Consider the following 72,089-nt stretch of genomic DNA (forward strand, 5'->3'; position numbering starts at 1 on the left):
CTTATTTTTGCATCCTCTTAATGCTATTTTGCTTCCAGCATTTGCATTACTCTCTTGGAAACTAACTCTATGATGCTATTTTGATTTTGTATCATTTGCATTCATAGTTTAGTTATTTACTCTTTGCACTAGTTTTCTGGGTTATTAATCTTATCAGATTCTAACAATGGGGACGTTCGAATAGGTCATGAAAATATAGAGGTATATTAATTGTTAATTTCCTAATAGAAGTATATACAAAAGGAGGTTGCATATGTGGAGCATGTAATCTGTTGGAATAGATCACTGAAAGAGATGTTTCTTTTGGAATTTGATGATTGCACAATATGAACCAAATGGGTTCTCTGAAAAAGTCTTGGAGACTTTTAAACAAATGTTAGTAACCAGTTAAAAGGAAAACTCAATAACCTAGATCAACATCTTCCCAACAACCTGTGCCAAAATGGGAGCCTTGGATTTTGAGGAACCTGTCTCTTATGATGCACAGAGCTCTCAGAAGGTGGTTGGGAAAGGATCAGGGCTAGGAATACAAAACTTTGTTCCTCAAGTCAACCATTACTTGCATATCCAAATCTCATATCCTGTAATGTCCCCTTTCTAGCATTCATAGCATGATGTTGTCGTTAGCCTATTTCCCCACAGTCCCGTAGGCTAACTAGGACATTAAAAGGGCTTAGAGGCCATTTGGCCTAGACAGTTTTAGTTGTAGGTCTTTCTGAGGGGTTCTGAGACAACTTTGGGCATACTTACTATTTATAGTAAGTCATCTTGGACATGGCCAAACATTCAGTCACAGTGGTATGTCGATGGTAATTGTTTAAAATCGACAAGAAGACTTATTTATCATTGATAAGATTTGTTATGCATTGATAAAGCCATTTTATAAAGTTAAATTTAAATATTTAACTTTATTAATGCATAGACTATAGTTTGTGGGAAATATTTAAATTAAAAGAGTTCTCTTTATTTTTATAACACATTGGAGACATAAGGTACATAAAGGGAGTTATGTTTTATCCCACATTGAGAAAAAGAAGGATTGAGCTCTTGTGAGAACACTATAAAAGAAATGGAAGAGCTTTTTTTTTGTATGCTTGGATGAAGATTAATGTTATGTTGCTGGATATCTGATTATCGGGCTTGGAAGACGAAATCCCTCTTTGCTAGCATTCTCTTCACTGTTGGAAGACACAGTCAGGAGGATCAAGGGTGTTTTCACTTTAGGAAATACACTGGGTTTCATTTGGGGCGTTTGCATAAAAAAATTACAAGGGTTTGAGGTGTAGATCTGAAGTTAGTTATTGCTATAGTGCCGCATGAATAGTATTTTGCTACAGTCGGCATGAACAATATTTTGCTACAGTATAGCGTGAACAGTGTTGGTATCAAGTTTACTTATTTTTTCGGCTGATTAGAAGTTTGGAGGGCTGGCCGACTACATCTGCAAAATACTACGGCAACTAATTCAAGGTTTATTCTGTCAAATTTTGATATTTTGCATAATAATTGTTGAATACAAGTCTGAATAGTTGTTGCAGCCTTTAAGGCAGCTATAAGTGCACATCTACATTTAAAAATCACCCTTTATTAGCAGATTGAAAGAGTTTCCAGATTTTTTTTAAATGTGTGCCAAGTGTTTGTGAAAATGTTATGATGTGTATTATGCATTTTAATGTCACTTCATAGTTGTTCGTAAATCTACTCATTGGAAAGCAATTTATTGAGGAAATCAGCTTTATGAGTTTGCATACAAAGTGTTTGACAATATTCCTTAAGTTAAATTTCTGCAAGTCAAAGTTCAAATCAGGGGAGGATATTACAGTGGTATCAGAGCTATAAGTCCTGCCATCCTGTGGAGGTCTTATAGGAAATTTGGAACTGGCGGATAGTGTTTGATGAAATGTCAAAACACTAAAATCAGAGCATTTATGTTTGAGCATGCGACAGGGGCCTTATAATTTCCGCAATACCAGAGCAAGACAAAGTAGGAGTTCAGACCTGCAAAGCAAACTGTCTAGTTCATCCGTACAGGGGGGTATAGAATCCAGTCATACAGACACAATGGAGGTATTCTTTGATCAAGATAGCAATATGGGTGACCGAGATGATAGGAATACAAGATTAGGTGGAGGTGGGAATGCCGATCCAGAGCCTGGAGAGGAAAGATTCTTACAGTTATTAGAGGCCTTGGTACAGGGTCACCGAGTAGCAGAACAAAGGGCACAGGAACAGAATCAAAGATTGGATCTTATGATGCAGATGATGGCTCGTCAAATGGGGTTGAATGCTAACATGGGTGGAGGAAACAATCAGAATGGAAATGATCAGGATGGGACACATAATGGAGATGAACAAGTTGGGAACAATTTCGGTCATGCACCCCAGCGAGCTAGGATAGTGAGTTCAAGGCCCATGATTCCTACATTTCCTCTTAGAGCTCCAGAGCAGCTCGTACCAGAGCCCCAGATTACTGATATACATGACCAGTTGAGGAGAGATTGGGAAGCCAGAGAGCCAGATTTTACTGCTGCAATTACCTTTAAGGAGTATATGGATGTGCGGATGAAACATATGCCACGTGGACATGACAGGAACCAGAGCTATGAGCTACGGAAGAAAGTAGGGAGACTTGAGTTACCATATTATGATGGCTCAGGAAAGTCTACAGCAAGAGCTTGGGTTCAAAATCTTGACACATACTTTCAATTGAACCCTATGTCCGAGGAAGAAGCTATTAAGTATGCAAAAATTCATCTGGATGGGTTAGCACACGAGTGGTGGCATGATGGTATGGTCACTATGGGACATGCACACACTACCTCATATGTGGAGTTTACAGAGAGGCTGATTGAACGTTTTGATAGGAAGGATCCAGAACTCCATTTCAAGGAGTTAGCTCAGCTTAAACAGTGAGGATCATTGGAAACATACATTTCAGAGTTTCAGAAACTTGCAGTGTTAGTAACAGATGTATCTGAACAAAAGATACTAGTTCTATTTATGGATGGGTTAGCTGATCCGTTGAGAGGGTGGGTTAAAGCTCTCAACCCTCCCACTTTGCAGGAAGCCATTAAGAAAGCTCGTGACATGGATTCCTCTTCATCTTCAAAAAATAAATTCCAGGCAAAGAGTTTCCCTTCAAGGAAAGATAAGGACAGGAAACCTTTTCATAAAGAGGTTCAGCCAACTAAGGAGGAAAGTAAGAGGTTGGACAATGAGACACTTAATGATCTCAGGAAGAAGAAGGCTTTTTTTCATTGCAGGGAGCCTTGGGATTTGTCACATAAGTGTCCATTGAAAGCAAAAGCTAAGCAGATGGAGTACTTTTCAGCCGAAGAGTCAGTAGATGGAGATTCAGAGCAGTCATCCGAATCAGATGGAGATGATGATAGTTCTTCACAGGAGGAAGCATGCGGTGATAACACAATAGCTCAGTTGTCAAGTATACAGGAGGCCGTCACTTTCAGAGTTAGGAAAACTTTGGATGGACAGAGAATTGTGGCACTCATTGATACAGGGGCGACAAATAACTTCATTGATGAGAAGTTTGTGACACGCAGAGTGCTACATATAGAGGAGCATAGGGGATTTAAGGTGATGGTTGCCGATGGCTTCAAAATTGAATGTACCAAGAAAATCTCCAACTTGCAGCTTCATTTGGGAGATTATGACATGACAGGAGATTTCTTTGTGGTCAACATTGGTGATGAGGATATGGTGCTTGGGATGAACTAGATGAAGTCTCTGGTAGAGTTTACATTTAACCTTGAGAAAATGGAAATGAGGTTTGAGGAAAATGGTAAGAAGATAGTGCTCAGAGGTTTGTCAGATGGGAGACTTCGAGTGGTGTCACTCAAGTGGATGCAAAGTTTCTTTAGACATGATCAGGTGCGGTGGGCAGCAGAGTTTAGAGTAATGCCTGAGATGACAGAGCAACATAAACTAGAGTATCCACCTGATGTACAAAAAATAATAACCAAACATACTAAGGTGTTTGGCGAGATACCTCCAGGGAGACCCCCGGATAGGGGAATCGAGCATGTTATTGAATTAGAGGAGGGGGCTAAGACAGTTATCATCACACCTTACCGCCATCCAAAGAGATATAAGGATGAAATAGAAAAGGCAATTAAGGAGTTGATTGACATGGGGCACATATGGCCAAGCAAAAGTCCTTTCGCTTCTTCAGTAGTATTGGTGAAGAAGAAGGATGGTACAATGAGGATGTGCATTGATTATAGGGAGCTAAACAAGAAGACAATCAAGAACCGATACCCTATCCCACGCATCGATGAGCTTATTGATGAATTGCATGGTACATGCTACTTCTCCAAGATTGATTTGAGATCCGGCTACCATCAGATACGGGTTAGAGAGGTGGATGTGGAGAAGACAACTTTTAGATGCCACTATGGACATTTTGAGTTCTTAGTCATGCCCTTTGGGTTGACAAACGCCCCTGCCACTTTCCAGTCCTGTATGAATAGAGTGTTCAGAGATCAGTTGAGGAAGTTTGTGTTGATATTTTTTGATGATATACTGATATACAGCCGTACTTGGGAGGAACATTTGAAGCATATTGATACAGTGCTCAGTATTCTAGAGAGGGAGTCATTATATGCCAAGATGAGTAAATGTGAGTTTGGAATGACAGAGTTGCTCTATCTAGGGCATATTATTAGTGCAAGAAGTGTTCGGGTTGACCCAAACAAGATCAGGGCCATTCTGGATTGGCCACCACCAAGGAACACTTCACAACTCAAGGGATTTCTTTGGCTTTGTGGGTTCTACCACAGATTTGTGAAGGGATTTTCACAGATAGCAGCACCACTTACAGATTTGACACGGAAAGATAGTTTCAAGTGGTCAGATTGGGCTCAGGATTGTTTTGACAGGTTTAAGGAGCTGATGAGTACATGTCTGTTTTAGCCATTCCAGATTTCACCAGGCCTTTTGAGCTGCAGTGTGATGCCTCGGGAGAGGGCATAGGAGCTGTTCTCATGCAAGAAAAACATCCCATCGCATATGAGAGTAGAAAATTACGAGGTGTGGAGAGAACCTACAACATCTACAACAAAGAGATGCTAGCAATCATGCACGCGCTAGCTAAGTTCAGGCAGTACTTAGTGGGAAGCTGATTCACAGTAAAAACAGATCATAATAGCTTGAAACATTTCCTTGGACAGAAGGACCTTAATGACAGGCAACAGAAATGGGTGAGTAAATTACAGATCTATGATTTCGACATAGCCTATGTCAAAGGGAAGAAAAATATTGTTGCAGATGCTTTATCTAGAAGGCCTCATTTGCTTGCTGTTGGGATAGTCATGGATGATTGGAGAGAGATGATCTTGGCAGAATATGCTAAGGATAGTTGGGCATCTAGCATTATTGAGGGAGCTATTCAAGATAGTCGATACATTATCGTTAATGATCTGATCATCTACAAGGAAAGGATTTATTTAGTACCCGGGTCTGCTATGAAGCAGAAGATTTTGAGGGCATTTTATGATTCACCAATGGCAGGACATCCCGAATTCTTTAAGACATATCGGCAGGTGAGAGAGCACTTCACTTGGAAAGGACTCAAATCAGAGGTGCTTCAGTTTGTTAGGGAATGCCCTGTGTGTCAGCAGAACAAATAGGAACATTCTTTTCCGGGTGGTTTACTACAGCCCCTACCCATACCAGAGAAGAAGTGGGATAGCATTTCCATGGATTTTATCACAGGCCTCCCCAAGGCATAGGGTCGGGATTGTATCTTTGTTGTGGTAGATAGATTGACGAAATTTGCACATTTCTTTGCAATTTCGTCTACATATTTAGCAGCACAAACTGCAGAACTATTTTTTCGAGAGATATTCAGACTACATGGGATACCATGGAGCATAGTCAGTGACAAAGACAACAGATTTATGAGCCACTTTTGGCAGGAGTTGTTCAGGTTATGTGGAACAGAGCTCACTTCGAGTACCAGCTACCACCCCCAAACTGATGGGCAGACAGAGATAGTGAACAAATGGGTTGAGGGGTACCTTCGAAACTACATTGTAGGAGAGTAGAAAGCTTGGGTGAAGTGGCTACATCTAGGGGAGTACTGCTATAACACCTCTTTCCATATGTCTATTCAAATGTCCCCTTTTATGGCACTGTACGGGTATGATGCTCCTAATTTTTTAGATTTGTTATTTGGGGACAGCAGGGTGCCTAAGGCCAAAGATACTTTGCAGAAGTGTCAGGACATTATGTGATCCTTGAAGGAAAATTTGCAAAAGGCACAAAATCAGCAGAAGCAATATGCTGATTAGCACAGGGTTGAGAGGTCTTTTGAGGTGGGAGATATGGTGTACTTCATGTTTCAGCCGTATAGACAGTCCTCTCTCAAGAAGAGTGGAGCAAAGAAATTGAAACCACGCTACTATGGACCGTTCAAAGTAATCAGGAGAGTGGGCGAAGTAGCTTATGAGTTGGAGTTGCCTGCAGACAATAAAGTGCATAATGTGTTCCATGTGTCACACCTTAAGAAGGCATTGGGTCACAATGTGGTGCCTTCAGTAGTATTGCCACCTCTTGATGATGAGGGAAAGCTTATCTTGGTTCCCGAGGCCATACTTGACTCCAGGGAGAGGGTGCTTCACAAGAGGACTATTAGGGAGTATCTAGTGAAGTGGAGGAACTTACCTGTCGAGGATGCTACTTGAGAAAATGAGTAGATATTGCAGCATCCAGAGCTGAAATTGCTTGAGGACAAGCAATTTTGGGAAGGGCGGACTGTAATGTCCCCTTTCTAGCATTCATAGCATGATGTTGTCGTTAGCCTATTTTTCCACAGTCCCGTAGGCTAACTAAGACATTAAAGGGGCTTAGAGGCCATTTGGCCTAGACAATTTCAGTTGCAGGTCTTTCTGAGGGGTTCTGAGGCAACTTTGGGCATACTTACTATTTATAGTAAGTCATCTTGGACATGGCCGGACATTCAGTCACAGTGGTATGTCGATGGTAATTGTTTAAAATCGACAGGAAGACTTATTTATCATTGATAAGATTTGTTATGCATTGATAAAGCCATTTTATAAAGTTAAATTTAAATATTTAACTTTATTAATGCATAGACTATAGTTTGTGGGAAATATTTAAATTAAAAGAGTTCCCTTTATTTTTATAATACATTGGAGACATAAGGTACATAAAGGGAGTTATGTTTTATCCCACATTGAGAAAACGAAGGATTGAGCTCTTGTGAGAACACTATAAAAGAAATGGAAGAGTTTTTTTTTTTGTATGCTTGGATGAAGATTAATGTTATGTTGCTGGATATCTGATTATCGGGCTTGGAGGACGGAATCCCTCTTTGTTAGCATTCTCTTCGCTGTTGGAAGACACAATGAGGAGGATCAAGGGTGTTTTCACTTCAGGAAACACACTGGGTTTCATTTGGGGCGTTTGCATAAAGAAATTTACAAGGGTTTGAGGTGCAGATCTGAAGTTAGTTATTGCTATAGTGCCGCATGAACAGTATTTTGCTACAATCGGCATGAACAGTATTTTGCTACAGTACGACGTGAACAGTGTTGGTATCAAGTTTACCTATTTTTCCGGCTGATTAGAAGTTTGGAGGGCTGGCCGACTACATCTGCAAAATACTACGGCAACTAATTCCAGGTTTCTTCTGTCAAATTTTGATATTTTGCATAATAATTGTTGAATACAAGTCTGAATAGTTGTTGCAGCGTTTAAGGCAGCTGTAAGTGCACATCTACATTTAAAAATCACCCTTTATTAGCAGATTGAAAGAGTTTCCAGATTTTTTTGAATGTGTGCCAAGTGTTTGTGAAAATGTTATGATGTGTATTATGCATTTTAATGTCACTTCATAGTTGTTCGTAAATCTACTCATTAAAAAGCAATTTATTGAGGAAATCAGCTTTATGAGTTTGCATACAAAGTGTTTGACAATATTCCTTAAGTTAAGTTTCTGCAAGTCAAAGTTCAAATCAGAGGAGGATATTACATATCCTTTCTACTGGTACACTGATCACCTACGGTCATTCTCTCTATTCATGTGAAGGTCGAGGCTGGGTCAATGGACAATCCTCAGATAGATGGTTCATTTGCACATGAAGACTGTCGCATGTGGTTTCTTATGGGCATCAGAGAAACAATTGAACCTCTTATCCTTCCCTCCCGAAGCCTTTTCCTTCCACTGCAGTCATATGCAAGCGAGAGACAACAGCACGATAGACCTTCCTTTTCCTAATGAAAAATAGAATTAATAGAGATCCAAATATTATTCGGATCGAAGTGATTGCTTAATACCTTCAAGAAATATCCATTTTCAAACTCGCCGATTCTACATCTGCCATAGCCTGTTTCACCATATTTCTCAGCTAAGAATAACTTCCCTTGGTCTTTCATATCCAACTTAGTCCTTCGCACTTTGAATAATGCAGCTCAATTTGTGTCGAATCCCAATATGTGCAATGTGATACAGATCAAGCAAGATTGGATTGAAAAAATGCATGGGATTTCCATAGAGACAGTCTATATAGGGGATCTTTCTCAGTACAGTGCTTGCAGTACATGCCATTCGAATGGAGATGAAGTCCCGGTGAATCTAACAGCTGGAATCAAAACCAAATAAAAAATGTTACTATTTCGTATGTCTGTATTGCCACAAGACTGGTGAATGAATTTGGGTCCATGAGTTTACAGAACGATTTTTGCATTCTCCTTGTGCTACTTCTCAGTAAAAAGATCTCATCTCGTTGAAGGATTTGGGTGTTGAGCTACGCAGGGGAGTTATACGTAATGATGGTAATGGTAAGGGGTCCATAAAATGAGCTGGCAGATAACCTTTGTCTAGCGTGCAATATCCAGTCTCTGAACACGTGTACATGTACCGCTATAGTGGTAATGCGAGTCCTTGAGGATTTTGTGTGTTCCCATTTAATTGATTGCTGACGACAATGGTTTGGACATGTTTAATGGTTGAGATTGATTTGATGGTCCAACCCTCTTCCTGACTTTCCACCGTTGATACTATCAAGGTACTCATCTCATATAGGGAACGCCTTCGGTGTAATGATTGATTGATTTTTTTATTAACTTTATAAAATAAGATATAAAATAAGAGCTCTCTTGGAGCACGAGTTCCTAGCTATTGTGAGAAGGATGTGGAAATATTATAGGTAAAGATATAAAATATTAATTAAAGATATAATATGTGAATATACAATATTAATATTAGCTCTAAATATTTTATATATTTATTTCATAATTTTTAAAAATAAATTAACATTTATGTATTATGAGGTTAATTCTTATAAAATAATAAATATATTAAATTGTAATATTGCTATAAAGATTTATAGATGTAAATTTCTTTAAAATTTATTAATATTAATTTTGATTTGTACTAGATAATTGTTTTAATATTATGCCAATATAAAAAATATCACATCAATACAAAAATATAGTTGTTCTAAATGTAAAAATATTTACATTAACATATTTATGATTGTTGGTGTCAATAATTATTCATTATTTATAGTCAATAGTGGCATGTTGTGATGGTTAAGTTGCGTTGTTATCCTTGCCATCAAGGTTCAAATCTTATGGGAATGAGGTCCCTCGTTTGTGGCCTCACTGGTTCATAGCTCCAGGTCAAAGCGTTTACCCTTTTTAAAAAAAATTAAAATTATTCATTATTTATATTTGCTTAAGTTTACTTAGGTTAATGCATTTTTTTTATTTATCTATTAACCAACTAAGAGTATGCGTACTTTTGTGAGTTGTCATATTGACAACATAGGAGTCCACACCTCTTTTATGCACATGGTGTCTACAACATAGGAGTTAGCACACTAATTAAGCACATGATGTCTACAACCTTCTCATTCTTATCCACTGATCTAGAATGTTGGATAAGGTGTGTGCTTAGTTGTCAATACTTATCTTATCTCCTAGTTCCTTCTAGAGATATTCTAGGTGCTTCCTAAGAAGCCTTTATATACAGGCACTCCTAGTGTGTACATTCATCACATACATCATATATTGAATAAGACAATGTATTAAGACATACTCTAATTAATTGATCATATCCATTTTTGGTCTACAGTTGTGCTTGTGTTTGAGTTCTTAGTTCCTGGATGAATTTTTTCCTTAGGCAAATTCTTACAATGACAATTAAATAAAATAGAAAAATATTATTTTAATATTTTAACATTAACATAATTATAAATTTACATATTTTTAGCTTCAAATTTTCACATAACTTCAAATAACCCATGAATATTAAATTTTAATGGATATATAATGATCCTACTTGTACAAAATAAATATCAATGTCACCTACTTTTATTGTTAAAAAAGTTGCTACAAACTCCATACATTTTGGCCACGAACAATGTAGTCATGAGAATGCTCACTTAAATGGTAAACTTAAAGAGCAAGAAATTCAAATATAATATGATGTTTGAAGTTGCATGTCTTTACTCCGACTCCTAACAACTATTAAATGCATTTAATGTTGTCTATTCAGTTTTTCCTTATTTTTTGAACTGGAAAATTAATATAAACTCCAAGAAAATTGGAATAGGTCAATTGGAAAAAAGAAATTTATCAACATAAATTAATTTAAAAATAAAAGCAAACAAAAGCTTTACCAAACTTTAGAATTTGATTTTTCTGGAAGTTGCACAAATTAATAGTGTTTATCCTTTCAACCCAAAGACCACTCATGTTATGTTATTGTCATTTTATGCGATCACCACGAGTGATTTTGCTTTGTTCCTCTGAACATCCATTTTACTCTGTTCCTCTGCACACACGTTTTACTTTGTTCCAATAGTTCTTAGAGTGCTTGGATTTTGCTTGGAATTACTTCTTTTTTTGCTGGAAATCAAATTCTAAATCAATCTTTTTTCCCCCTAATATACTTTATTTATGATTAGATTTTATCTCAGAATCACTATGGATAACTTAAAATTTTCATTTTTTGATGCATAATCTACCTTTTTCTGGGATAATTTATTGGCAATTTAGATTACCTCTCTTACTTTTTATGACCAAATTCCTAGTCTAGAAACTATAAAGCTTTATTATCATACAATAGTGTTCTATAAATCCATGTTAACTCTTTTAGATATGGCTTCTCATTATGGTCCTAGTTATCAAATTCTTGTAAAATATGAATTTAATAGAAATGGATGTGGAAATTTTTAACAAGTGATTCAAGTTCCATTGGGAAATGATGGATATTAATGTACTCAAGGACTAAGGTTTAAAACTTAGAAGTAATAAAAACAAATTACTTTGAATGGAAATCACATTTTTGCTAGACCTTTGTGACTTGTGAATCTCCATTTGATTGACTACCATAAAAAATAATCTTTTTAATCACTTTAGTATAGATGATGCTTTAGTTGATTTCTTGGGTATATATGATGATCTTCCCTTCTTTCACCATACGATAAAACCATATTGCTTCAACATTGAATCATATTTTTGGAATGAGTTTGATCTTGATAATCATTCCAATTCTTCTTTGTGCGAGGATGTATCCTCATAGTGTAATCTTTTGATTACAAATATTATTGATGTATAAATAGATTCTAATAACCCTAATAAAATCATCAAGATTGGTATATGTTTAGACTAGGAAGAACACACCTAACTCACTAATCTTCTTCTCAAGTTTCCTAATATCTTTGTTTAAAATTATACAAAAACATTAGGTATTGATCCTAAGATTGTCACTCATAACACTATGTTGGCTCCTAATGCTAAACTTGTTACAAAATGAATCCTAACATTACTCTCTTGGTTACAGTTTAAATACAAAAGTTTCTCGATGTTAGTTTTACTTGACCTATAGATTATCCTCCTTGAATTTCAAACATTGTGGTTGTTTCTAAGGGTAAGAATATGATTTAGATGTGTATTGATTTTGTGATCTAAATAAATCTTCCTTGAAGAATAATTTTCTTCTTTCAAATATCAAAATGATAACAAATTCAATAGTAGGTCATGCTTTATTATCATTTATAGATGGTTTTTCTATATGCCATCAAAGTTTTATTTCCCCTAATGATTAATATAAGAATACTTTCATTATACCGTAGGGAACCTTTAGTTGGGTATTCATGCCTTTTGGATTTAAGAATGCAGGTGCCACATATCAATACACTATGTCACCAATTTTTCTGTTGATATGTTACCAATTTTTCATGATTACATTAATAAAATTTGCAAATACTATGTTGATGTTATTATTTCTAAATCTATTTAGTGTCATGATCATGTTCCCATACTTAGAAAGATTTTAGAATGAATATGACATTGTAATATGCACTTGAATCCTAGAAAATGTTCTTTTGGTGTTAATAGTGGACAACTCCTTGGGTTTGTCATTTCCAATTGTGGTAGTTGGATGGATATTGAGAAAATTGACACCACTCAATCTTATTAGATTTCCACAATCCATTAGAATATAGTTTTTTCTTTTGGATTTGATTGTGTCAGTTTTTTTAGCATCAACATTTCAGATCACACTCTGTGATCCATCGTCAGGATGAGAGAATGCAAGAATGAAAAAGTGATCCAAAACGTTGATGCTAAAAAAACTGACACAATGAAATCTAGAAGCAAAAATTATATTGACACCACTGTTAAAATGTCACCTCCTTGAACTATTTTATAACTTTAAAATTTAAAAGGAAAAGTACAAGTTATTTATAGGGTTGTGTTAAATATTGTAGATCATATGATTCCCTTCACTTGCTTGTTAAGAATGGATATCACTTTCTCTTAGAATGATGAGTGTAAATAATTGTTTGAATAATTAAAAGAATATATTTATAATCCTTTAATCTTACTACCAACTCACCCTAATTGACCTTATTTCTACATTCTTCATCTTCTCAAAGTGTACTAAGTGCAATTTTAGATCAACTTTATAATAATGGTAAGGAATGATCGATATGTTACATTAGTCAAAATTTGGAAGATATAATACTCACTATACTATAATTGAAAGATAATGTCTAACTTTAGTTTTTAATTTTCAAAAACTTAGGCATTATCTCCTTAATGTAAAAGTCAATGTTATTATCAAGTTTAATCTTTCAAAATATCTCCTCTAAAATACATCTTTTAGGTCATCTTCGTAAATGGGTTATATTGTTAAGTTAGTTTCGTTTGAAGTTTGTTTCTTAGCAAATATCAAAGGGAAAGCTTTGACAGACCATTTGTTAAAATCTCCTTCATATTCATTGAAACTTCTAAACCTATCACTTTCCTTGACATTTTTTTGTTACCAATAAACTTTGATACTATGTGGTAATTATATTTTGATGGTTCAAGATGCTAATCTAGTTTTGGAGTTGTTGTGATCTTGATATCTCCATTAAGAAACCAATTTTTTAATCTTATAGACTCAAACTTTCTTGCACCAACAACTGTAGTAGAATATAAAGCCCTCATTATTGGATTGAAGAGATTTTAACCCTTAATATCAAGAACATCAAAGTCTTCGACAAGTCATAGTTAATTGTACAAAAACTTATGTGCACCTATCAAGCTAAAAATTACAACTTCCCTCAAAATATAATTGACATAAGGATCCTATGGCTGGTGGATCCTCTTTCATCTCTTTTAAATATGACATTAATAGTTATCAATTTACGATTGACACCCTTATTCTTCCTGCTATCTCTGATAATTCCTCTTTAGACATTTGTTGTTCAAATTTGCATATAGATGAATGGTATTATCACATTTTCACTACTTGAAAAATATTACACTCCCCAAGTCAGCAATAAGAAATACTTGAAATAGAGTTTAAGGTTGGCCTCTAGGTATATCATTCTAGTCGATGTTCTTTATAAATGTTCTTACAATGGCCTTTTACTTTGATGCTTGAGTAAAAGTGAGATTCCTGTCACTTTGCAAGAAACTCATGATTCATCTTGTGGTGGACATTTTGGGGGTAAAGTCATTAATTTATAAGCGTCTTCACAAGGGATATTATTGGCAATCTATGGAACAAGATTCTTTCTCTCTTTTTGTCCTCAATTTTAGCATCACAAAAATATTAGACATGCTCCTACACATGAACTTTGTTCTTGTGTAGCTTAATGGCCTTGCAACATATGGGGTTTAGATCTTATTAGAAAAATATCACCTCCCTTTTCTCGGGGGCATGCATATATTATAGAACCTACAAATTGTTTTACTAAGTCAATCAAAGCTATTCCTCTTCATTCTAATACAATTGATGCTATATGTGATTTCATTCTTCAACATAGTATTGCTTGATTTGGTATTCTTATACAATACTTTTTTATAATGGAATACCTTGTAAAAATAAGTAACAAAATTCTTGGAAAAATATTTGAATTCATCAATGATTCTCTACTTCTGATTATCTTCAATATAATGGTCAAGCAAAAGCTTCAAATAAGGTTATTGAGAAAATCATTCAAAAGGCTATTAATAAGCATGCTAAGAATTGGCATACGCATTTAACTTATTCTTTATGGGCGTATCAAACAAGTGTCCCCTTACAATTTAGTTTATGGTGTTGATGCTATTATGCCTTTAGAGTTAGAAAATTCCTCTTTGTGAGCTTTCTTTAATGAATTATTAATAATGACGCTCTTCAAGAACAATGCTTTCAACAACATGAATGGTTACATGAACAATGTATCAATGTTCTTTAATATATTAAAGCATATCATAAATATATTCAAAGAAAATATAACAATAAGGTGATTGAACATTTCTTTTATGTTGGAGATATGATTCTTTATAAAAATAAACATTATATTAATTCTCTACCTAACAAAAAAGGGAAGTCTAATCCTAATTAGCTCGGGCCTTACATTGTTACATAAGTCTACAACTCTAGTGCATATGGAATTGTGGATATGAATGGTGTTTCAGTTAAGGACCCTATAAATGTGATGCACTTGCATCACTATTGTGTATAATTTTTTCATTTTCTTCATGTTTTTTCTATTCTTCACATGTGCTTGTGTTTCTTTGTTGTTAGCATCATGCATTTTCTCATGTTTTGCTACATTCTTGATAGAAATCTAAATTAAATTTTGGTCTTGAATATTATGTGCAATATTTTAATTTATATAATTATGATATTTCCTAGGTGATACTTACACATGTTATTTTCAATTCATTTCATTTTTATTATTGTAATATTAAAAAATATATAGAGACATTGCAAAATATAATAAACATGGAAGTATCATCATTGTACATATCAAAATTCAAGTACATCAAAGGCATTGTACAAAACATTTCCTATATATAAACATGTATCATCAAATCCTATCAATGCTACTCCATGGGATGATGACTTCCTAATCTCTTAGGATCATGATGCGAGATGGCTAGCCTATGCATTGTTATGGAAAATGAGTAGCTCCTCGATGAACTCCTATGAGATTAACTCTCTAGTTTTTCTCATAGCCTTATGTTCTTGAACTCTAACTCCAAAAATCATGTCTCCAATCACTCCTTGATCTCTCTCCTTGGCTCTAGCTATAAGGCAATAGAAGAAAATATATGTCGATCGATACTTATATGTTGATACTCATAAGGCAATAGAAGAAAATATGTCCCTCATATCTATCTCACGAGATGGATGACACTCTTGATGCTATGGTAATGTCCCTACACACATCATTCATAAAGCATCTTTATCCCTCATTATCCACTGCATTATCCATATTCACATATTTAACATCATGTGCACTCAAATCATCTCAACATTGATCTATTTTCTACCTTATTTATACTTAGATCTCTCTCTTGATGTCTAAGATCAATGGAACAAGAAAACATTAACTCATTTCCTTATGATGGTGCTAGGGGCACAAGATGGCTAGTCTCTTCATGCTCTTGGTACCTCAGTGCTCCTAGTGGTGCCTCTAAGTGTCATCTCATTGGACTTGAGGGTGGTGTATCTATCAGAGGTCTTGATGACCATGACAGTAAGGTATTTTTCTCCTTCCACATAGGTGGATCCTCTCTCATTGGTTCATCCATGATAGATACCTCCTCCTCTCTAGGGTGCACATCCTCCTCCATAGCCTATGAAATTGATGGTGTATCATCTACATATATTGCATCATCACTAATGACTCCTCTATCATCTTTATATCCATACTCTCCTCCTCGAGGACTCCTTATTATGATATATAAAAGGGGCCTAGATCTCTAGTGGGGTAGTCTATTGGGAGGATGGGTCAAACTCCATGGATACTGGGATTTCTGATGTAGTCTCTTGACACACCTGCATCCTCTACTATAGGAGGCACACATATTTACACTCCTCTCTCCATATGTATCTTCTCTATATCATCCATTATAGGTTCTAGTATGTTGGTGTAATTAAATATTCACTAATTACACTTACTTAAGCTTACTTAGGATAATGTATTGCATAGTAGTTTGTGATTGAGACACTTGGGAGTTTGCACCACAATTAAACACATGGTGTAAGAGAATTTCACTCTAGGTGGTCATAGTTGTTATCTAATTCCACTTTTAGTGCACATATCTCATTATCATCCTTATCATTGCACATACTTCATTGCATAATGGAGGATGATCCACCTTTGGTGGACATGTGATTCCACCTTGTGTGGGTGATAGCTTATCTTCTCCTTATCCTTGTCTCTTATCACCTCTCCTATATAAGAAGACTATTATGTACATTTCAACTCAATCCATTGGTGTCAATCAAGTCCATTATCAATAATAACATTCTTGCATCTTCATGCAATTGTTTTGCCAATCTCTTGTGGAAGTTTTCTTGGTCTTTCATCTGATCCAGGGGGTGTTGTAGAGTCACCTAAAACTCTAACATGGTATTAGAGCTCTCATGGTTTGAAGACCTCTTCTCAAGAAGTGCAATCTTAGCTTGACTTATTATTGGTGCAGCATTGGAAATTTGGACATCACAATTTAGAGGAGATTTTGGGAGTCGTATTTTGTCACCTTCTATTGCAGACAAAAATTGGAGCTTGTTGGTACAAATTAGAGGTTAGCATCTATTGGATACAATTGTTCAATTGTGTGTTGTCTTTGATGTTACACAAATGTCATATCAGTTGGTAGATAGAGTCTATTGAGCTCAGTTGGTTAGCAAAGAAAATTCCAGAGTCTACTGAGCGTTCCTGAAAAATACTCTGTGGAAACTATGTCTACCAAGCTCACTCGAGCGTCAAAGGATTTTGTGGCAGAAGTCAGTGGTAACTAAGCTCACAAGGTTAGCAAAGGAAAGTCAATGTTTACTGAGTTCACTCAGTCTCTAAAGGATTTTGTAGAGTTCATAGTGTTCACCGAGCTTTAGCTGGTTAACACTGGAAATCATTTTTGGAGCAGTGTTTACCGAGCAGGGTTGGCCAATGAAGGATTTAATTGTTTTGGAAATAAAGCTTAATTGTTTTATGTAATGATTGTAGCCCACTGAAGTAATGATTATTGGTAATTTTAACTTTTAAGTGAGTTGACTTGATAATTTGTAAGATATAAATAAAAGTCAAGTTGTGAATTCTAAAGTTTAATGAGCGAGCATGCAAGTGTGTTGAGGAAAGTATGAGCAAATTTTGAAGAAGGATCAAATATCCTTGAGCAGCAGCAAAGTTGTATTTGATTAGAGAGGATCTAGTAAAGCAAAACAGAGATCTGTATCAACAATTCAATTGCATCTCATTCAGGTCATTCATTGTTACTTTCTCACCATTGTAGCAGTGATTTCTAAATCTTTTAATAGAGTTGGTTTAACAACCATTTTGTAAATCCTTTAACAAGGTGACAATTCTATTGAATTGTTTTAAAGTCCTCTAGCAAGGCCACTCCTAGCAAGGTAATTAAATCCTTTAATAAGGTCACACCTAATAGTGTGTTTTGTAACCTTTAACAGGGTTGGCTCCTAACAGGGCTCACTTCAGAAGAGTGAAAATCAATAGCTAGTTACTTGGTGGTTTTTCCCATATTGGGTTTTCATGTTAAATCTAGTGTCTCATGTGTTCATGTTATTTTCTTTATGCATGCATCTTAATCACTATGAATGTTTAAGTTTTGTTAAAGATAACATACACTGCATCTACTGAGTTACAACATTTTTTTGTATAGCTACCGAGTGACAACAGTAACTAGTTTTATAAGACATCTAAGGGATCTATGGATTTGTTTTTGTGATAACTAATTCACACTCCCCCCCCCCCCCCCCCCCCCCCAGTTACTCCATCTATATTTCCAACAAGCATCATATAGAAGAGGTCCAAAAACTCCTAAATCAAATTTTGTTTCATCCAAATCAGACATTTGAAGCCAAATCTAGAGCCACTTGATTTTTGAAGGTGCAGTAGCGACAATTCAGAAAAAATAATTTTAGAGGTGATTTTCAAACAGCGATATCTCCCTCATACAGACTCATTTTTTTGAGCAATTTTTTTGTTTTGGGGTAGAATTTCACAATTTACACAATGGTGCAAGTGATTTTGGATCTCTGTCTCTGAATTTTTCTGAAAATCAAAAATCCCATTTTTTGCAACTTTTAAGGCTTTGTTTGGTCACATCCGGTAATAGTTTCAGGTGCAATTTTTTTTTGAAAGTGCATGATTTTTCCTCTACTTTCTAGATCTATAATTAGATTTAGTGATTTGGAGTGGGCATATCACTTTTAGAAATAGGTATTTTTTGGCTATATTTGCACTTGGTGAATACTTGGATTTCAATTTTCTTAATTGAATCCATAATTTGAAGGAGTTATCAGTTGATTTCAGTCATTCTTTGATTCATTATGGATTTTTCAAAAGTTCCATTACTCACTCCATATAATTATCATGAATGGAAGCAATTAGTTTCTAATTAGTTGATGAGTATTGGATTGCTTAGAATGATTCTTAGACAAGATCCATAACTAGCTATAGGTGTTGCAGAAAGAAAGAAATGGTTTGATAGAAGGGATAAAGCACTTGGATCTCTTAGATCTACCATCTCTCATGACTTGCTATATCATATTGCATACTGCACATGTCCTCGTGATGCCTGGACTACATTGGAAGGAATCTTTGGTAAACCTGAAAGAATAAGAAAATTCAAATTAGAGAATGAGCTTATAGGTCTAAGTCCGTGTGATTTTGACAATATTCAAGATTTTTTCTTTGAGTTCAGTTCTATTAGATTGGAGCTTTCTAATTGTGGTATTACTAAAGATGATGAGCAATTGATATTATCTATTCTTTCCAAGCTAGGTCTTGAATATTCAATCTTTGTTTCCACATTCTATGCTACTATGGATGCTCTTGGTAGTACATACAAAATGCCTTCTCTTGATGAATTTTTAGCTCAACTCACAAGGGAACAAGAAAATTTATCACACATGGGTCAATTGAAGCCTTTAAAGCATCAAGCATTGGTTGCAAATGACTCCTCTCCAAAGGCTCCCAAAGGAAAGGGAAAAAAACAACAAAAGGATCCTAAGCAACATGAAAAAGATGATGACTCTCCTTCACAACATAATATTGAATCCAAGTTCTCTTCAAGAGAGGAAACATCTAGAATAAAGAGAGATAAATGTGCTTATTGCAAAAAGTTAGGACATGATGAGCATAAATTTCTCCATAAGAAGATTGATGAGCTCACTCACATTCTTCAAAAGAAAAATATTTAGTTTCCCTCATCAGTGTCTTCTCCTTCTTCTCAATATTAGGCAGCTGCTACATCTATATCATCATCCAAAGGCAAAGGACAAACACTCATTGCTTTCACACATCTTGAGCAAGGTAAATGGCTTCTTGATTCAGGTGCATCGCATCACATGGCATCTTCTATGGATATGTTTTCATCTATTGAGCCTTGTACTTCTCCACCTATATTGATGGGTAATAATACATAAATGAAGGTTTGTGGTAAAGGTTCTATTCTTATGGGAGAGGGTACATTTAATGATGTTCTTTTTGTACCATCCTTGACTACTAATCTACTTTCCATTTAACAAATTACTCATGGGGCACAAGGTAAAATTGTTGAGTTCACTCCTGATTGTGTCTATATTAAGGACATGGAGACTAGAGATGTCATAGCTATGGGAGTTGTTGATCATACATCATGCTTGTATTCTTTTGCACATTTTGTTGATAATGATGATGATATTCGTGATGTACCTAACCCTTTATCAATGGTGAATAATTCATGTGAGGAGAATATTGGACACTTGAATCATTTTGTTAGTGAGAAAAGTGTTGAAATTCCTACTCCTCCACCTCCTACTTCATTAGACATGAGCTCTTCTGTTCAACATGATGATCTTTATGGTTTAGATCTTGCAGTGTGGGATGAATTCCTAGATGCTCTTTTAGATGAGTCTCATAATGTAGATTTGGTTAATACATCTAAGGATGTTTATCTTCGAGATACTTCTTCACCTTCTTTGGAGATTGGACTTCCCAACTCTTCATGTTCTCTTGGTTTTTCACATCTCATAGGTCAGCTTGATGGTGTGATAGAATCTTTGAGCTTGGAGACACCTATTCAGTCTTTAGAGATGCATACATGGAGACCTTCTTCCTCCTTCTTCACTTTTTACATGGAGTGGATTCATCATCATATGATGTATTTATCTCTTTCTAAGAAGAGACATGTTTCTTGTAGGCATTGGATTATATTTTTCTTATAGGTGTTTGAAATATTTAGGACTAGCTAGGTTACTGAGAGGGGAGGGGTGAATTAATAACCTCAAAAGCTTTTAACAAATTTAGAAATTAATTGCATTAATATTAATAAATTTGATCTACTGCATGCATGAGAAATTGAAAAACATAAGACACTATGAACACAATATTTGGTGACCCAAAAACCTTCCAAATAGAAGGTAAAATTGGGGTGGTGATGATACCCACAAAACTTTAAGACTGCAGCATAAAGTTAGTCGGTTAAGGCTTACATTGATCATTTCTGATGATCTTCCCTATTAGGAGCAATTAGGATGGGTAGGTCCACCTTGTTAGAGGTTTTACAAACATACAATGAAGTATGCACTCGGTAAAGAGATTTAAGAAAAGACTATTAAGTCTACCTTGTGAAGGGATTTGAAGCTGATTCACCTATTAGGATGAAACAATAGATCTCTGACTTACAACTGAATTTATGATTGAGATCCTTTGAAATATTGATCACCTTTATGTGATAAATATAACTCTGTTTCTCCTGATATGGCCTTACAATACACTTTACTCTGCTATTGATTCACATTCGCATTGTCTCATATATATCATCTAAGGAAATGATATATTATATATATCAATCCAATTACAAAGTCAGCCATTACACAAGTTAACACCAATATTACAAAGTCAGCCCAAATGTAGATACTTGAGTTCTGAAAACTGACATGGTGAAGTTTCGATACACGACATCCACTATCATTACTTGGCATCATCATGCACTCGGTAGAAGTAGAAGCTCACTCCATACTAATAACTTCAACGTAGTTTCAAACTTGGTATTTACTAGTGACTTAGAAGATACTATGTAACTTAGTATAAACTACATTCCTTATTTACCATGACTATACTTGGTAGACACTATTCTCCATTCAACTCAGTTAACACTGGCTTCGCTTGACTTAAGCTGTTAACTCGGTAGAAACTGTAAAGCTCAACAAACACTGAACTACTCAGTTTGAACTGTAGTGCTTGGCAAACACTGTATACAGAATCTGAATAAGTGTTTTCACTAATAACAAACTTGATTGAATGTCAACAATCTCCCCCTTTGGCATTAGTGACAAAAACACTTATCAGCCAAAACTTACGTACAACATAATGTGATACTTAGCTTGGTATGGCATGCTAATTTTTGAGATTTTTCAAAATTTGTCTTTGTAACTCTATTATATATACTTTTCTTTGCATGATTCTCCCCCATACAATGTACATATTATGTTAGGCATATTGACATACTAAGTGTATCTCCCAGTATGGTATCTTTCTCTCTTGGTATTTACAAATATCTCTCCCCCTTTTTGACAACAATGTCAAAGATTTATACACAATCTATTTATATGGAGACACCAAAATGTGAGAGAAAATTAGAATGTACCTTAAGAATAAGAGTTAAGGTCTTATCCCAGTTATCTAGCAAAACTTTGCACATTTGTAGAGAAACTTGCACTTCTACAGAGAGTTCGATCATGTGATCTGGAATTCAAAAATTATTGTTATGGATCAATTTTTTGGAATAGGCGATGTGTTGTTGCACTGTATCCATGATGGGAAGGATCATATTATGAATATCTATGAGTGTAGACCGGATCCTTGCCTCCTCTCTCAACAATTCTGCTTGCATATCTGATAAGAATCTAATCTTCATATGATGTGCAGAGCTTGAATTGGGGTCAAGTTGCAACTGTTTTGCACTAGCCATTAGATCTTCATCAATTTTATTCAATTTTCTCTTTATTTACTTAGTATATTGGGTAATATCACATAACTTTGCAAAAAACGATGTTACATTTGTGCAAGAGGTTTCAAGACTTGTCAAAATTGAAGAAAGCTCTACTTGCTGGATAGCTATTTGCTAAGTAATGTGCTCAAGCACTTTGTTATCAAATTTCTTTTCTGCTTTCTCAATCAATCTATCTTGACCACTAGAATCTTCATTGAATTTATTGACTGCCTCTTCTAATTGTAACAAAATGTGTTGAGAAGTATCAACTTCAACACCTATAGCTTTAGTCAAAATGTTCTTTGCATCCTCAATAATCTTATATTCTCTGTCTCTCTCTTCTTTGAGTTTCTTTTGCTTTACCTTCTTTTGGAGAAGATCACCAACTATATGCATTTGATCTATAGAGATATTATCAAAGTCCCATTTAGGAATTTCAATTTCCTCATCCAAATCTATATCTTCATCTATTTCCTTTCCACTAAACAAAAGTCTTGGTTGAATCTTCACTTCAATTGTCTTTGAAATTAATGCTTTAGAATTTAGAATAGAAACAATAGTGGAAACAATAGGACTAGTAGTGAAAATTTGTGCAGTGCCTATTGGTGGAATATTGACTGGAATACTTACAAAATCCAAAGCTAATGTTTTTACCAAACTTTTCAAAACTAAAATATTCACAAGTGAAGTACTAATAGAAGTATTTATAACTAAAGCACTTACAGGAGTATGCACAACTGAGGTACTTACAGGAGTACACACAACTAAGGTTGCCAAAATTGTACTTACTGCTAAGGAGATTAAAATTGTAGAACATTTTGTATCCATTACTAAACTTGACTCAATAACTAAAGGATGTTGTAGCTCGGTGGATGAAGTGGTAGACACTTCTATCAGTGATGTGCTAAGCTAAGAGGTAGTAGTGAGTGATTGGACATTTGATGTACCAATGGTTGTCACAATCAAATCTACTGAAGTTGTCTCCAAGCTTGATGATGTTGAAAGTTTTGCTAGAGAGTGAGGAATAGAGGCTATGACAACAACAACTATCTTGATTGGGCTGATCTATTCTTCTTCTTTCTTGTCTTCTTCTATAACTTCTTCCTATTTTTCCTCTTCATCATCCTTCATTAGCTCCTAATATTCATCTACTTCAATTGTGACAAATTGAGTAGAGTCTTCATCTTTGTCTTCATCCTTGTCACTGTCATCACCATCATCTTTGTTTTCAATAGGATATTCACTTAGTTTGTGAAGATGGAATACATTTATCCATAGGATTGTGGCATTCTTTACAACATACTCTATATCTTTCATCAAAACTAGACAAGAGTTGAACTTTAAAGTCATTTTGTTCTCATTGTCTTTTAATGCCTTATTTACCTCTGCATTAGTCAAGTTAGGTACCAACTATTTTAATGTTTGTGCAAAAATGTCTTTGACAGTCTACTTGGTTTTCTCCCATCTAACCTTGATCTTATCTAACAAAAGTGTAGGGACTTGTGATGCTAGCTGGTTTGGAGAGAATTTCCATTTGCCCATCTTGTCCATGACTAGATCTTCAACTTCTTTCTGCTCTGGTAGAGTCCTCATCTCATACTTAAGTGCTTTAAAATTTTTCATTCCAACACCTTCTCTTAGTATCTTTAGCCTTTCTTGAAATGTAAGAGGAGGTTGGTTGAAGATTACATCACTACTTTATTTTCCTGCTTTCTTCCTAGATCTCCTTGTAAATACTGCAATGGATGGCTTTGGTGGCTTGGTGACGATCACCTTTCCTTTCTTCCTTACTTGCTCTTCTTCCTTTTCTAATTCCTCTTCATCTTTGATTCTTCCACATCTTCCCTTTACCTTTGGTTAACATAAGAGGGGTGCTTGTTGTTCTCAATTTTTTTATCCTCCTCTTGCCTTTGTTTACCACCTGTGGAAGCTTGATTCCAAGTTCAATTCTTGCTTTTGCCTCATCATAAGTTCCAAAGTAAGGTGCCTTTGGATCTACAGGTTCATTTACCAAGTCTTCAATGATTTCCTTAGCCTCATCAATGTTAACCTCACATGGAAGAGGTTTTACACACACAACTCTGGGCCTTACTGCTTCGATGTAGACTCTTTCACTATCTACCATAAAGAAAACATCATCCTTATAGTCTTCAACTAAATTTTTTGGTATCTTGAATTTGTTATTCATCTTTTCTTTGAAGGCTTCAAAATAGTTATCCATGATATTGAAATTTTTTTCACCCATTTCAATTATATATTCATTAATCTGATATAAAATTGGCATATCTTTTCTCCATACAATCGTGCCTTTAGAAGGCAAAAACTTTTAAACATAGAAAAACAAACATGTCAATAATGAACCAAATTTGCATGGGTAATTCTTTGAAGTTCTAATGCTTTCCATGTTTTTGTTCAACTGCTTTAACAAAAAATCTGCTAAGTCATATGACAAATTCTTGTTCACGACCTTAAAAGCTAAGTCAACTGCTTCACATGACACACTATTTAGTTGGCTCAAACTATAAATCTTGTGTGCTATCACATGGATGCCAAATTTTAGTTTTGTATTAGTTATATTACTTATTTTCATTCCTGTGTCATCCCATTCGGCTAGGGTTTTCTTTTGTAACTCATTTCGACCTAGGGTTTTAGTGGTTTTAGCTTTGATGAGCATGGGGAGACCAGGTAATGCGATGTATCATTTTCTTGCTGATTAAAACTAGTTGCTCTAACCACAGTTGACCATTATGAACTCGGCTTAGGATATACCTAATCCATTTGATTTGAAAGTTCCAAGGCAAGTGAGGAATATGAGTTAAACCTTTCTCTTCCAAATGTTTGTGCTCAGGTTTAAGAATTTTGTTCACACAAAGTTCACTTAGGGTATTATCCATTTCAAGGGTTCCTATCTCCTGAATGCACATTTGAAATGAGTTTAGATATCATTTATCAGAAGTACCTTAGGTGGGATCTGTGACTGAGCTCCATTTGGGTTGAAGGTTTCAGCGATCGTTGTCACAAGTTTCAAGTTAGGGGATTTCCATTTAACACCTTGCACCAACATTTTAGAACCTTTCTTTTCTTTGTTGTTGCTACTGGATGCCATGATAAATCGGTAAGCTGAGAAATTTTTTGAAAGAAATTCATTGCAAATTCTACTCAAAGTCACTTGGATGGGTTGCAAATTGCTCTGTTCGCAATATTTTGAATTCTCGGTGAAAATGAAGTTGATTTCTTGCCTTTTTGATAAAACTTCCCATTAATGCTTGGTATGGCAGGAGCTGTGATGACATTGCGTGTGACAGCCTATCATCCACTATTTGTATGGATTTCTCGGTGAAAGCTTGTAACTCGGCAACCAAACATAACCATGTTACTCCTGACTTCACTCGGTAGAGTCCATGACCCAACCTTGCTCGATAGAGAAGTCAATTTGGTGATAACTACTATCGATCTTACTAATGATCCTTTTGTATCTTGAATACCAATATGAATCTTTACTTCCTTTCAATTGGAACTATTTAAGATGTGACCTTGAAAACATAGTTCCAATTCTTCCTTAAGAACTTAATTGGAAATGGTGGATTCACCTACTTCTTGAGTGACATGACTATCATCGCTTGAACTAGTTTGCTCAATAAATTTAGGAATCCATTGCTATCTCATTTGCTTCCTGATGCTATCTACTTTTGCTTTATTTTCATCTTCAATTCTACCTTTATTCATACAATTCTTAGCTAAATGACCAAGTTCGGTACATGTGTAACATATTATGGTGGTATCCTTTCTTCTCATGTGATGTTTAATACAATTCATGCCAACGTGTCCATATTCTCCACAATAATGACATATACACCAAGTGTTGTAGTCTCAACCGAATATTGCCTTTACATATTGTTTAGCTAGATTGAATGACTTAGATCAACATTTAGATGCCTTGTGACCTTGTCTCTTTCATTTGTGACACTTGCCCTCAAACTTTGGTTTTTCTTTGCATTCATTAGCTTTATGACCATGCTGATTGCAATTGTAGCATTTTCCATTGAATTTTGCTTTTCCATTACTCCAACATTTGTTTGATGTATGACCTATCTTACCACAGTGATTGCAGGTAGGATTTTTTTTCTTTTGTGCACCTTGTTTGGAGGACTTTCCTTCTTCTTTGTATCCAATTCCTACCTTACCCTTTTACTTATAGAGATTCTGCTCATTTTGTTGATTCAGTTGATCCATGTCTACTTGGGATTTCATTATTCTTTCATTGAGTTTCTTTTCAGAATTTAGATCAATTTTCATCCTTTCATTGATTTTTCTTTTAGAGTTTAAGCCATTCCTTAACCTTTCATTGATTTGTCTTTCAGAGTTTAGATCATTCCTTATTCTTTCTTTTTCAAATCTCAGACTCATGATTTCTTCATTTGCATTGGAGAGTTGATCAATAAGATTTTCTTGCTAAAGGGATTGATTTTGAGTTTCATTGTTCCTTACATCCAAGTCTTCTTTTTCCTTATTTCTCTGTTCTAATATTGCACACAATCTTATTGACTAAATTTCTTGTTCTCTTTTCAATTTTCTTACTTCTTCTTGCAGGGAACCATTCTTTTCTAGGAGTTCTTTGATTGTATCATTTGCTTCATCTTAACTACTTGAAAGGAGAAAATCTTCAATCTTTTTCTTAAATATACTGGTGGTCATTCATCTGATTTGCAAGTTCCTTCCTTCTTTTTAGAGATTGGGAAAGATGCTCTTTTTTTTTCTTGAGTTGAGCTATGGCCATCTCTAGATCTAACTTTTCATTGTCAATAGCTTTGTCAAGTCAGAATATCTCCATTGTCCTTGATCTTTGCTCAAGCTATCAAAATTTTTCTTGAGAACCAAAAAGATCTTATACCAATTGTTGGAAATATTAAGGACTAGCTAGGTTACTAAGAGGGGAGGGTTGAATCAGTAACCTCATAACCTTTTAACAAATTCAGAACTTAATTGCATTAATATTAATAAATTTGATCTATTGCATGCATGAGAAATTGAGAAACATAAGACACCATGAACACAATATTTGGTGACCCAAACACCTTGCAAATAGAAAGTAAAACTAGGGTGGGGATGATATCCACAAAACTTCAACACTATAGCATAAAGTTGGCCGGTTAAGACTTACATTGATCACTTCTGATGATCTTCCCTATTAGGAGCAATTAGGACTACTAGGTCCACCTTGTTAGAGGTTTGACAAACATACAATGAAGTATGCACCCGATAAAAAGATTTAAGAAAATATTGTTAAGTCTACCTTGTGAAAGGATTTGAAGTTGCTTCACCTGTTAGGATGAAACAATGGATCTCTAACTTACAATTGAATTGCTGATTGAGATCCTTTGAAATAATGATCACCTTTATGTGATAAATACAACTCTGTTGCTCCTAATATGGCCTAACAATACACTTTACTCTGCTACTGATTCACATTCGTGTGCTTACATTCCATTCACATTATCTCATATATGTCATCTAAGGAAATGATATATTATATATATCAATCCAATTACAAAGTTTTCCATTACACAAATTAACACCAATATTATAAAGTTGGCCCAAATGTAGATACTCGGGTTCTTAAAATTGACTTGGTGAAGTTTTGATACACAACGTCCATTGTCATTACTCGACATCATCATGCACTTGGTAGAAGTAGAATCTCAGTCCATACTAATGACTTCAACATAGTTTTGAACTCGGCATTCACTGATGAATCAGTAGATCTGTGTAACTCGGTATAAAATACATTCCCTATTTACCACAACTGTACTTGATAGACACTATTCTCCATTCAACTCGGTTAACACTGGGTTCGCTTGATTTAAGTTTTTAACTTGGTAGAAACTGTAAAGCTTGGAAAACACTGAACTATTCAGTTTGAATTGTAGTGCTTGGCAAATAATGTATATAGAATCTAAATAAGTGTTGTCACTAATAACAAACTTGACTGAATGTTAACAATAGGTAATCTTCATCTATGTTGGAGCTTCTTCATTATGGATGGGATATCATGTCTCCTTATTTCCTTCCTATGGGGGGATGATTCTTTGTATATACATGATGTATAGAATTTTTAGGGGGTCTTGAGTACTCTATCCATCCATGCATCTTGTTTTCAACTCTCTTTTTGGAGGAGGGTTCTTCCCATGAGGTTTTCTCTTTTTTTCCACCTTATGAGAGATTACATTCCATGTATTGCATTGCATATTGTACATGGGTACCTAAAAAGGCCTAATAGTTGAAACCCATCTTGCATTGTGAGTTTATATGCATTCCCCTAAGTTGCACTTAAGGTGGGGTGTTGGTGTAATTAAATATTCACTAATTACACTTCCCTAGGCTTACTTACGATAATGCATTCCATAGTAGTTTGTGATTGAGACACTTGGGAGTTTGCACCATAATTAAACACATGGTGTAGGAGAATTGCACTTCATAGTTGTTATCTCATTTCACCTTTAGTGCACATATCACATTATCATCCTTATCATTGTACATACTTCATTGCATAATGGAGGATGATCCACCTTTGGTGGACATGTGATTCCACCTTGTGTGGGCGATAGCTTATCTTCTCCTTATCATTGTCTCTTATCACCTCTCCTATATAAGGAGGCTATTATGTACATTTCAAATCAATCCATTGGATGTCAATCAAGTCCATTATCAATAATAGCATTCTTGCATCTTCATGCAATTGTCTTGCCAATCTCTTGTGGAAGTTTCCATGGTCTTTCATATGATCCTGGGGGTGTTGTAGAGTCACCTTAAACTCTAACATAGTACAATCCCATGTCTCTCTATACATCTCCACCCATGGTAGTATACAAGAACCTATGGGGGCACAGCTAGTTGATAATTGAATTGTCATAGTACTCTCTCAAAGTAATAGTGTACCACCTAATATATTTGTTTGATCTCAAGAAATATCCTCATTTGTATCTATGCCACTTGTACATATGTCCCTCTCTAGGTTGGCATGTGTCAATATGGTCTCCACACCACTCTCTTCTAGGTAGATTATCAAGAGTTATCCTCCATACAATATGTTTTCAAACTACCACAAGTCTTCTTAGGGATAAGAATATGCTCTTAGTACTATTGTATCTATCTCAACTAGATATATCATTAGGCTTCTAAAGGTGATGTTCTCAAATATATACACCTATAAGATTGTACTTACTGCTAGTCTCTATCTCTGGTATCTCACTTTACTTCTCAACTCTAGGTATAAGTGGGCTAGCATGCTTTGGCCCTGTGAGTATGAGTAGGCTAGCTATCAACTTGGTACAAAAAAAATTACGTTTCAAAAATATTGCAACCTACAACTTACATCCACCAAAAACCTTACCATACCATTTTCACTCAACATTTTAATTTAGAGAGCATTTTATAAAATACAATCCAAAATATTATAGATGACATGCCAAAAACATTACTAACCCATAAATTTTTGTTAAAAACAATTGAAGCATCATATATCAGAAAACTTTCCTAATCCTAAGATTTTTTAGACTTCCACAATCCATAAGAAATTATTCTATTTTTCTCCTTATGTTCTCTTGTAAATCCTAATAATGGATCACATAATGTGATCCAAAATGTTGATGAAAAACATTTCTACACAATCTAACCCAAAAAATACTAGAATAATTTCCTAATCCTCCTTCAATTTATTTAGAGTATTGACCCAATAATAATTTGGGGTGAATTGAGTGTGCTTCTTTCCCTTTTTTATTTTCTCTTCATTTTTTGTTAGCCTCTACCTATAGTATCATTTTGGAGCTTCTCTCTTTTATATCCAATATCCTTGAGGGGCTCCCAACCTATCTTCACTTCGACCCCCCACTCCTCTTTCTCCTTGTTGGCACTCTATTAAATAAATCAGAGCAATTAGGGAGTAAACACAACATTCAACCACTCACTATTATGTACTACAAAGCTTTCACTCAAATGTGCCAAGATGAGAAAGCATATTTTTCCATAAGTCAAATCCTGCTAAATACATTCCCACACAATGAATTTTGTCTCTTTGTTCCAAGCTCCAAGAAATTAGTCTTGAAAATGGAGACCACATCAATATTGGTGCGATAAAGGTAACAAGAGTTGATGTATTCTTCCTCCAAAATAATCTCCATAATCTATACGAACACCAGATCATTAATTTTAAATATCCTTCTAATCCCTTTATCCTAAATGTGGTTGAGAAAGTTCATCTATTACTTGCTAGTATAGAGAGTGAAGTTGGGCTCCATAGTAGACCACCACTATCACTTTGCAACACTTCTATCACCATCCACATTGCAATAAAATGCATCACAATAAAAGAGTGAAACAAACCCAAAGAGGTAACACATCCAAAAGTACACACTATCAATACCACGAGCTATCAACATTAATTTGCAACAAATGTTAGTGAATGGGTGCCAAATATACCACAAGTATTGCCACTCCAACATTAGAAACAACATCTGCCACCCCGTTTCTTTTTCTTTTAACATGAGAGATTTTTAAATTTTAAAACTCAAAAAGGGAATTCTAAATATATTTTTATTATACTATTTAATTTCAATGTTGGATTCCCATGCTTTATAATACCGTTAATTCTTATTAATGAGTCATATGACACCTAACCACCTAGAAATGTCCTCATGAAATCAACAAAGTTCCACTATTAACTAAATGTAAATTATTATTTACTGAGTTAATTCATAAGCCTCTTAATATATTATTTTTTATAAATATTATTATTTATTTTAACTAATTTATTGATATTTTTAAAATCTTAAAATGGAATAATTCTTATTTATTTAATTTACTCTTTTATCACATCCATTTTCCTCTATTATGAGACAAACACCTTGGTTTATTTTATTAATTCATAAAATCCCCTTTCCTTCTTTAGCCAATCACTTTTAATTGCATGTTCCAACTCCTAGATTTTATCCATGTATCACTTGTCATTGGTCTCTTTATTTAACCTTTTCCCACCTTGCCTATGTGTATGTTCAATATATCTTGGAAGTAAGACTTTCTCTACCAAAAAATTAATCTTGTACGATCCTCACCAGGGTTTTCCATTGGCCATGGTTTCCTTGAAAATGAACCATGGTATTATGAATCTCTTATTGTTGTGTTCTTTTATTTTTCATTTTAATTTTTTTTTATGCATATGGTTAAATTTAGAAATATATAGTTGGACTAAAAGTATTGCAATATTGATTCACCCCTTATCTTAGTATTTCCTATTTCTAACAATTGATATCAAAGCTTAGTTGCTCAAAAATAGATTTAGATCTTCAGAAAGGTCTTGATGGATAGAAATTATTTGCAAGGAAAAGTTTAAGCAACATCTGGAGATATAGACCAAGAAAATGAAGAAAATGAAAGATTATAGATGAAACAAATACTCACAAGACTACATTAAGATTCACAAGGATCAAATTGATATTTCAAGAGCAAAAATAAAAAGAGTTAGTAGACCAAATCAAGGAACCAGAATTGGACAATGAAACAAATATGATTATGAAACTAAAAAAGGAAAATTGAGCACTCAAACATGAACTTGAACCACATCACCTTAGTTGGCTAAGGTAGTTGAAGAAGGAAAATATGTTAAAGATAATCTTGAAACAAAATTGAAAGGTAAAACCAATGAATGCAAAGAGTTGAGTACTTATCTTGCAAAGTGTTAGTGAACAGATTGTCCTCCAAGAAAGTGTGTGCACATACAACTCTGAATGCCAAAGTGGGAGGATTAATTGGCACCAACAATTGGACAGGTTATCATTGGATTGATAAGCTTCCTCTAAATTTTATTGGGTATAGCTTCTCGTGTGAGATATTCAATGAATTAATTGTGAATGCTTTTAACTAGAAAGCACAAAAGGATATCAAACATCTATCTGTAAATACAACTTAGATGCGTAAACCTAAACAATCACAAGAAAATAAATGGTAATTGATACAAAGCCCATCCACCTCGACAAGTTACAAAGGACAAAGTTAAGAAACACATTATCCATCTTCTTGAAAAAGTACAGAAACAAGGCTATGGAGATGTAACAACATTTTTCAGAGAAAACTAAAGTGACACAAAGATCATGATTAGTGGAAAGTAGATTGCTCAAACTCTAAGTTTTGACATACAATTAACCTTCAAGTCTCCCTCCTCTAAAAGCATAAAGATGCATTTGCTATTACAATCACCATTAATGAAATCTAAAGTTTTTCTCTGCATTTCAAACAAAACACAACTCTCTTGTCTTCTAACACACATGGTTTAGAAAGAAAGAAAAGAAACCCTAGCTTTGCTCCCCATAACCTTCACAGGAAAATGGACTAATTTTTAAAATAATATGGAGAAATTTCCCTCTACATTATAGCACCAAGTTTGCAGTACTGGAGATTAAAGATCCCTCTTGTTTACTTTGCCACTGGCTTATTTAACCTTTTCTTTTCCCATAACTTTTCAACTTCATAACTGATTCTTGGTATTCTTTTTCCCTCTCTTTATCTCTTTGAGTCATTAGAATAATTTGATTATATTATGGCTTTACATCTTCTTTATTAGATGGGCTCTATATGTAAATTAAACTTAACTGATAGATGTCAACTTACTTAGAACCTTATAACAATGTTTAATTGGATTATGGGATTTACTTTTAAACTCACATTCCTTTTAATATTCAATTTTCCCTCATTAGCAAACATCTTTTCCTCAAATCAGCTACCTCTTCATAAGGCAAGACACACTTTGACGTAGGTGATTGATCAAATAACTTCTGAAGTTTTCTATTTGTATAAAGAACTTCTTAATCTTCTCATCTATGAGGAGATGAATGAGAAATGAAATGCATTGATTCTTTATAGACATACCTATTGGTTGTTTGAAGATCAAAGAACCCACATTTTCACGCTACCATCTTCATCGACAAAACCTGATTGCAATTGATTCCATCTTTAATTCTCATAGTTTCTATGATTTTTTTTTGTCATTTGGATTCTTCTATCACACAGAACATGATATTTTCACCCTTCACACATATACATCTGCACCTCGTATATCTTGTTATTGTCGGCATCTATCATTATAACTATGTAAATGATGTACCGAACAATTGAGGTAGCTTCAATCATAACTTATATTGTGCCTACCAAGGATAATCCAGATACTTCATACAGTGACACCATATAAATGTGTAAGCATGGGGTCTTTGTCCTTCTTTACTGAGAGGAATCATTATTTTTATCAAACCATTAACATGCAGCTATCGATAGACCTGTGAGCCGAAAGTGATGGGAGTTTATTTGTTTTATGTTCACTCATGGCTTATTCGAAATGGGACTCAGGCTGCCTTGTTATATGTGACATGTCGTGGACTTTGCCCAAGTCTATCAATAACACTTGTCGCAGGTTCAAAACACTATCTCTCCTCATGCTCGATGCCTCTTTTTTTGAAAGGTGAGAGCATGTTCCCACTCTTCATGTTGTGCTCTGGCTAATGTATCCCTTCTAAATATAAAATAAACATTAAATTTTTCCACTTCACTCGGCTCCACACCAATAGCTAGAGCGGGTCGACCTCCTTTGTTGTTGCTTAACATATACCTGCACAATCCAGATTTATACAAACAATTTCTTACCATTCACATTGAACTGAGGATTCACAATAGGTCCTCAACCTTCCATGATCATGTCATCAAGTGCATTAGATTCTGACTTGGCTATAATAAAGACCAACTATTTACCCTCATTCAAAATATTAAGCTTAAGTTTGATCTCAAGTCTTTTGAAGTCCTCCTCCACGTCTTCATTTTCCATGTCAATGGATGAAATTGATTTTTCCCCCAAGGAATCTTCCATCTCTCTTTGCAAAGCAACACCCTCATCAAGATCTTGTAGACATGCACAAACTTCTTCAACACTGATGTCATTTTCCTTTATTGTTTGTGCACCAATTTGAACAGCTTCATTGACCTTTTTTTGTTGATTCAGTATCCACTATTACACCAAACCTCTTCTACTCTGCTCATGAATTCAATGCATTTTTCTTTACCTTCTAATGCCATCTTTATATAATATACATGTTTTAGAGCAACTTGTTTGTTTCCACTTTGAATTGCAGATAATGCCAATGTCTTCGAGATCATGTATCAATCACTCCAAGCTATTTTTTGAAGCCTGTCCAACATCCAATGCAAATGCAAAATATCATAATCCAATTGTGAAACATTAATCATAGGAACCGAGATCAGAGATATTTTTACACCCTCAATATGGTCATCTCTGTCAATTAGAAGGTACTGAGCTATTCTACAATCCATACAATATGCCATGACCATATTTGCTTCTTCAAACCCTCCACGAAGATTTTGGAATCTTTCCATAGTAATAACACAATGAGAAGTCCAATAGCTTTTTGTTTAAGAACTTCTCACTCATTCAGCTCATTCCTCTATTGAGCAGATCAATCTCCTTGAGCTAGTGATTGATTTGTCTTAATGCATAGACAAATGATAGTTCTTGATTTTTCTCAAACTTGGTAGCAAGCATTTCACATAGAACTATGGTGATGTTGCAATCTCACAAGATGATTCATGGTCATCCTTAATACCCACCCACTTGACAAGTTAATTATTCATCCATAAATTATTAGCATTTTAATACCCACCCACTTGACAAGTCAATTATTCATCCATAAATGATTAGCATTCTATTGGATGCTCTATGTTTTTCCCTCTCCTTATGGAATATCTCAGGTTCAATTTCCACAATCATGTGATCATAACTAATTTAGAATATTTTGTGTGTCATCTAATCATATATTAACCATGATTCCATATTCAATATGGGTGTGGACTTTTAACTAATCTTCTTCCACATCTAAAATCCACAAATGACTATGCCCGAATCTACATTTAGACTCTGGATTTGAGTTTGATTCTAAACTTAAGCCACTGTGATTATTAATCTATATTTCAAAACCTGATAAGTTGGAGCTCCAAACTTGAATTGTGTAAAAATACACAACTTCAACACAATTTCGAACTAAGAATTTGAGAGAGAATCACCAGGCTATAAAACAATCTACTTCTTTAATCACTAAAAATTGAATTGATATGCCCAGAAAGAACTTGGTAAATTTGATGAAGCTTCTTGTGAAGTCTGAATCTAAACTCAATGATGTCTATACCCTTGCATTGGAATATCGAACTTGAAGACATTGAGCCTGAATCTTGTTTTTGGATCTGCATATCAAAATATTGAACCACTTTGAACTACTTTGAACCTTAGTTCAAAGTGGTTCGAAATCATAAATTAAAAGTTTTAAAACTTTGGCCATATTTGGTACTAACAAGGGCTCTAACTACAGGACTGATTTTGATGCAAAATCAAAGAACTCTAGTAATCTTTGGCCGAAGATGAGTGCCTTATTAATGGGCAATAGAGTCAGCAAGAAAAGAAGATTGGGAGTTGCATGCAGAGAGGGTGGAGGGAAGTAGGGAAAAACCAACAAACCATACACACTCAAACTACCAACAAGCACTAAGCTTGCACATTATTTCAAATTACCTCTATGCACAACAAAAACTTATTTACACTATTTACAAAGGTAGGAGGAAAACCTACCATAAAGACTAGAAGAAAGAAGAAGTTAAGTGAATCCATTTACTGGTTGAGAGAAATAAGAGCCTTTCTGAATCAGCAAAGTGTACCTCAATGGAACAGCTCCAAACCATTGTTTGCTAATGACTCCTTCAATGCCAAACTTCAAACTGACTGCATACATACATATGCTGATCCAACACTCTTTTTCAAACAGCCATAACTCATCATAGCACTCGTCTTCACTTAAGAATTGATCCTTCACATTGATAGGATTTGATTCCACTTCAAGCTGAAAAACATGAAATGAAAAAGCCTCACCAAAGGATGTTACGCAATACCCAAAAATGTTGTCATGAAGATTCAATTCTTGCATATGGTCATGATCAGCTTGCAGCCATAATGATGCCTCCTTCAACATAGGATCAACCCTCAGATATATGTTTTCTCCTTTTCTTTCAAGGAACCAACTGTCATCAAACATGCCATGAATTCCATCCCTTTCTCTTTCCAAGATGTCATCACATGTTTCAGCATTTCTCCCACAATCCAAATCAGTAAAACTATGCATAGAAAAATTATCAATAAATGCTTCATTCTCGGTCCGATTTGAAAAAAATACCTAAGACATTATTGAAGAAACATCCCAACTTGAGTGATGACAAGAATGTGTCTATGATTTCTTCTTCTTCATTAAGAATTGCATTCTTCGACACATCAACTGAGTCACCGCTAGATTGGAAGTCAACTTCATATTTCTTTGTTTCAATCTAAAATTCAGCAGAGGTGTCTTTATCTAGAGGCATCTTTGCCTCATCTCTATGAAGAATTGAATCACCATCAAAAGGGCTGGTTTGAGGGAGATCTTTCGGCTGAAGATGTAACAAATTTTTTCCAATGATTTCTTCTTCTTGATCAAGTGATGCTTCAGCTAGATAGTTTACAAATTGAGTACTAATTTTAGTATCTTCATAATGAGAAAGAAGCTTTTCTTCATGCACTTCCACCTTGTCATAGTTACATCATTCATCATCGAACAGAACAAGTCTTTGCATGGGCTGATCACTGGTTTTCAAGCATAAGGAATCATCTTCATTCTTCATAACAATAGGAATTTCATTTTTAGACTGCATGTTATTCTGGATCCTTTCATCAAGAAGACTCTTCAAAGAAAGGTGATCAATATCAAAGGTGAAAGATTGAAAATCTAGAGACAAGTTGTCTACTTTCTCACCAATAGGGACTTCTAAAACAAGAAGACTATCAATATTCTTGAAACTAAAACTTTCAAGACGTGGGCAAAAAGATTTGAATGCACCTCCATTAAAATCAGCATTATCTAAAAGGTTTGCTACTACAATATCTCCAGAATGAAAAGATTTGAGAAAAGGATCTTTTTCTATAATCTCATTCAAAGAACCAATACCCTCACAATATTTTGTGACATTTAAGGATTCATTTTCAGACAAAGCGCCCTGATAAAGAATTTCAATAGAATCTTTAGGCAAAGAATAATCAACATGACCTTCTACTATAAATTTTTTTTGCATCAGATGAGGAAAGATCTTGAGACAAGATTTCACCATTATTTCTTACCCTCTCTCCATCATTGGCACATATATTCTCAGCTGTTGAAGCTAGATCAATAGGATGTTGGAGTAACCCTGGTTGTACTTCTTGGTCATTCATGACAAGGAGATTAAGATACATGGGCGAGACTAAGATAACAGGAGGTTCATCATCATCTACCTCCAAATGCTTTTTTAATCGGGCCACCTTCTCTTCAAGATTATGCAAATCTTTCAACTTATGAAATATTTTGCAGAGGCCTTTCCACAGCAGCCAAGATCTTACATCATCTTCAAAGCTCAGATTTTTTTGGATACCCTTGGAAATACTTTCTCTAAATGTATCCACAAAGTCACATAACACTTTATCATCAATTTGACAAAGTTCCAAGAGAGAAGGGTCTGGCCTTGGTCTTCTCATAACTTCTATATCCAGCATGGTCTTCGTATAGAGTTGCCAATCTCTTGCACATGAAGATAATTACAAAGCTGAGGAAGCAAATGTTAGGCACTTAAGTCTTTGCTCCATCCCTAGAAGAGTTGCCAAAAATCTGTTAGTGAATAGATTATCCTCCAAGAAAGTGCATGCACATACAACTTTGGATGCCGAAGTGGGAGGATTAATCGACACCAACAATTGGACAGGTTATCATTGAATTGATAACCTTCCTCTAAATTTTATCGAGTACAACTCCCCATGTGAGATATTCAATGAATTAATTGTGAATGGTTTTAACTAGAAAGCACAAAAAGATATCAAGCATCTATCCGTAAATACAGCTTAGATGCATAAACCTAAACAATCACAAGAAAAGAAATGATAAATGATATAAAGCCCATCCACCCTAACAAGTTACAAAGGATGAAGTTAAGAAACACATCATCCATTTTCTCTAAAAAATGTTGTTACATATCCATAGCTTTGTTTCTGCACTTTTTCAAGAAGATGGATAATGTGTTTCTTAACTTTGTCCTTTGTAACTTGTTGGGGTGTATGGGCTTTGTATCATTTACCATTTCTTTTCTTGTGATTGTTAAGGTTTATGCTTCTAAGCTATATTTACGGATAGATGCTTGATATCCTTTTGTGCTTTCTGGTTAAAAGCATCCATAATTAATTCATTGAATATCTCACACGGGGAGCTATACCTGATAAAATTCAGATGAAGGTTATCAATCCAATGATAACCTATCCAACTATTGGTGTTGATTAATCCTCCCTCTTGGACATTCAGATTTGTATGTGCATGCACTTTCTTGGAGGACAATCTATTCACTAACACAAAGGTAAAATCTAAACTTGAAAATTTAAAGCTAAAACACAAGGAACTCAAGAGAAATACACTAATATTATCAAAGGTGAGTTTGTTGAGACTAAGTTACATCTTGAAAAGTTATATTCAAGTACTACTAAATTTGATGAGAAACTAATATAGTACAATCCTAAGGGAGACATGAAAGGATTTGGATGTATATAAGGTGAGTTTTCTAATGAATCAAAAACATAATTGAGCAAGAACTTAAGCAAGATCCTTATTAGACAATAGATCACATTGATAAACCTAGGAACAAAAGAATTCATTCAAAGGAAGATGTTGTGCTTGCAACAAATATGGAAACATGAAGAAATATTGTAAAGGTAATATAGACACTAAACTATTTTCTAAACATTGTTTCAATTATTGGCTTTATGGGCATAAATCACATGAATGCAAGACACCTAATCAACAATTTAACAGAAGAGCAAATGAAAGAAACATAACTGCAAGAAGACCTTTTGGAATCAACAATGTTACAACTGATGGTATCACATGCTATAAATGTAATAACTTTAGACACATAGCTAGAGATTACAGATTACAAGTAAATTAGAATATGTCATGTCCCCAAATTTTAATGTAATAATTAAATTAAATTAATTAATTGGTCCTAGAATTTAAATAATATAATAAAAGGACCTTAAATTAGTTACTTTAATTAATTAATATGGAGTCCAAGTTAATAATATTTGTATTTGTGGTTTCGATTAATTTAGTATGTCTTAGATTTTAATGGTTTTTGTAGGTTTTTTTGTTGGCTATCTTTGTAAACCCTCAAGAATTCCTTTGAAGGGTATTTAATCATGGCATGCAGGTAGTAGATGTAATGTGATTTCGATTATTTATTTGTATTGCAAATTCCTATTGGAGTGCAATATTGTTCACCATCTTGTAAATGAAAGATATTCCCTATTTGGCTATTATAGTTTTGGTGGGATTCAATGCTCACCCTATTCCTTTGGTATATAACTTGGCTCGGATCTAGAAAATTAGAGCACCATCACTATTTGTAAATAAAATCTCCACTTGGTTGCAAATTGATGTTTTGCATGTATTTATTCTTTATTGCTTATTTCATTTGGTAGGCCAAAGGTAATTATAAATCTTTGCATTTATTTGTAAAACTTAAACTATACACATTAATTTCATACACCATAAACCCCTCTCCATTACTCCCTCCAATACCCCATTCCACTGGCCCATAACATCCTCCCAAAGTGTGGTCTCCTTACACCTTCTTGGCCACTATACGAACATCCCTCTCAAGTTGTACGACAAACATCCATCATCACCATACAACAAGTACAAGTAACTCCATCATTCATTGTACAACAAGGCATTCCCTTATTTCCATTGTACTATCAACCCCAACATCACCATATGACCAACACATCTCCTATGTACAATCATCATTTTGTTTGTATTTCATGGTTTGTGAGACTTAATTTCAAGTTGTTGATACTATGAAATAGACAACACATGAATGGAGTATTACAGTGGTATCAGAGTAATTGTCTTTGGGTTGAGATACCCTTCGGGAAGTCATTTCTAGTGCGGAGCACCCTATGGTTTTACTCCAAGCCCTAGTTAATTTTCATGCTTGTGATCAATGAGTGGATCACATAGAATAAACTCATGAAATAAGTGCATCGAGAACCTTAGGATCATTCATTCGATATTTGCAAGTTCATAGCTAGATAAGTAGTTAAGTTCACTAACCATGTTAAGTCACACAAATAGTCAAAGTGAGGGTTTTGCATTATCATAACAGTCAATATATAGAAGCATGAAAGATATGCAAAGTGGTGAAAGTGAAGAAAAGTAAACTTAGTGCATGATCACAACTTGAATTGACTAATATCTAACGAAGCCAGCGAAGGGAGGAAAGATAGTGGAACACATCATCGCAACCACTAGTGGTTAAGGCAATGTAACTGTGGTGAAGTAGTGATGAACAACAAAGCAAACACACCATCATAGCCAAGAAATGCTAACTTTAACTAACAATAGCAAAGTAGTGACTAAAGGAAGAATAGACCATTTCTCATCATCAGGAACATAAGATGTTAAGTCAACAAAGCGACATTGAGGCAAGGATAAAAGGGAATGAAATGAATTCGCAAGGTCACAACTTAAGAAAATCATCTTTCGCAAGGTTGCAGGAGTGAAGAGATAATTAAGGAGGATAATTGTGAAGCCACAAAAGTCTACATTTGCATGGTTGTAAGGTAGAGTAAGCAGTCAGGGAAAAGAGGTGCAAAGTTGCAACCAGTGTTCGCACCATGGCAATGATAAAGCAGATGGTTAGAGGATAAGCCACAAAGGAGAAAAATTATTAAGAAGATGGCCAACACAATGTCACAATTTGAAACATAGTTAATGAATAGTGAGATGTGAAGAGGCGAGAAAGACTTGTTTGTAACATTGTAGCTAGAAAAGTCAAAAGAGAGAAATAATACATAGAGAAAGAAGATGGTCATGTCAGCCAAGAAGTAGTTACAAATGAATAAAGAAGTTACAAAGACAAGAAAGGTGGTTGAACATTGAATCTTGATGATTTTCTGAACAAGATAGCATAGAGATAAAAGTTAAAGGTTCTCGAATGGGACAAGAGAGTTTGAGTGAGAAGAAATTGTAGAAATAGAGTTAGAAGCTAGTAGAGAGTTAATTTTTAGTAGATAGAATTTTTTCAATGTAATGTAATTTTATGAGTTCAATAAAGAAATTTTGAGTGTGTGTTAAGTAATTTCAGTTTGTAATTTATCATTCTGTTGGTAGGACTTGGTAGATTCAAATTGTGTTGCATAGGAGTATCTTAATAAATGGATTTTTCTTGATCTCTATGTTTAGTCAAATGGATTTTCGGAGTCAAGAAGAATCCTCTATACATGTGTTTTTTTCTTTTATGTATGTGTGTGTGGTAAAGCTAGCTTAAAATTCAAGCAAGGCCTAGGTGAGCAAGGCATGTATCAGTTAGGAACTTGCAGAGAGAGGAGAAGTGAGAGGAGAGTGCATGATTGATATTTATTAGTCATGAGAAGTGGTGGTTTGATAGTCTTTTCAGTGGATAAGAATCCTTGAGAAGGGGAAGAGATTAGTTCCCCTAGTACTAGGGTTAGGTAATAATCCTAGGGACTTAGTAGTGAGTCTAAGAAGTCCTAGAAGAGAGTAGGGATTAGTGTGGAAGGTGACCATCCCCATAAAATTGGTGCCAAAGCCATAAGATTGTGGATTATGTGGTATGCTATATATTCCAAATTCAAGTGGGTCTTAAAAAATGGTGACCAATACTAAATTGACTAAAGAAGTAGATGAGAAAAAAAACTTCTTGAAAAGAAGACTAGGATCCTTGATGAGGCTATAGAGGAGATGAAAGAAAAGTTAAAAGAGATGGAAGATGTGGCCCAAGAAAAAGAAGGTGAATACCTTAGTAGTAGCACATGAAAGGAAAAATTAGAGGATGAGATACCTGAACCAGATCCTCCATTGGGTGAAGGAGAACCATTCCTCATAGCTCTCAAAACATTAAGAGCAAAGAGTCTAGAAAATGTCTCATTATTCCATGGTAAGATGGATGTTGAGGTGGTCCTAGAATGAATTGAGAGTATAGAAAATTAGATTGTATGTGAAGGGATAAAAAAGGCATGAAAAGTGAGAATTACAAAATCTAGATTGAAAGGATAGGAACTTACCTAGTGGAAGTTTGTGCAAGAAGAAAGAGAAAGTGAAGGAAAGAACCCCATAGCTAGTTGGAATGGTATGGTGGCAAAGATAAAAGAAACTTACTTGCTAGAGGATTATGAGATTCAATTACACAAGCAAAGGCAGAATCTCAAGCAAAACGATCTTGATGTGGCTACCTATACTGAAGAGTTTCAAAAGTTGGCTCTAAGGTCGAGGGTATAGGAGGTAGAGAGCATCAAGATGGAAAGGTATCTAAATGGACTTAAGTGGTCTATTCAAGATGAATTAATTTTTTTTATTCTCAGAACATTGCAATGTTATTTTCAAATGGCTAGGAAAGTGGAAGATAAGTTGAAAAGAGAAGGGGACTCAAGTTCCAAGAACAGAGGAAAAGGTAGAGACTTAAGACGAATAAGAAAAGAAACTATGGTGATTCCAAATTGAATGAGTAGACTAGTGAAAATAGTGAGAGAAGTGGCTCAAACAGAGAAAGAGGATCTAACAATGGTAGAAAATATAGAAGTGACAATAATAACAACAACAGTAGAGGCTCACACATCAGCAAGATGAAATGTAACAACTATGGCAAGTTGGGATATTCTACTTTCAAATGACTAGAGAAAGAATCAACATCATCTCATGGAGAGAAGAAGATCAACTACATCCAAAAAGAGAACAATTCCAGAGGGGCAAGTGAAGTGGATCTTGATGTAGACAAAGGTGAGAACCTCATGTTGAGGAGAGTCTTAGTAAAAGAACATGTAATGGAGGAACCCAAATATAGAAGAACATTGCTTAGAACCACTTGAAAAATATTAGCCAAGGTGTATAACGTGATTATAGACTCAGGGTCTATTGATAATGTCATGTCAGAGGAAGCAATATAGAAGCTTGGATTAGAAAAAATGCCACATGTGAGTTGTTACAAAGTGACTTGGTTGAATAAAGGGATAACCATCTTGGTAAATGAACAAGTATGGGTAGGCATCACTATTAGAAAGTATCAAGACATGATCTTATGTGATGTACTCCCCATAGATGCTTGTCATCTATTGCTGGGAAGACCTTGGCAGTATGATAGAGTGGCATTACATCATGGGAAGGAGAATAAACATTCTTTCAAGAAGGATGGAGTCACTTATAGGATATAGTCCATAGTAGAAGAAGAAAAGAAGGAGAAGGCTACTACCAAAACACTTTTAATGAGTGGGAAAGAATTTCTAAAAAACCTAAAAGAAGAGGAAGTTGGGTTTTTTGTCATGTTGAATCCCAAAGAAGAAGAGGTGAAGAAACCTAGTGTCTTACCAATGGAGGTACAAGTTATATTAGATCAGTATAGGGATATCATTAGTGATGGTAAACCATCCAGACTACCCTCACATAGGGTAGTAAGTCATCAAATAGACTTTGTGCTAGGAGCTTCATTGCCAAATAAAGCTGCTTACAAGATGACTCTAGAACATAACAAGGGATTTCTAGGAAGATTCAAGAATTGCTAGATCAGGGATTGATCAAAGAGAGAATTAGTCCATGTGCAGTACCAATTGTGCTAGCATCAAAGAAAGGAGGTAAGTTGAGACTTTGTACTAATTCTAGAGAAATAAATAAGATAACCATAAGATACAGGTTTTCCATTCCTAATATAGAAGATTTGATGGATTGTCTAGGAAGTGCACAATATTTTTCCAAGATTGATTTAAAAAGTGGGTACTACCAAATTGGAATGACGGAAGGTGATGAGTGCAAGACAACCTTCAAAACCACTGAAAGGTTATATGAATGGTTAGTCATGCCATTTGGTCTCTCAAATGCACCAAGCACATTTATGAGAGTAATGAATGAAGTATTGAAATATTATATAGGCAATTTTGTGGTAGTTTAGCTAGATGACATTTTGGTTTACAATAAGAGTAAGGAAGAGCACCTCAAACATTTGAGTTTTTTTTTGAGAAGGTTGCAAGAAGAAAAGTTGACCATTAACCTTGAGAAATGTGAGTTCATGAAAGAAGAACTAGTCTACCTTGGATTTGTTGTATCATATGGTAAGTTGAAGATGGATGAAGGCAAGGTCAAAATAATTTTAACTTGGCATACACCAAAGACAAGTACAACAATCAGAAGTTTTCATAGATTGGCACAGTTTTATAGGAAATTCATCAAAAAATTTAGTGAGATATGTACTCCTACTATGGACACTATCAAAGGAGTAATGAAGACAAAGTTTGTGTGGACAAAAAGGGAAGATGAAGGATTTGAAAGACTAAAGAAAGAGGTAGCTATTAAACCAATCTTGGTACTACCTAGCTTTGAGAAACTATTTATAGTAGAATGTGATGCAAGCAACATTATTGATGGGGAAATCTTAAGTCAAGAAGGAAGATCTATTGTATTTTCAGTGAAAGATTGAATGAAGCCTATTAGAGAAAAAGGTTAATACAATTTCATTAATTAAATTACCTTTTCTCCCTTCTTAATATTTCTCTTTATGCACCTTTTTGCATTCACATTTAATAATTAATTAGTAATTATCAAATGGCTTTTACCTTTTAGGTTTCTGTTTCCTTTTATAAGGATTGATCTTTTTAAATAATTAACATATTTTCTTTATCTAAGAATAAAATTTGCATATTTTAAGAGCAAATCCTTGCCTCCTCTTGTCTTTTTCTTCTTTGTGACATGTTTTCTACATGCAAGGGCTTCGTAGATTTTATGTGTATTTCTCAGAATTCAAGCAAGGCCTAGGCGAGCAAGGAATGTCTTAGTTAGGAACTTACAGAGAGAGGAGAAGTGAGAGGAGAGTGCATGATTGATCTTTATTAGTCATGAAAAGTGGTGGTTTGATAGTCTTTTCGGTGGGTAGGAAGCCTTGAGAAGAGGAAGAGATTAGTTCCCCTAGTACTAGGGTTAGGAAGTAACACTAGGGACTCAATAGTGAGTCTAAGGAGTCATCGAAGAGAGTAGGGCTTAGTGTGGAAAGTGACCCTCCCCATCAATTTCCTTCAGGTCGAGATCCCCTTTGGGAAGTTGTCACCTTTGGGTCAAGATGCCCCTCAACTCAAGTTCCCCTTTGAGTTGAGATCCCCTTCAAACTAAGTCCCCCTTCAGATAGAGATCCCCTTCAGACCAAAATTCCCTTCAGACCAAGTTTCCCTTTGGAACAAGTTACCCTTAGAACCAAATCCCCCTTTAGATCAATTTCCCCTTCAGGTCAAGATTCTCTTTAGACTAAGTTCCCCTTCGGAGCAAGTTCCTCTTTAGGTAGATATTCCCTTTAGACCAAGATTCCCTTCAGAGCAAGTTCCTCTTCAGATTGAGGTCCCCTTCAGATTGAGATTGCCTCTAGAAAGAGATTCCCTTTGGGTCAAGATTGCCTCTGAACAAAGATCCCCTTTGGAATAACATTGCCTTTGGGTTGAGATTTTGTCTTCAGGCCATGATCACTTTTAGGCTGAGTTCACCTTTGTTATATTATAGTGGTATCAGAGTTAGTGATCTTGCCAGCCTGCTAGGATGATTAAGAGATTTTGGTATTTGGATCATACCATAGTGTTGAACAATGATGGAGAGTGGTGGTTGAAGGCACTAAAAAAGATTGGCAAAGAGCACAAAAAGGGTGTTGATCTTCCATTAGATATATTGGAATTATGTTTGTATAAGGTGAACCAATTACCTTCAAGATTTATAGAAAGAATCCTCTCACTAATTAAGGATGCCTTAAGTCAACCCAAGATTTTGAGACACCATGACACAAAAAAAAGGGTTGAAAGTTGTAACATGTCTTAGTGAGGTCTTGAGAATTTTGGCTCCTAAAGCACTATATGATGATAACACCATGGTAGAGACATCTTATTTGATAGTTGACAACTTTCAGAGTCTTGATGACCTCAGTAGTGACCCTTTTGGAAGGAGATCTACAATATTGGAGTATTGTACAAATCTCAAAGTAAGTAACCTCTTCTTAGATCTTGAATTATAAAATATGGTCGATGATATGTTTCATCACCTTCTTGGTCACCATCAAGGAAGATTGTGATACTAAGATTCTAGTTGCTATGGAGAGTCTTATGATTTCGTGCATTGAAGAGATGGATGAAATATCCCAACACATCACATCTATGTTATGGATTGTTTGTAATCTAGAATGTATCCCCTCTATAGAAGCATATAGATTGGTGGGTAATGTTTTCAAGTATTGTGAACAAAAACTAATATCTCATTTGCACAAGTAGGAGAAAATGGATGACAACGATAACAGTGGTGCATTACGTGAGGAGAATGAAGGTATGATTACAAGACTGCTCTAGGTGGATTTGCTAAATCTTTCTACTACACCAATAGGGGGAGAAAATGTAAAATATAAAGATGTTGTTTGCAACGATCTTGTGAAAACATGGACGGATCAAGTTGTGCCCGTCATCAATGCACCATTTGTCATATAAGTTCTATCATTTGCCAAGGTTGTGTCCACCATAGAAGTTGTGTCTACTATTGAGGCTCAATCTAGCATTGAGGTTTTGTCCTTCATTGAGGTCATATTTTTTGTCAAGGTTGTGTGTCTTTCACAAAAGTTATGTCCATCATCATGGCCATGTCTGTCGCTAAGGTTGTACATTTGTCATTGTGGTTGTATCCCTCACCATAGTTGTGTTTATTGTTGTCACCATCACCATGTCTGTTACTGTAGTTGTGTCTATTTTCCTTACTATAAGCATGCCCATCATCTTGTCCATCACTGTCATTGTGTCTATTATTCTCATTGTTTCCATATTCATCATCACCATTGTGTCTATTGTCATTACTGCCATTGTGTCCATTGCTGAGTCCATCACCATGTTTGTCACCATCATTATTGCCATGTCTTTCATCTTCATTATGTTTGTTTCCATTGACGTTGCCATGTCCGTTGCCAAGACCATCATCATGTCTTTTAGCGTCATTATGTCTATCAGCGTCATAGGATCCATCACCAACATTGAGTTTGTGTCTATTTTAAAGTTTGTATATATCTTCATAGTTATTTTTGTCAACATCATAATCGATATCTCCAACATCATTGTGTATCTGTCGTTATGGTTTCATTTGTCGTAGTAGCTACATTTTTTTACATTGAGATATTTCTCACTATCAAGGCTCTATCCATCATCGAAGCTTCAATTGGGGTTCTGTGTGCCATCGAGGTTTTATCTATAGATATAAATGGCTCCCTTTGTTGATGTACCCATAGTTGGGGTTCTCTTCATTGAGTTATTCTCCATTGAGGTTCCCTTCACTGAGGTGCTCTTTGCTGAGGCTCCCATCATCGTGACACCCTTTTTCAAAGCATTTTTAGTTGCCGAGGTACTCATGATCGAGTCCCCCTTTGTAGAGATTCTCACAACAAAAGCTCTCTTTGTCAAGGTTTCATACATTAGGAATATAATAGTGGTCATTATGATTGTGTCAGTGGCTAAGTTTGTGCTAACATTTATGTTTGCATGCATGACCATACCCAAAGAGGCTTTTGAACATAATAACATGAAAGATTTTATCAATTTGTGTCATTGGGATCTTACTAAAGAAAATAACAACATTTATATCAAAGTGGCACAATGAAATTTTGATGACAATATTGTGTTGCAGAGGATTGATGTCATTTCACTTGTCTCCCCTGGGCATTTGATTTGGGACCCTGGAGCTATTGGCATTTTGTCTAATGATAGATTGCTTAAGGGCAAGCAATCTTTGGGTAGTGAGGATTTGTCATATCAGCACATTTTAATGTAATAATTAAATTTAATTGGTCCTAGAATTTAAATAATATAATAAAAGGGCCTTTAATTAGTTACTTTAATTAAATAATATGGGGCCAATGTTAATAATATTTGCATTTTTGGTTCTGGTTGATTTAGTATATCTTGGACCCATTTTTTATTTTAATTATTTTCATACGTGTTGGTGTCAGCTATCTTTGTAAACCCTTAGGAGTTCCTCCAAAGGGTATTTAAGCAAGACATGTAGGTAGTAGTTGTCATGCGATTTGGATTATTTCTTTGAATTGCAAATTCTCATTGGAGTTCTGTATTGTTTTCCATCTCAGAAGTGAAAGATATTCCCTAATTGGCTATTCTATTTTTGGTGGGAGTCAACCCTCACTCTATTCCACCGATGTATAACTTGGCTCGAATCTAGAAAATCAAAGCACCATCACTATTTGTAAATATAATATCTACTTGGTTCCAAATTGATATTTTTTATGTATTCAATCTTTATTTTTTATTTCATTTGGAAAGGTGAAGGTAATTATAAATATTTGCATTTATTTGTAACACTTAAACTATACACATTCCTTTTGTACACCATAAAACCCTCTCTATTACTCCCTCCAATACCTTGTTCCACAGGCCCATAACATCCTCCCATTGTATGGTCTCCTTGCACCTTAATGATCATCATACAAACATCCCTCCTAGGTTGTACAAAAAACATCCCTCCTCACCATATGAATAGTACACATAGCTCCACCCTTCACTGTACGACGTCCCTTCATCATATGACCATGCATTCCCCTTGATTTCCACTGTACGGTTAACCCCAACATCACTGTATGACCAACATACCTCCTACGTACGATCATAAATTTTTTTTTTATCATGGTTTCTGAGACTTACTTTTGAGTTTTTGATACTACAAAATATACAACAAATGAACATAACATTACATTGGTATTAGAGCAATTGCCTTAGGGTTGAGATCCCCTTCAAGAAGTCATTTCCTTCAAGTCAAGTTCTACTTTGGGAAGTCACTGCCTTTAGGTAGAGATCTCATCAAGGAATTCATCACCTTTGGGTCAAGATCCCCTTTGTATTGAGTTCCCCTTTAGGTCGAGATCCCCTTCTGACCAAGTCTCCCTTCAGATCAAGATCCCTTTCTAACTGACATTCCCTTTGGATCGAGTTTCCCTATAAACCAAGATTCTCCTCAAAACCAGATTCCCTTCGAATTGATTTCCCATTTGGGTCGAGATTCTCTTTGGACCAAGTTCCCCTTCAGAGAAAGTTTCCCTTTGGGTTGAGATTCCCTTTGGACTAAGTTTCCTTCAGATCAAGTCCCCCTTCAAAATGAGATTCCCTTTGGATCAAGATCCCCTTCAGATTGAGATTGCCTCTATACAAAGATTCCCTTCAATTTGAGATTGCCTTTGAATAAAGATCCCCTTTGGGATGAGATTGTAGGAGTTGATAAAATCCAACTCCACAGTGTGCCAAGATCACCTGCATGTAAATAGCTTGTCGAAGAGAAACCAAAGGAGCAAGAGCTTGAAGCAAACAATGCAAGAGAAAATAATTCACAATAGGAAAATGAAATTTCTATGTGAATGAATGATTTTACAATGAGAGAGAGACTGCATAAAAAGGCCTCAAGGATGCTTGTAGAACAAGCTAGAAGGTGGTAGAAGATAAGGTTGACAACTAAACACACTTCCACAAAAAGGTGGAACATGCTAGAAGGGAACAAACTCCCGTGTTGTCAACAACTCATCACGACAACTATTAACTATGTGCATTAACCTAAGTAAGCTTAAGTAATAGGATAAATAATAATTAATTAATTAATTATTTACTCTAACACCCCCCCTTAAGTGCAACTTAGGAGAATTCCTTAAGCTCACAAAACTAAGAGAAAATGTAGAATGGGTCCCGACAACAAGGCCATGTTAGGTACCCATGTACAACACAAAGAAATGCAACCTCTAAACATGGGGAAAGAGGGAAAACCTCATGGGAAAAACCCTCCTCCAAAAAGAGGTAAGTAAAAACATGCTGAAAAAATGAAGGAAGGAAGGAAGGCCTCAACAAGACCCTCCAAGGACAACTTCCACTAGAAATGTTTCAAGAGACTTTCTCAAAACCATAAGTACAACCAGCACCCCCATGAGAGATGGAAAAGATGCCAAAGCCCACCCAGAATAGTGGAGCCCCAAGAGAAAGAATCAAACCAATGAAACTCCAATGCAAAGTAAAAAAGGGAACCCCTAAATGAGAGGGAAAACTGGAAGGCCCAGCTGATGCTCAAAGGAGAAAATATGAGGATCCTAAAAGGGAATCCTCAAGGCAGGTATGATGATATTATCTTGAATGTCCACTGAATCCACAATAGGTGCACTTGGAGGCTCGATGAATGGAGTTGGAGGATCAGGTAGAACAGAAGAAGAGGAATCCTATTGAAGAGAAAAGTCCTCAACTAAATGTGGTGTGGCAGTAAAAATAGGGATCTTAGGAACAATACAAAGGTTTAAGTATCCTGACTACACCACATGATGCTCTTGCGAAACAGAAGAAGTGTGCTCCAACAATGGAGATGGTGGACCAAAGTGTGACAAGGTATAGAGACGGGTGGAAGGATCAACTACCCTTGTAGCAATAAGACCTCCTATTGCATGATCCCGAATGAAGACTGAATCTACTGTGAACTCAACTATCTTCCATGATCCATTGCGTGTAATTTGAGAAATTGAGAGAAGGTTCGTAGACAGAGATGGAACATACAATACATCATTAAAGGTGCCATCCTAAATGCTAATTGAACCTTTCCCACAAACTTGTAGGGTAGTGTTATTCCCCATGTGAATATCAGGAATGAGAGAAGTCTCAAGAGTAAAGAAGACACCATGAGAAGATGTCATATGGTGAGAAGCACCTGAATCCAATATCCAAGGAACCTGTGAATGAGATGCAATGAAAGCCTATAATGCATGACCTTTTCCAAGATCCAATGTAGATGACAAAGATGTGGAAGAAGACTAAAAGGAAGACCCTTGTGAGGTAGAAGAGGATGGAGAAGAAACAATGTTCTTTTGAAGAAGAGCTTTCAAATCTGCAATTTGTTTCTCATAGCCATCAAATCTCTTCTGAAAACAATGTGCCTCATCATGAGATACTTTTTGACACTAGGAACAGGTAGGAGTCTCAATCTTCTTTTTCTTCTTCTTCTTAGAAGATGATGAACCAATAGAAGAGGGATCTGATATCTACTTCAACTTCTGCTCATATGTATCCTTGACAAGCAATGTCTGGGATTGTGAATCTAAAAGTGAATCCATCTAATTGATCTTGGACTATTTATGAGTTAATCGATCACAAAATATCTCAAATGAAGGCATCCTATGTCTATCACCCAAGGCATCCATAGTGGAGTAGAAAGTGGAAGAGAAGATCTAATATTGTCCCCTCAACTTTGAGAGTATAAAAAAGATACACTCATCATCTGTCTTGGTTTTCCCACATTCTTGTAAAAGTGTACGGAAAGATTTGAATTTCATCAAGAAGTGCTCAATGGTGGGAAAATTGGTAGGTGTCAAAGATGTCAACTCTACATCCAACTAAAGTGCCCGGAACTCATTCACTTGACCAAAAAAAGTCTAAAATTTCTGCCAATAAGCCCATGTAGTCAAACCATCCAAGTGAAATAGCAGACTATCTAAAATGTTGAGTGAAATCAATCCCATGGCTTCATCCATTTTGTTCCTATGTTGTAGAACCTTAAAAGGACACATAAGAGTAGGTTGGTGCTCATCCAGACAAGACCATAAGCCTCTTGACATGAGAAGTCTAGTCATTTGTGCCTTCTAGGTGTGGTAGTTGTGTAGTGTGAGATGAGTCACAGATGGATTCACCATTGAGAGAAAGAAAAAGACTGAAGTAGAAGGGTCTTATCTGAAGCAAATTACAAAAAAGAAAATGCTCCCCCAAAATGCAAAAGAGACCAATTAACCCCCCCCCCCCCCCCCCCCCCAATGTATGATTTAGGCACTCTATACTTAGTGCAACTACAATAGCCAATTTAGGGCCTATTTTTTAAAGTAATATTTCTGTCCACAAAACCTATAATCTAATTGTAGATCTAAAAAGTAGACAAAAAAATGGAACTTGATTATGTGTCCAGATGAGCTCGTACAAAGCATTTAAAGTGGCAAAAATTGGAATTTGCTAGTTGCAAAAAAATTTAGGAACAGAAATGTCAAACCACCTACACCAATGTGTAGATCACAAAATTCTACCCCAAAAAAAAAAATTGCTCGAAAAAATGAGTTCGTATGAGGGAGAAATTGTTTGAAAATCACCTCTATAGTTATTTTTTTCGAATCATCACCGTTGCACCTCCAAAAAATAAACAAAAAAGCCCAAAAAATGATAGATCTATTATGTCAAACCCTCTTTCTCATTTTTCTCCAAATACTAAAAAAATGCTCTTCCTCCCGATTGAAGAAAAAATCACAAACAAACTAGCGTTTGTGTCTCCGAATCATGGCTTACAAAATCCTTCGAATAAGAAGTAGTAGGGAGGCTTTGATACCATGTAGGATTTGATAAAATCCAACTCCATAGTGCACCAAGATCACCTGCATGCAAATAGCTTTCCGAAGAGAAACCAAAGGAGCAAGAGCTTGAAGAAAACAATGCAAGAGAAAATATTTCACAATAGGAAAATGAAATTGCTATGTGAATGAATGATTTTACAATGAGAGAGAGACCGAATATAAAGGCCTCAAGGAAGCTTGTGGAACAAGCTAGAAGGTGGTAGAAGATAAGGTTGACAACTAAGCACACTTCCACAAAAAGGTAGAACATACTAGAATGGAACAAACTCCCGTGTTGTCAACAACTCATCACTACAACTATTAACTACATGCATTAACCTAAGTAAGCTTAAGTAATAGAATAAACAATTAAGAAATAACTAATTATTTACTCTAACAAGGATTTCCTCCAAGCCGAGATCACTTTCAAGATGAGTTCACCTTTGAGATATTACATAATAGGCTAGGGTGTGCAAACTTAATTATTACATGTTACAATTGCAATAACTTGGGTCAAATTGCTAGATATTACATATTTAGTGGATTTGTAAACAATATATGAACACCTAATGCAATAAGAAACAATTATGTTGAAAGAAGGAATAAATATAAAAATACAAATCATTATGTGAACCTTGATAAGGCTTTTGTAAAGGAAATCAATGCTGATAGTAGCAAAATGTGGAAAGAAAAAGAGCAGATTGGTGCAAAGAAAAAGGGAAACAAATGTCAAGAACTGAGTCCTCGTCAGCAACCTAAATGACAATTTTTACAATGAAGATAAAACCCTTAAAAAATGAATTCAAACATTTGGAGAACTTGAACATCTTGCAACATATTAACTCTGAATAATTCAATGAACCCGAGTAGATCAAGATAGTTTTAAGTAGAATTCATGACAAGTTTTTTGTATTGGAGATTTAAAAATGATGATCACAAAATAGTTGATATACTTAGTCATAGGGTTAGATAATGCAAGGATAATTCTAGTTGATACAAATATGGTGAAAAAAAAGTAGAACAAGAACATGAATCAAATAAGACAAGAGGGAAATGACACTTTTGATATTAGATAATAGGATGTTAGGTTAATTGCCAAAATATTGGGCTACAAGATGCATTATAGTAGTAGACATAATTATGCATCTATAGGGGTTATCCAAACAACATACAAAATGGTTATTGAGAAGAAACACTTTGACATATGCAAGATTTTGAGACAATAGTTATTTGGAAACCTCAGAAGGATTCAAAACAATAAGCCACGACCTTGTAGGTTTAGATCACTCATTCTACAAGTGTTCTTTCATATTATCCACAAGTTTACAAATATGCATCCTCATACTTGGACATATGATGTACTTAGCATGACACTGATTACAAACATATCATATGTGATATAGAGGAGACATCACAAGTGATCTATTTCATTTGTTTGAATGATTTCAAATGGAAATGAAGTAGAGGTATAGGATCCCCAAGAAAGTAGTTGAAAAGTGTGATGAAATTGTATGCTTTATGGTTTAAACTAATGTTACATGTATGGTAGTTGTAATGCCAACAGAAATATTCATTCATCCTCTTGGATATGAATCAACCCAAGAAGTACTTGAGCAATATGTAGATGTTATGTTGGCCTTGCCAAAGGACAAAAATGCATAAACATGGTATAAAGAGATGTCTAGTCAGTGAGGGAAGAACTATTTAGAGGATCCAGAAAGAAAAAAGGTGAGAAGTTTGTAGAAAATATTGTAGAGAAAAAAGGTATCAATAAGGATGAATGGACAACTATAAAGAAGGGGTGTGAAGTTCCAACAAAGGCATAGTTAGGCAACTGTAATATAGAATGTGTAAAGGACAACATATCAGAGAATGTTAAGGTGAAAGATCCACCTATTGATGAGGTGGTAGAAGAATAGGTTTTCCATCAACCTCACAGAACTATTAGAAGGTCTACAAGGAACCCTCCCAGTTATAGTAGAGAAACTAGTTAAACCAACTCCTGAGAGCCATAAGATAGAATAAAAATGTACGAATACCTAGCCCAAATAAATCCAAGGTCACAAGAAAAGAAGATAGATAAAGGAAAGAAATTTGAGAAAACTAAGGTTGAAACAAATATGGAAAAGTAAGAAATACAAAAGGTTGCAGAGATCAACTTTGAGGAAGAGAGAAAAAAGTGGAAATGATACTTGAAAAGAATAATAACTAGAATTGAATGAAGGTAAATTAGACCAACTTAAGAAGTATTATACCAGGTATGTAGAATATGATCAAGCTATATTTGAGAATTCAATTATTAAGTATCTGGTAAAATTGAAGAGGACAAGAAATTAAAGGTAGTATTCCTAGTTCAATCTATGATAAGCTTGATGGAAGGAGACATCTTAAATTAGAAGAAGAACAAAAAATAAGTGGAAAAAACTCTATGTGTTACAATAGAGTAAATGAAGAAGTTTTTGGAGAAAGAAAGATTGAAGATGAGGACAAAAATGAGAATAGTCAAAATCATGGCTGGATTATATGAAGAAATTGTAAATGAGGTCGAGAAGGCCATAGTAGATGTTATAGAAGATATAGGTGCAAGGACCAATCATACATCATAATCATCTCATAGACTAGTTGGTATTTCTATAAGAGAAAAATTAGTTTAACCACAAGATGAAGCAAGGATTTTGGGACAAGCACTAGATAGATTACAAAAAAAACTTATCTACTCGGAGAAGATTTATAGGTAATGATGTAGTTGAGGATTTGAAAAGTGTAATTAAGGACTTTGATGCACATTCAATTTGATTGTATAATCTTCTAAGGCTAAGTCAAAAAATAATTATGTTGTAGAATATTTTCACAAGGTATGTGCCAATATTCATAATGATGTGAAAGTTATTGATGAAACCATCAAGGGAATTAGAGAATGTGTAGAATAAGGAAAATAGTCATACATTATTTGTGTAAATTATGCCAATTATGTGTAAATTATGTGGAAAATGTTAGAAAGAGTATCAAGGAATAGGAAGAAAAGTTGAAAAAACTAGCAAAAGATTTTGCTAAGAATAAATAGAGTGTTATAGATATGGATAAATCTGTAAGCAAATCCTTTGATGTAATAAGTGTTATTTAAAGGGAAAGAGAAAGAGATTTGAGTAGTTTTTCTTTACCATGAAGTTTGATAACACCTAAATCGGAGTTACTACAAAAGTAATTAGATTTATTGGAGATCACAGAGAAGACTTGTGAAGTTTTAAGACCTATAGACTTTCATGGAGCATAAATTATAGCTTATGCACTCTGTGGTAAAATTCAAGCTGTAGAGAGTGTGAAGAAGGCACGAGACACTAATTTTTCCAACCTAGAAAGAAACTTAGCAGATATTTTGAGGTTTCTATGAAATATTTTTGGAGAATTAAGTTTTTGAACTTGTGCACAAAATATTGTGATCTCATCTTTACCATTGATGTCAAAATGGGAGTATATCTATGAAAAATAGGAGTATGAAAATAAAAGTAAGGGGGAGTATGGCATGTAAAAGTATGCATATGGCATGTACAAGTATACATATGACATGTACAAGTATAAATATGGCATCTACAAGTATACATATGCCTTTTGAACAAATTTTGGAAAAAAAATAGGATAAGGAAGTTTTGAGAAATTTTAGTACTTAGTCAAAATTTCAGTAAGTGGTGTCATCAATGCCACAGGGAGAGATTATTGGAAAGTAATCAATTATGAAGGAATGAATGTTTTTATTGATTGTAACACAATTATATGGTAAGGTTACTTTGAGTTATTTTCAGATTTGGTTGTGGTTTACTAAGAAAATTGACTAAGTATAGTTTAGGAAAATTATCGACGAATGTATTGTTTTGATCAATGAGCTTAATAGGGTAAGTCTTGTTGGTCACTATTTTGAGTTAACATATTAGATATCATATCTTTTAGTTAAAGATTATGGCTTATGTCACAAAGTACATGATAAGAGATAAAGATCAAGCACATTGGCCTAAGGAATTGAATTGCCTTGATGATTCAATTACACAGAAATGTACATATGACATCCTAGATGTTAATCCTCTGTTAATAAGTTTTGGTAATTGGTTTTGTAAAAGTGTTATGCATTTGCACCATTAAAGCTAACTAGATAATATAATTGGAAGGGAATGTAAAAAGGCCAATTTACTCATGTGAAATATGAAAAAGAGATGTACATGAAATTCAATATTTATATATGATGCTATGATGTTATTTTGATGGTAAGATGCAAATTGTAGTTACATGGATAGAATCACATGTGAGATATACAAAGGAATAATAAAAAGTTTAAGATACCTATTTAGTAAATTTTAGTATTCTATCTATAACTAATTTGTATATATTATATATCATTGTATGCAATGAGCTCCCACTATAATCCAACTCCTAATAGGGTTGAGACCTCTAACAAGGTCTAGTTGTCTCATAAGGACTAATGTACTAAAAATATGCAATGACTTCTATCTTGAGGTCAAAACCCCTAATAAAGAACTTATATATTAGTATATTATTGTGGGTACCATGCCCACCATGTTTTTCAATTGTCTAGGGATTCCTTCAAAACAAATTATCATTGCGTTATGATTCTCTTATTGTTATGTGCTTTACTTTTCATTTTAATTATTTGTGGATGCGTATGGTTAATTTTTGAAATATATAGTTGGAATAAAAGTGTTGCAATGTTGGTTCACCACCCGCTACCACCCCCGCCTCCCCCCATCCCCACCCTTCCCCCTTCTTAACACTGCCTATTTATAAAATTTTGGAGACTAGTAATATCTTGGTCATTTGTACCACCAAAACACCTGCGTGAGCTTTGGCTTTGATGTTTGTTCCTATTCCCAACCTCTGTACTTTGATTTTTTTCTCTCATTAGAATGTCACAGCCATAGTTTATTTTATTGATTATAATTTTTTTTATACTCTTTATTTTGGGCATACACTAGTAGGAAAGAATTAAGTAAATAAAATATCCATCCTCCTGTAGACTTATTCAATCTAATACTATAAAGCATAAATGAACCACTCTGGACTATTGGGAAAAAGAGCTCACAACTTTAATACATGTCCAATCACATATGAGTTTCAATTATAGGAAAACTTAATAACCCACTTGGACCCATGGGTACATTAGGAGACATCAAAATGTTTCTTTCTATGTCCATGATTAAAGAATAATATATGTTTAAAGTCTCTAACTAACCTAAATCTACAAAGAAAGTAACTCTAAAAGATACAAGAACCAACTTTGGTACTGTGGCTAATATAATACATCTTTCCTTTGATTCCCATAATGCATCCATTAAAATCCAAGGAAATGTACCCTATCCCTAGTGGACCTAATCGTTTTTGAAAAAATGTCAAAATTGTCTTTAATGCATCCCTCTTTTGGTACACACTAGTAATTATGGTCTGTAGAAAAATAAACTAAATCAACCTAATGAAGTCCATTAATAAGAGATATATAATATATTATACAATATTATAAACTTAATATTTTTTAATGTTATTTAATTTTTAATATATCTTAAATATTTATTATTTAAAATTTATATTATTAAATATAATATTTTATTATTATATAACAACAAGAAAACTAACTCAACAATCAACCAAACAAGAAGAAAACCAACCAAAAATCAAGGTTGTACCCCCCAAAAAAGAATATGATACAATCCATAACCAACATTATATCACCGTAGAATATGAAAAATACAAGAGACTTCAATCTCCAATATTCCATGAGACCATTTATTTAGAGGTCCATTTGGCTAAACAATCTATCATATTATTCCACTTTTTAGGGATGTTACAAAAGGTAATAAAATATAAGAAGCTACATAATCTAAAGTTTAGTTGACTGTTAAGAATAATTTCTCATTGAATCCCTCCTACCACTTATTCAACATATAATTCATAATTTCCAAGTTATACTAAGAGATTATCTCTCTTCATCCAAGAGTGAAACCTTTCTTCAGAGCAAAGATGATAACATAGTATTCCATAATATTATTAGTATGTTGATCTTTATATACATATAAGGAATTGAAAAACCATAGGATTATCTATGCTAACTCCACTAATCCTAGAACACCCAAGTTTAACTCTAAAAGAACCATCTATATTTTTAATTAGCATCTCATGTAGAAAGGAAACTAATAGCCATCCCATTGGACCTTTCACTTGTCCTTTTGATAAATTATGTCATTAAGGTCCTCAAAATACAGCCCTCGAGATTTAATATTTGAATAACACAAAATTCATCTAGGTTAACATTGTTTAGAAGTAAAATTGAAGTGCTTTAATAGGTTGTAGGCTTCCACTTTATACCACTAAAGCATTCAAAGATGTGTGTCTGTGTGTGTGTGTAGGGAAATGGAGAATCTCCAAATATGATTCCTCTTTGAACCCAAATTATATTAGAAAGTCCCAGAAGGAAGGGATAACAATACTAAATTTGAATTATGAAAAGGAATGCAATATAGGGAAAAAAGCTCTTTGGTTCGTGTGTGATAACGTGTATGAAAAATTGAACTAATTGATTAAATAACATAGATCTATATGCAAAGTGTGTACAATCAACATAATTAAGATACACATATATTGTGAATGGAAATGAAAAATAATAGACTCACCTTGAAATTCATAGAGAAAGTCATATTTTAGCTCTAAAAATATTGGATCCAAATTTATAATGAAAAATCTTACTGTAAATCCCCGAACATAATGAAAACCCTAGGAAAACTCAAAAATTGATTTTTCAATCAAGGAGTAGAGACTAGGCTGACCTAGTTGTAATTGTTCCAAAAAAATTCTCATTGGGTCACTGTGTTTCTAGGAAAACATAATGAATTTGACCTAGGTTATGCAGAAATTGCTCACAAAGTTATTTTCAGATTCACAATCACAATTTTGCTATCTTGCTCCTACACACATAGAATAAAGGTTTTTATTGTTTGTTGGATGAGAGCTTGCCTTGGTCAATCCATAGATTGAGGAATCAACCTTGAATTGAAATATAATTGATGAAGGAAACACTAAAATGTAGTAGGACTGGATAATATTAAATAAAAGATGCAATTATGTCCATAGATGTAATTGAATTTGATATGTGATCAAGTATGCAAATGTAATAACTTTGACTAAAAGAAACCAAAGGTAAACAAAGAAGCCAAAACCTCATAAATAGGAATTTATGTGACATACCATGGATATAATAACTTTAAGCATTTAGAATGAAGATCTCCTCCTTTGAACCCAAACTCCACTACCACTTTGAAGGAAGAAGCTTGATGCAAAGGGGAAAATGCTTAGACTCGATGAATGCTTGAAGATGCTTGCTTGCTTGAAATCCTTTCCTTGATTGCTTTATGTATTGTGGAATCCTTGTAAAAACATGTCATGAAAATGAAGCCCCCAAGCCTCCTTATATACTAGTTTTTGAGCTAGAAAACTATACATGCCAACTAGGAAGCAAATAGTTAATAATTGGAACCTTAAGGCACTTCGGGCCTTAAGCTTCGTAATATTTGGGGAAGATGTCAACCTAGACTAGGTAAACCTAAGGTTGACTTATTCCTATAGAGGGGCAAAAGTAGGGCCTCTAAAACGCTCGAAGGGTAACCATTGGAGACTCGGTGGATATAGTATCACTCGGTAAAAATTGAATCCTTCGTTTAACTTGCTTTCACTCGATAAACATAGCACCTGCATCACTCTGTAGGCACTGTGCTTCCATCACTCGGTAGGCACTGTGCTTCCATCACTCGGTAGGCACTACGCTTCCATCACTCAATAGGCACTGCGCTTCCTTCACTCGGTAGGCACTGCTGGGTTGCACATTCACTCGGTAGCTATACTCAGCTCGGTTAACACTTAAATGCTCGGTGCGAACTACTTAAGTGATGAATGTACAAGGTTGCCACTGAATGCTCGGTATACATTGTAGACTGAGTGATGAGCTCGGTAGGTATACTCATATAGATAAGTGTTGTCACTAATGGAAATAATAACTTAATGCCAGCATTTAGGCCTTGTTTGTACGAGGCCAATGCATCTCCATACCTCTTAATTGCATGGAATAATCAAATCTTTTGGGATTTGATCTCTTATGGCTAGGTGCATTTCTTTTGTTTGTTCCTGTCATTTTAAACAAAAGTTGCACTTCAAGATCAAATTTTATTCTGATATCCATTTATTGCCTCTTTTTAACTCCTAACTCTAATTCTTGGGGTTTTAACTTGAATGCTTCATCTAAGTTATGCATGATCTATAAAGCAAAGTTTGTAAATACTTTTCAGGGTTCTTCTCTATTTTCATTTTACAATAGTCTTATGCTCTATAAATGCATTCTTTTTGCCTTCCATTAATGAAATCTCTATTCCTTACCTTCTCTTGCAATTTTTCTATCTAGTGCATGTATATGCCTTGTAGTATATGTTTTCCTTCTATTTTCTTAGATTTACATGTGTTTAATTTGCTGGCAATTATTGCATAGTGAAAATTATCTTCCTTTCAACATTTGGTTAGTTTCAAACCCACATGTGATATCTTAGAGATAGATTAGAGTTGAGAGATGTGTATTTGGGTTTTCATTGATGTGTACTAAATTTGTAGGAAGAGGTAGTAACCACAGTTCAATCTAGTACATCACCCCCTTTCCCTTTCAGTAATTTAATTTCATGCATTCTCTCTACCTTTTCCTCCCAACTTTTAGTTTAGGTGCATCCTGATTGTAAGAAAGTCGACCTCCTCTAGAGATTCAACCTTAGAGTGCAAGTCCCACACCTGAAGGTTATTTCCATGTTACACAAGGTTTCTTGAGGGTCATACCTCAATCAAGGGTGCAAACTTTAGTGTCAATTGTAGCCATAGACATCGTAAGGAAGATAATCAAGGATAGCTACTTCTATCAACAAGGAGATAACATCTATCAACAATATTTGTCATAAAATTAGCAAAGAGCATTGAATCTTATAATTTAAGGAAACAAGTAAATTATGAAAGGATATATCACTTATGAGAAGAGACCCTTAAAAGGAAGAGATCTTATGCACAAGACATCTACCTTCAAGATGGTTTTCATGAATAAAGATACAACTTCAAGACAAAAGAGGGAAAGAAGAAAAAGAGTGCACCTATTCAACCCCCTATGTATAGGTAGAATAAGGATCCTTGGAGGAAAGATAATAGGATTTAGAGCACATAGTAAGAGACAACCAATGGCCATGCACAAAACACAAACACTCCATATCCAATGAGAAGTATTATAGAATAATGCAACACCATAGAGAATTAAATAAAGAAACATCATAGGATATGCAATTTGGAACATAAGAATCTAGAAAAGATATCACATATGAAGAAAACTATAGATGATTATTAAACAAGGAACATTAATATCCAAGGTATAAAAAGACATTTTCTAGGCATAGACACATCATCTTTCATATAAAAAAGGTTTTCATAACTAAAGAGAAGAATTTACCCTATAAAATAATTTGGATCTATAGAGAAATGAAAGAAGAAGATGAAAGGAAATCACATTAGGCCTACTAAATTATCACAAAAGGAATACCAAAGATATGTAATATCCTTGAGAAAAGAGAGAGAGAAAGAATATCCAATGTATATCCTAAATAAGAGATTATTTATAATAAAAATGCATTTACAAGCATAATATTGCACTCATGATGCCAATCCCTATGTAATACATTAAATGCACAAAAGAGAGAATGCCAATTATAAGAGAAAATACATATTAATAAAGGATATTGTGTGCATTGAAAAATAAAAGGAGTAAATTTATAGTAGACATGCAATTTCAAACAAACATAGCATTTTACTTAGGATGTTGCTCTATAAGTAATCACAAAAAATGAATGTAAGAAAATATACCATCATATAAAATGAAAAAAATGTCAAAAAAGGGAGAAAATGAATCCTATGATATACATAGAAAGAGGAAATGGACCCTTGCCACCCAAGTGAGGAGACAAGGAAAATGACTATTATGTTACTCACAAAATAGGACACTTGAGCCCCCAAAAGATAGGCTAACAATGTCACATAGATAGGAGGACATAATAAGGATGTGGATGTATCAAGTAAAATGATCATAAAAAATATACCATTCAACATTGTAAATCATATGAAATATAACACAAGAAATGAATTGAAAAGAAGGGTAAAGCATAGAAGAAGAAGAAGATCACTTAGGTGTAATTAGATTGAAATTTGAAGAGTAACATTCAATATGAATATACTCACCAAATAAAGATATTTGATGCACAAAGTCAATAATGTATGTTGATGTGAAGTCAAAGGGTGTGGAATCTTGAATAGTTGATAAACCACCCATATGGTCAATGTGATTATGGTCCTTAGAGTCTGATGCTAGATTTGTGAAAATAAGGTCATTTTGATCATCGCTATCAACAGGATAAGAAGAAGCATCAAGGGTGTGGTCCTCTACCACCACTAAGGTACTCTTAGGACAAGGAAAAACATAACTCATCAAAACCTCTTCTATGTAAGGAATATCAATGAAATGCATAGAAATTGGTTGATCATAAGCATGAAGCATATCATAATCCAAATGTATCTAATGAGGAAGGGAATAATCCATTTCATTATCTAAGGGTTCATCCCAAATAGTAGAATAATATAAGGAGGGAGGAAAACACAAATTAGAGGGGGAATAATCATGAAAAGAAGTTTCAGGAGGAAGAGAGTAGTCAATATTCCTATCCAAGAGCTCATCTTGAATAGAAGCATTATCAAAGGTAGGAATATCATGGGTTACCAAAGGTTGATCAACATCATCTTTAAAAATGCAAGCCTCAATAAAAAAACATATTGAAGTGTCATCATATGCATAAAATAGAATGTTCTCAAGATCATGAAGATAACTTGAAAATAAAGGTAACAATCCCATTGAAAGGAAATGCAATAACTGCAAAGATAACACTGTCTAAAATGAACTAGATGCTAATTTTTTTGTTATTTGAAAATTAAAATATATGAAATGAAACCTATATGTAAAAGGATATCTAAATATCACTAACACAAACAATATAATAAAAAGTAGATCTAGATACACCAATAAAACACCTAATACGAAGAAGGAAATAAGGGAGATCAAAAGATCTAACTCCAAAATCCACAAGAAGGGGGAAATGTGACGGGCTCACCAAAAGAGGGTAAATACTTATAATAAAATAGTACGAAGAAGGAAATAAGGGAGATCAAAAGATCTAACTCCAAAATCCACAAGAAGGGGGAAATGTGTCGGGCTCACCAAAAGAGGGTAAATACTTATAATAAAATAATCTAACTTTGAAAAAAGGGGAACATATTGGGTTCACCAAAATGTTTAGGGGTAAAATAGAAGTGAACTAATAAGTTGTAGGCCTCCACTTTGTGTTATTAAAGCATTCAAAGATATGCATGTGTAGGGAAACGAAGAATATCCAAAGATGATTCTATTGGAAATCTAATTGAAAAGATCATTGTTGAAAAATGAAGAAGATTGATTGCAAAGAGGGAGATTGTTGATGAAGAATGTTTTCAATCATTTTTTTGTCACTGAATTCAAACCTGTCATTTTCTGGAATGACAACTACTTATAAGATCCAAGTGCTATCACTTAGTTGATTGATGAAGAGGATTTAATCAACAAGATGTAACAAAAGCACCTAAGAGAAAGGTTGAGTTATGGTTTTGTAATGAAGTGCAAGGATCAGTTAAGACAATGGTAAAATGATATATTATAAATATATTTGAAGATATAGAGGTTGACCACACTTAGAAACACTAGAGGAATAAGTTGTAACAAGGTTGTCTACAAAGCTTAAAATAAGCTCATTAGTAAGTGTCGATCAAGCTAGTTCATGCCAAGCTAATTTTTAGTTAATGCCAAGCAAATGCAAAATCTAGTGTGTGTCGAGTGATACAAAGGGAGCCGAGCAAAGTAATAGGTGCCAAGCATCAAAAAAACTTAGTGGTTGCTAAGTGAATCCATAGTGGGTTTCAAGCATAAGTAAAACATCATTAGTGCCAAGTAACACAGTATGTGTCAAGCACTAGAATTTCAATAGTGTTGAGCTGCTGCATTATTTGAAAAGTCAAAGATTTTCCAAATCTAAGCCGACAAGTTTGTTACCTTGAATTTTGTGAACTAGATGGAGGATAAGGATGATGAGTTGGAGGCACAAAAATTTTAGATAAATCATATTTAGGTGAATTCAAGAGGATTCTTAATGATGTTTCTAGAAGAAACAAGATATGGGCTAGATTCATTGAATCCTACCTAATCCATTCGAACTAAAATTAAAGGAGGGAAGAATCAAGTGGGAAAATTAATTATAGACTTCTATTTAAGGAGTCACATGCCAAGAAGCAATAGTTGTTGGGGGTGCCAAAATGCAAAGTTGCTAAAGGATGTCAAGTGGAAGGTGAAGGAAGAATGGAGCACAGAGACTCTACTTCGATAAAGTGGTCATTTAGGAGTTTGCACTGGTACATCAAGTACGAAGACTCAAGGAGACAAAGCTTGAAAGAAGAATAAGTTGTTAGAGCTACAAAGATTGAAAGCCAGACAAATTGTGAAGAGCTGAAAAGAGATCTTAAATCTACAAGTTAAGTTGTGAGGTATATCAGGTCAAAAGCCCTTGTTGTTACTCTCTAACAATTATGCAAGCTAGGGTAAAATCCTATGGACTTAGGTTGGTTTAATAGCCATTTTTAAATCCTTTAATAGGGTGGAATTCCAAGTGAATGTTCTAAAGTCCTCTAACCAGGCCCACTTCTAATAAGGTGGTTAAATCCTCTAACTAGGTCACATTTAACAGTGTGTTATAGCCTTTAATAGGGTAGGTCTTTCATAGGGCATCACTTCAGAAGAGTGAGCATTGAGTAGCATGTTATTGGTGGTTTTTCCCATATTGGGTTTCTACGTAAATCACTGTGTTATGTGTTGATCTTTCATGTGTTATGCTTGCATGTTGATTTACAATAACTTGTTAAGTAAAAAAGTTTAAGCTTGGATAGATAAATAGTTTAATAAGCTCACTTTACTTGATGAAAAAGTTTTAATTGGACATTTGGACCCTAAATAATTGATTCACAGCCCCTCTTAGTTATTCTAAAGCATTTCTAATAGATTTCTCTTTGAACCCAAATTAAATTAGCAAGGCCCAAAAGGAAGGGATGCCAATACTAATTCTGAATTACAGAAAGGAATGAAGTACATGGAAAAACTCTATTTGGCCCGTGTGTGATAAGGTGTATGCAAAATTGAAGTAATTGATTAAGTAATTTAGATCTAGATGTAAAGTGTGTACAATAAGCCCAATTATGATATAGATCTATGCTAAACCTATGAATGGAAATGAAATATAAAAGACTCACCTTAAAATGCCTAGAGGAATTTGTGTATTAGCTTTGACAAGTATGGAGTCAAATCTATAACCAAAAATTTGACTAGAGATCCCTAAACAAAATGAAAAACCTAGAAATACCCAAAAAATTATTTTTTGATCGATGAGAAGAGAACATGTTGACCTAGTTATAACTATACTAGAGCAATTCTCGCAAGGTCAACGTGTTCTTAAGGAACTATAATGAAGTTGACTCAGGTTCTCCATAAAACTCTCAAAAATTTATTTTCAAATCTGTAATCACAACTTCCCTATCCTACTCCTACACACAAAAAATGAAGGTTTTTGTTGTTTAATTATGAAGGCTTGCCTTGGTCTAGCCCTAGATTGAGGAATCAACCTTGAATTCAATTGTAATTGGTAAAGGAAATGCTAATATGGAGTAGGACTAAATAATATCAAATGAAAAAAAAAAACCACCTCCATAGATTTAACTGGATTCGATATGTGATCAAGTATGCATATGTAATACCTTCGACTCAAAGAAACCAAAGGAAAATCAAAGAAGATAAAACCTCATGAATAGGAATGTAGGTGACATGAAATGGATAAAAGAACCTTAAGGATTTGGAATGATAGATCTCCTCCTTTGAAGCCAAACTCCACTACCACTTTTAAGGAAGAAGCTTTTAGTGCAAAGGGGAAAATGTTTAGACACGATGAATGCTTAAAGATACTTTCTTGCTTGAAATCCTTGCCTTCATTGCTTCATGAATTGTGGAATCCTTGTGAATTTATGATGTGAAAATTAAACCTGTAAGCCTCCTTATATACTACTTTTTAGGTAGGAAAACAATACAATCTGACTAAGAAGTGGAGAGTTAATAATTGGAACCCTTAGGTACTTTTGGCCCTAAGCCCAAAAATCTATGAAGAAGAGGTCAATCTAGGTTGACCTATTATGGACTACATCAACTTGAGGTAAACATATTCATAAAAAGGGGTAGACATAGGACCTTTAGAAGGCTTAGAGTGAGTGCAGATGGAATGTGGAGATACATGACTTACCAAAAGATATGACCAAAAAGGGGGCAATGCAAAATTTAAAGGACCATATTTTAAGGAAAGAGATGATATAGAAATGTGAGATGGATTGGGAGAAGAGAGAAAGAGACCAAAACCATGCTAAGGAGCGCTAAAAGGTCTCAAAATAAACTGAGTGCTAAAGGTCTCAAAATAAAGTGTGTCCATTTTAAGATTGTACATACATGATAAGAAAAGAAAAAAAATAGTAGACAAAGTTTCCTATAAAACATTAATAGTTCTTATCCACGGTGGATGGCTCAACATTGTTTTGTATTGGAAAATTAATAGTTCTTATCCTAGGAAGTCTTGATGCTTCACCTCTGTTCGTATCACATAGATCTAATGTGTGTTAAGTGTTCCATTCATTTTCATGAAGATGGGTTTTTGTAAACCACCACTAATGAAACATTCACTCAAACTTAGAGAGTTGAATCCTAATAGCAATATCACAATTTGAATTGTTTGGAAAATATATCCTACTAATCAATTGGTTGTTATTATTTTTCTCTATGTAATAATGTGTTTTATCTGTGAGATACCAAACCTTAAATAATAATCTTCCTCCTTCACACTCAGAAACTTTGATTTTTCTTGTAAAATAACCTTTCAAATTTTGCATTTTCCTTCATTATGGAAATTTTGCAAGTTGATAGGGAACCTAGTCTGATACCATGTTAAAGTGTAATCACTACAAATATAATAGCACTACTTGTGATGTATATGTCTTCCAAATGCACTGGTCTCTCTTGCATTTATATTAAGGATGAGGCAGTTGATCAATTGTATATTGTCTTTGATGTTACACAAAATGTCATATCTTTACCAGTCAGTGTATGTCAATCTCACTTGGGCGATGAAGATAGTTTCCTGTGTTTGTTGAGAACTCCAATATTTGCCAAGTTTAGAAGACAGTGTCTAAGACCAAGTTCACTCAGGCATCAAAGAGAAGTTAGCATAAGTTGAGTGTTAACCGAGATCACTCAAGTAACAAAGAAAAGTTGGATGGAACTAGTGCTAACCGAGCTCATTCAGTTACCGAAGGAAGTTAGCCAAGATGCATAGTTAACTGAGTTCACTCAATTAACATAGGAAAATGATTTTTGAGTTAGTGTATACCGAGTAGGGTCAACTAATGAAGGGTTTTCTTGTTTTCAGTTTAATGGATTTGTTTGTTGGTTGTCATTGATTGAGAAGATGAATATTAATTATTCTAAGATGTATTCAAGCTACTCTACATTGTGTATGATATAAGTATAAGGTCAATTTGAGGACTGAATGCATGTAAGTGGATGGAAGAATAAGATATGTTTAGAGGAAGTTAATTAAAAGGATAAGCAAAATATCCTTGAGGAGTTGTAAAGATACATTTGATCAGGAAGGATCAAGTATTTGAGCCAGAATTGAGATATGAAATAAGCAATACAATTGCATCAAAAATTAGGTCATATCATTTTTACTCTCTAACCATTGTAGTAGTGAACTAAATCTCTTAACAAAGTTGGCTTAACAACTATTTGTAAATCCTTTACTAAGGTGACATTTCTAGATTGAAGTTTCTAAAGACCTCTAACAAGGCCACTACTAACAGGGTGACTAAATCATCTAATAGGGTCACACCTAACATTGTGTTTTATAACCTTTAACAAAGTTGGCTCCTAATAGGACTCACTTTAGAATAGTAAAAATCAATAACTAGTTGCAATTGGTGGTTTTTCCCAAATTGGGTTTCCACGTTAAATCTCGGTGTCAATTGTGTTCATGCTATTTATTTTATGTATATGCAACTAAGTTAATTAAGGTTAATCAAAGATAATATCTTAAGTTCTACATGTTTAGTATTTGTCGAGTAATAGTTGTTATTTCAATGGTTACCAAGTTACATCATATTGTTAGTGTTAACCAAGTGCTTGTATGTTAACCGAGTATCAACAATTTTATCAGAATTTATGTTTTGTATTAACATCTAAGGGATCTAGTATTTATTATTTTGGTAACTGATTCACCCCTCCCCTCTCAGTTACTCCTCTTATATTTCCAAATGTCCCTTCATGGGACATGCCTATGCATTATTCTAAGATTAATATATTGATAATTGATTTCGTAACTATACACATATATACGTAAATACATAAAATATCTTTGTATCATTATTATAGTAATTTCTCCCAATAGTATTTTAATTATATAAAATATATATCTCTCTATACACACATATATTCTTTCTGAATGGTTTTCTTATTTCCTTTTAATTGTTTACTTCTATTATATTCTTTTCATCACATCCATTCTATATTCCCAACCTTAGTTTATATACGGGGGGCTCCTTTTTTATTCTTGTAATGTCTACCCCTCATTTTCTTTTCTTGTTATATTGTTGAGTTCTTATAGGCCAATTTTATGGTTATGTTTTATGATTAGTGATATTTGATTACTAGATTTGATTGGATGTTATTTCAGACTCAGTTTATATATTTAATGAGCTATTTGATACTCAGTTATTTCACGTGTTCATGATTATTCTTTTGATGATGATACATGTATGTTCATATCGTGATTTCAGTTATTTCATGATGATAGTTAGATGGATGACTTATATGCATTTTCTATGGTTACGTACCCAATACTTGCATGTGTATGGTGTCCATGTATGTTTTACTTTATCTTTGACATTTATGATGTGGTTGAGGAAGGGAGTCGTAGTCACCTACTAGTCGAGATCTACACGATGCACCACTCCCCACATTTACTTGTTTAGTTTATATTTATAGTATATGTACATGCTTGGATTTTATACAGATTATAGGTACCGGGCATTGAATTTCCTGAATTACCAGGACGAGTGTGCCCTATCACAATATCTCAATGGTAAAGTGGGAAGATAGTTCTTAAGTCCAAAAAAGTAGGACAAGTATCTAAGTCACTTACCTTTCCAAATTCGTCAAGTGACATGAATTCAAGGTTTTGAACCTTGAGTTTGATTTAGTACTTTGTCCTTCAGATGAGTTTTTTGTGGGTCTATTGTGATTTCAAGTTATAATTAAATCAAATTTAGAGAATATTAAATGATTTAATTTATGTTGAGATTATAGCTTCTGTTAGTCTGATTTAATTGATATATATATATATATATATATATATAAAATATAATATAATATAATATTATCATATTATTATATATATTACATTATATATATATATATATATATATATATATAATAAATTTTACATACATACATATATATGTATATGTATATGTATATGTATATACAAATCATATGTTATATTGTGATTTATATTGTTAATATATATTAACTAATAATGATCAATCATAAAGACATGTCTCTATGAGTCTTATATTTATAAGAATTTGGGATATGCATTTGAAAAATATCAATTATAATGGCAATATTACTACATTTGCAGATATCCAAATTTTAACATGGTATCAGAGCTAGACTGCAAATATACATAAGATGTAGTCCTATCTAGATTGTGTGATGTTGAGACGTTGGGCTATTACTACTACCTTGATCCCTCATGCGATAGCGTTCAATGTGACACATATGATGCCTATTACAAATAATAAATTATTCACAGATGTCACAATAAGAAGATGGAATGGAATATTGACTTGAATGTGTTGTCACAAGAAAATGCCAACTAAACGTGTTAGCACATCAATACTACCCATCCTTGCCATAGACTCACTAAATTATTTACGCCAATTAGATAAATTCAACTTGTTACTCACCATATTGCGAGTGGAAGCAGTCAAAAGTAAGGTTGATTAGATGTTAATATTCCACATTTTTTTATATAAAGTTGTATATAATATTTGTTGTCAAGCCAAATGGGTAAAATTTTCTCCAATGCCATAGTTGGGTCGAAAGCATCAGTATTTGGGAGTTTTATGAGATTTTGTTAGTGGGTGTTATGGTCTACCACCAAGTCTATCCACTATCAATGATTTGTAATTGATATCATTTAGCCTTCCACAAACATCTTGTGAGTTACACTATGATGAGCGATTGATTATGGAAAAGGAGCAACGACTTTTGGTATGTTGCTACGATAAGTACATCTTTGTAGTGTACTAAATAATATCGATATGAGTTTATTATTGACAATATTCAATTGATCCTTATTAAGTTTCATAGGAATGTCACATATTCTCAACAGATATATTATTTGTGATTGGTATCCTTTATTCTGGATATTATAAATTAAAGCTATTTTAGAGTTGAGGCACTTGAAAGAATGGGAAATGAATATTGTTTTGTAAAATTGAATATTGATAAAAAAAAATTGAGTATTTAGCAAATATTACTGTGTATGGTGAAGTGAAAAATATTCCTGACATTTTGGTTACACAATCCTCCCAAGTTCAAGAAATATACCTAGGAATATGTGAATTGACAGTCTATTTGTAAGGTTTGTATAGTTGATTCTTAGATAGTGATGATTTTCACACTTTAGTCTCTAGACTTGTCTAGAAGATTCAAGGATTTTTTTATTGTTGTGGATATTAGCATGAGAACTTGGGTGCTTTGTTAAGCT

General features: G+C 34.5%; 1 pseudogene; it reads right to left on the bottom strand.

Annotated features, from left to right (window-relative positions):
• Nucleotides 1–8,107: 8,107 nt before the first annotated feature.
• Nucleotides 8,108–36,695, bottom strand: LOC149570934 (uncharacterized; annotated as a pseudogene).
• Between the last annotated feature and the right edge of the window lie 35,394 nt (nucleotides 36,696–72,089).

This window comes from Cupressus sempervirens, chromosome 2 (genome assembly GCF_028749045.1).
Source record: "Cupressus sempervirens isolate cs-2001-9-10 chromosome 2, ASM2874904v1, whole genome shotgun sequence".
Taxonomy (NCBI): Eukaryota; Viridiplantae; Streptophyta; class Pinopsida; order Cupressales; family Cupressaceae; genus Cupressus; species Cupressus sempervirens.